Genomic DNA, 72,089 nt, shown 5'->3' with positions numbered 1-72,089 from the left:
ACAACCTCACCTTGGCAGGAAGGCTGCTGGAGTTAGGGAGGCAGCATCCCTTCAGCTAAAGAGGTGAGGACTTCTTAAGTGAGATCCACTGGAGTTTGTCTCTTCTCGCCAGCTTGCCCCAGAACTCTTCTCCCTGTATATTCTCAATGAGCCGCCAGGTAGAGGGAAAGCCAGAGGTAACAGAGGTGCCGTAAGCAAGAGCCAGGGTGGTGCAGTGGTTAAGAGTGGTGGTCTCTAATATGGAGAATCAGGCTGGCTTCCCCACTCCTACACGTGAGGCCAGCTGGGTGACCTTGGGCCAATCACAGTTGTCTCTGAACTCTCTCAGCCCCACCTACCTCACAAGGTGTCTCTTGTCGGGAGCATAGGGGAAGGCAATTGTAAGCCGCTTTGAGACTCCTTAAAGGTAGAGAAAATTGGGGTATAAAAACCATATCTTCTTCTTCAAGTGGCATGGATGGGCCATGCCTCTAAAGGAGCAGTTAAAAACCCAGTGGGAGTTGGGTGAGAGGTGGTGAGAAGTCGTTGCTGGCAGGGAGAAGAGCAGAATGAGATGGGCTTTCCTTCTCCCTTCTCCAATACTTGCTTCTTGGAAAGCCCCAAGCAATCTTAGGTCTTTTATGCATGCGTGGGCACTTTGACTTACTTTCTCCACCGGTCCGACTCGGTTTTTCCTTGGGGTTATGCATGACTTTTCTGTCCCTTAGAGATGACCTTGCGCCCAGCCTGTGCTATGTCTGGGTCTTCCCGATCCTGTTTCAAAGCGACTCTTCAATCTCCCCTGAAATCATCCCCATTTCCATGCATAAGCCAAAACATGTGAGTGAGAGGGGAGCTGTGGGGGGGAGGTGATGTTTTTCTCACAGTAAGCACTACAGCCAATTACAAAGCAGTGTTTTCAAGGGGCAGGAACTCAGACATTTCTGGATATCTGCTGGTGATTCTGCAGTACTCCAGAAACCCAAGGACTTTCTCCAGGGCAAACAACAACATGCATAGCATTTTTTTGGATGTGGAACAGAAAAGTGTGGGTCAAAGAGAGCCTTGAACCTCAGATAAAACTCTCAGGCATAAAAGACAGAAGAAGAAGAAGAAGAAGAAGAAGAAGAAGAAGAAGAAGAAGACATGGCTGTGGGCAATGAAGAAACTTTCCGAGCAAGGTAGTTAACTAGACAAGAGCAAAACGTCTGGATCTGTGGACCCTTGTGCTTTAACATGCCACCTGGAGGCTGGCAACCCTAGGTACAACTTACCTCATATCCTGCCATCATACAACTGAGCATTTCCCCACCCTCATGTTAGCAGCAGCTTCCTGTTTTTAATAACATTTAGTCCCGCCTTTAGTTATAATCCTACAGGGTTTCCAAACTGGATGCCAACAACAGAAAGCAGAGTTTGAAGCATTTCCTTCACCTTTATTCTTTCTTATTTTGTGGCAAATGGTAGATTAAAGTGTGTGAAAGGAGATCAATGAAGCAAGATAACTGATTGCAGCCATTGAGAGTGTCCACCATCTTTAGGCTTGCCAACTCTAGGCTGGGAAATACCTGGAGATTTTTGGGGCGGAGCCTTAGGAGGGGTGGGGTTTGGGGAAGGGAGGGACTTCAATACCATAGAGTCCAACTGCAAAAGCAGCCATTTTCTCCAGGTGAACTGATCTCTATTGGCTGGAGGTCAGTTGTAATAGCGGGAGATCTCCAGCTAGTACCTGGAGGCTGGCAACCCTAGTATAGAGGGAGGCAGCAACTGTGTCTCAGCTGGATTTCCCTGGGCTTCTGCTCAATTGGATTTCCCTGGGCTTACCTCTAGCTACTTCAGCCAGTTCTCTGTTTGTTTATTTATTTAGAGCATTTCCAACAAGCTTTTCAGCCATTGATACTTTCCAAGTGAAGTACATAAAACAAACGAAATACAATAAAACAATACAATCAGCTTACGTGAAGAGTTGAACTATGAGCCCAGACAGCAAATTGCCAGGTACCTGGTCACCCAAGGCCTGGATGAATCACTTTTTTGCCGTCGAGTCTAGGGTTGCCAACCTCCAGGAATTAGCTGGAGATCTCCAGCTAGTACAACTGATCTCCAGCCGTTGGAGATCAGTTCATTTGGAGGAAATGGCTGCTTTGGCAATTGGCTCAGTGGCACTGAAGTCCCTCCCCCTCCCCAAACCACACCCTATTCAGACTCCATCCTAAAAACCTCCCGCTGATGGTAAAGAGGGACCTGGCAACCATAGTCAAGTCACAGCTGGCTTATGGAGACCCTGTAGGGCAGGGGTGTCAAACATATGGCCCGGGGTCCAGATCCGGCCCCTTGAGAGCTCTTATCTGGCCCAAGAGCTAGCCACCCCCCACCTCCAGTCCCAATCTGGGCTGGCGAGCCATGGCCCAGCCCGGCCAAATTTCATTTATGTCATATCCGGAGATCGTAACAAATGAGTTTGACACCTCTGTTAGACTGTGTAGCTGAACTATCATCTCAAATCCCAACTGCTATTAGTAGTAGGGTTGCCAGGTCCCTCCTCGCCACGTGGGAGGTTTTCAGGGTGGAGCTTGAGGAGGGCAGGGTTTGGGGAGCGGGGGACTTCAATGCCATAGAGTCCAATTGCCGAAGTGGCCATTTTCTCCAGGTGAACTGATCTCTATCGACTGGAGATCAGTTATAATAGCGGGAGATCTCCAGCTAGTTCCTGGAGGTTGGCAAACCTATTTAGTAGCCTTACGAGACGGAAGTGCACAAATCTGGGTAACATTTCCATTTTCTTCTTGAAGGAATGCTTCTCATACTTCTGCATAGTAGGAAATCATCTAACCAACCTCGGTTAAGTATTTATAAGGCATCTATCACATGGGCTGTTTAGACATTTGAAGTCAGCCTTATTTACAGACATTGCATCTGCAGTTTTGCTGAATGCAACTATTCCGGCACGACGCCTCACAGATATTCTGCATCTGGGAGAATTTTCATGACCTTGCAGGAATGCTTACCGGAAATAAAGGCACATTTATATCCCACTGCACACATTATTATTTTTTTAATTCCTCCCAAGAAAGGGAGGTTGAAGGAAGTGACTTGAAATGAAACAACTGTTACATAAACAACCCCTATTTAAAGAATGTTAAAGGGTTATCACCACATAATAAATAGAGTTGCCAACCTCCAGGTGGTGGCTGGACTGATCTCCCACTATGACTACTGATCTCCAGGCGACAAGAGATCAGTTCCCTTAAGAAAATGGCCGCTTTGACAATTGGACTCTATGGCATTGAAGTCCCTCCCATCTTTAAACCCCACCCTCCTCAGTCTCCGCCCCCAAATCTCCAGGTAGTTTCCAACCCGGAGCTGACAATCCTAATAATAAAAGACAGAAACTGTTTTACTGGGTGTGTCAAATCCTTATGACTTAAAAACAAGGTATACCCAAACTGCCCGTTTACATTGGTTCTTCCCTTCCTGAAAAGAATCCTCGTAGATTAAACAACAGTTGCCAGGATTCTTTGTAGGTAGTGTTGGTAATCTCCAGGTGGGGCCTGGAGATCTTCAGCAATTAGAACTCACCTCCAGGCAACAGAGATCAGTTCTCCTGAAGAAAATTACTGGAGGGTGGACTCTGTGGAATTTTAGCCCTCTGAGGTCCCACCCCTCCCTAAACCCCATCCTCCCCAGGCTCCACCCCAAAAATATCCAGGTATTTCCCAACTCAGAGTTGGGAACCCTATTTGTAGAAAGGAAAATGCTGAGAATACTCACACGCTTTTGTTCCCAGAGTTCCATTGACTATAAAAGACTGTCTTTGAAACCTGTGTTACCCCTTGTCCCAATGGCTGGGTTCGGTAATCTCAGGTAAGTAGGGTTGCCAGCTCCACGTTGGGAAATACCTGGAGATTCTGGGGTGGAGCCTGAGGAAGATGGGGTTTTGGGAGGGGAGGGACTTCAATGAGGTACAATGCCATAGAATCCACCTTCCTAAGTGGCCATTTTCTCCTGGTCAACTGATCTCTGTCACCTGGAGATAGATCAATTGTAACGGTGGAAGATCTCCAGCCACCACCTGGAGGTTAGCAATCCTAACTCTATGGCATTATTTCCCATAGAAGTCCTGCTTCTCCCCAAACCACACCTTTCCCAGGTCTTTTTCAACGTGATGGGACCATTGCTTAGTGGTAGAGCCTCTGCTTGGCATGCAGAAGGTCCCAGGTTCAATCCCTGGCATCTCCAGTTAAAGGGACCAGGCAAGTAGGTGATGTGAAAGACCTCTGCCTGAGATCCTGGAGAGCCACTGCCGGTCTGAGTAGACAATACTGACTTTGATGGACCAAGGGTCTGATTCACTATAAGGTAGCTTCAATGTGTTCATGTGTTCAAACGCTGAACCTGAAGAAGGGCACATTTTCCAATCTTGAAGCCAAAGGCTTGTTTGGATGTTATGTCCTTTGTTCTCCCACTTGGGCTTAGAAGATGGGGCTTCTTTTAACAGCGGGTGATTTTTGTACCATATGCTCCACAATGACTAGGTAAAGCAGAGGACAGCGTCAGACCCCTCCCCCAATCACAGAAATAAATTAAATTGACAGTACCATCTGGAAATGCCTCGACAAGAACCACTGTCTTCTGGTTACATTACTCTTTTTGCTGACAGGATTATTCACCTTGCTCAGATGCCTAGTTCAGAATGTATTGGATGGGACAAGAAAGTTCTTAGAACATGGAATAGTATACAGTTGGGTGAAGATCAGAAGAAGAAGAGTTGTTTTTTATATGCTGATTTTCTCGACCTTTTAAGGAGAGCCAAACCACCTTACAATCTCCTTCCCTTCCTCTCCCCCCAACAGACACCTTGTGAGGTAGGTGGAGCTGAAAGAGTTCGGAGAGAACTGTGACTGGCCCAAGGTCTTCCAGCTGGCTTCATGTGTAGGAGTGGGGAAACCAACCTGGTTCTCCAGATTAGAGTCCGTCCCTCGTGTGGAAGAGTGGGCAATCAAACCTGGTTCTCCAGATTGAAGTCCACCGCTCTTAACCACTACACCAAGCTGACTCTCTAAAGAGCCTCATGCATGCCTCCAAGTGCTATATTGCTATGGTTGCCAACCTCCAGGTGGCACCTGGAGAATTCCTGCTATTATAATTTATCTCCAGAAGACCACGATCAGTTCCCTTGGAGAAAATGGCTGCTTTGGAGGGTGGACGCTATGGCATTATACCCTGCTGAGGTGCCACCCCTCCTCAAGTCTTACCCTCCCCAGGCTCCATCCCCAAAATCTCCAGGTATTTCCTAACCTGGAGCTGGCAACCCTACTGGCAACCCTACCTGGAGAAAATGGCTGCTTTGGAGGGTAGACGCTATGGCATTATATCCCACCAAGATCCTTCCCCTCCCCCAAACCCCACCCTCCCCAAGCTCCATCCCCCAAACTCCAGGAATTTCCTGACCCAGAGCTCACAACCCTAGGGCCTGCCCTTGTCGGGAATAACCTGACAGAAGCATAGGGTTGGCAGCTCTGGATTAGGAAATAACTGGAGATTTGGGAGGTGAAGCCTGGAGAGGACAGGATTTGTGGTGGGGTGGGACCTCTTCGGGATATAATGCCATAGAATCTATCCTCCAAAGAAGCCCTCTGAGGCATTGAAGTCCCTCCCCTCCCCAAACCCTGCTCTCCTCAGGCTCCGTCTCCAAAACCTCCCACTGGTGGTGAAGAGGGACCTGGCAATCCTAAGGGGAACTGATCATTGTAGTCTGGAGACCAGTTATAATATCAGGAGATCTCCAGGCCCCATCTGGAGGTTGGAAACGCTACAGCGGAAATAATCCTAAACAGGTCTAATCAGAGGAAAGCCCCGCTGTATTCAGAGGGGCTTGCTCACAAGAAAGTGCTCTTAGGTTGGCCACCAGAGAGTCGAGAAACTTGTGGGGGTTTCTGTTTTGTCTTGGGCATGGCTTAGCGTTCAAATAGAGGCATCTCCTGTCTGTGAATGCTCACGGCTGCCCTGAGCAATAAATACAGCTGCCTCCAGAGAAGGCCTTGATGTTCACACTGCAGAACAGGCCCCTCTTTGGATAAAGCTTCTGCCAACTTCCAATGGCGCCAGCACTCAGCAAATTGATATGCCACCTGAAATGCACCGGCATTGATTGAGTACTTGTCCCTTCGTATTTTTGCTCCCGCTTTCTCCCCGGAGACCGCTGCTCCTGGCCTGACCCCTTTCACTTCGCACATCAAGCGAAGGAAAATCACCTCTCGCTACCCTTCTGGGGACAGACATCGATCGGAGGCCTACCGATACAATTCCACTGAAGTTGGCAGAATTACTCAAGGTCCGCGGTGCCTTCGGGGAGTGAGAACAGAAGCTGCCCCTTGATTGCCTGAACCAAATGCCAGAAAAGAGAGTGCTTGATGCATTAGCCACCCAGCGTGAGCAGGACCAGACACAAGAGGAATTTATGAGTATTTACTATTGACACTCCTATCAAGCGAACATTGATGGATTTCACCCTCTCTATACGTTCTCTTAATGGGCACATCTATGTCAAACACCCTGACGATTCTTCAACGTATTACGGACATAAATATCAACATTTAATTTTCATAAAAGCTTTTTTAAGGCATCCTATAGTGACTTCTCATAACTCAGCGACCGCCCTCTCCCTGGAGCAAAATGTTTTATTGCCACTCATATTTAAAACTGGCTTCTAAATTTCACACGCTGAACTGTTTGAAATGGGTTTATGTGGGAGAGACGGCATGCTCTGCAACATTTGTGTGGAAGTGTCCCATTGATTTCTGCGCAATTTACTTCCAAATCAGTTTGATTACTGCTCCTCTGTGGGCATATCTATATCACAGACTTAAATTGATTTAATAGTCATTCCCGCTCCTCGGGGAACTCTAGGAATGGCAGTTTGATGAGCAGAGCTAAAGATCTCTAACTCAGTGTGCCCTATGCCACCATCTGTGAAGGAATTCTATTGAAAAATCAGTGTGTTTGGGGAGATACAGAAGTTCTGTCCGTGGCATTTTGTCTTCAGCCCTATTCGCACAAGCAAATCTTTCCTCCATGTTGTAGCTATCGGGTGGCATCTCTGCACGAGGCCCATTGGAAGTAGGGCTGCCAGGCTGAGGCTGACAACTGGTGAGAGGGCTGAGGGCGGGAACACGGGGGTGGGCACAAGTTGCTGGTGTTGCTAGGTCACTTCCAGGTACAACCTAGAAGTGACAAAGGGTAGCTCTAGGAATTGCCAGAAAATCTACCGTGAAGCCATAAAGTTCCCAGCAATTCCTAGAGCTACCCTTGGTAACTTTCAGGATGTACCCAGAAATGATGTAGCAATATTGGTGACATCACGTTTTTATCAGAGTTTGCCAGCAGGAGGCAAGCATAACTAGAAGGGAGAGCAGTCTCCTTTCCATTACCCAGGAAATCAGTACATTTGAAGGAGGAGGAGGAGAAAGGGAAGGGCCAAACTAAGAAACAAACAAACAAACAAACAAACTACCAGCAATGTACAGGATGCATTTCCGTTAAACTGAATTTCAACAGGCAACTTTAGCCCCTAATGGCTTAAATACTGAATTCGATCTTTCCTGTTTCGTTTAAGTCTTGTCATCTATCTATTTAGATTATTATTACTACTTGAGGTCCCTTTAAAAATCCTTAGGCTCACTTCAGTTCCCCATACAGCGGTTAACATTTAAATCTTTTCATGGGGACAACTCCCCACTGCACTGGGAGAATTGCCTGTTGAAATTCAGGTTAACGGACAGTAAAACGGGGTAAGCTACTGTATGTTTCCTTTGTGTCTGCTTGCATGTTATACTGTTTTAATTGAATTATAAATTGTGTTAAATCCATTTAATAGACTAGAATTATAATATTTTTTGTACATTGTAACAGAGTGCCTAAATAGTAGCAAGATTACACGCCAGTTTCGATACGGCTGCAAGTTGCCATTTACAAGTCGGCCAGTTGATGTGGCAAGCTGATGAAGGACGATCCGAAACGCGTGTCCTTGCCGCTTTGTTGCTGCTGCACCTACCTTTTGGCATTCGTGATATTCCCATCCTCGGACTTCCTTAATGCTCCATGTGGAGTTTGTTTATTTCATACCGGAGTGTGGTTCGTCTCCAGTGTTATTGAGTCCGCTTCCTTTTAGCGGATCGTTGTAGCCTTTATAGGCTGTTTGCTGTTTCACAGTTGCATTGTTTGAATTTTGGGGTTTTCTCTGCTTCAGACCTTGCTGGCTTTTACCTGAAAGGAGGGGGTGATTTGATTGTTTGCGGGGGGGGGGCACCACTTTGTGTTGTCATCATCGTTCTCACTGTTGAATTTAGAGAGAGGTTTTTTGGCAGTTTGGTGTCTTCTTGTGTGACCTTTGCAATGTTTTCCTATGGGGAATGGAGGCAGCTCATTTGGGACTTCATAAAATTGGGCCCCCTGACCCAATCTTCACCAAACTTTGGGGTTCTTGCAAAGAGAGTTCCTTCAAGCTACCCTAAAAATTTGGGAACTCTACCTCAAAAAATGCCACCACAGGAGCTTCGAATTTTTTCCCCATAGGCTATAATGTACCCTTTTTTCCCCGGTAAACCCCAAAATAAGCTGAATACCAATATTTACTGGTATTGGTATTCAGCTTATTTTGGGTTTACTGGAAAAAAATTGGGCCCAATATACCTAAAATGTAACAACTTTTTTTAATTTATTTTTTTGTACAACCCTACACTAAACATTCTGAAAACCAAGGAACTGCCCACAAAAGTAATTTTGAGGATGGCTTTCGGTTTGGGGATTTCCAGATATACACCCCTAAATGCTGAATAGGCTCGGGGGCTGGGGCCCACAAAAGTCCAATGGCCTCAAATAGAACTTCTTAACAAGACTATGGTGTGTTTGATCTGCAGCTGCTCCGTAGTAAGTTCACCAGATCCATCACATCCAGTTCTACCAAGCAGTCCTTGGAAACAAGAAGAGTTGGTTTTTATACCCCAGTTTTCTCTACCGTTTAAGGAGTCTCAATCCGGCCTACAATCGCCTTCCCCTCCCCACAACAGACACCTTGTGAGGTAGGTGGAGCTGAGAGAGTTCAGAGAGGACTGTGACTGGCCCAAGGTCACCCAGCAGGCTTCTTGTGAAGGAGTGGGGAAACCAACCCAGTTCTCCAGACTAGAGTCCGCCACTCATGTAGAGGAGTGGGGAATTAAACCCAGCTCTCCAGATTAGAGTCTGCTGCTCATGTGGAGAGCAGGGAATCAAACCTGGTTTTCCGGATTAGTTTCCACAACTCTTAATCACTACACCACGCTGGCTCTCTCTGGTGTGGACAGCTTTCCTAATACACCTGCTTGAAAAGCTCAGGCTGCTGTAGGAAAAAATTAATACAGTGTACAAATGTAAGAGAAGAATTTTTCGGGAGGTGTAGTCCGGGGGAAGAGGAGAAATTTGGGCAACGATCCTTGGCGTGAGAATGCTATAAGCACACTAAAGAGACCATTTTCCAAACAGCTGGAGAATACGGCATGTTCTGAAATGATTTTTTTCGTCACAGGAGTGTTGTAACCCAGCCATAAACAATTATTGGCCCATTGCTTTTCTTTTCTGACGTGGGAGGCTACAAAAAACATACACGAGGATGCATGCATAACATCCTCCTCAGCGCCTACTTTGAGCCAGGGTTTAGAAGTATTCAGTACCGTGCCCCAGTGGGATACCAGTTTTCTTCTTTTTTGAGCTCTGCTTCAGTGTTTTTAACAGCAAAAGATGAACACATGAACACATGAAGCTGCCTTATACTGAATCAGACCCTTGGTCCATCAAAGTCAGTATTGTCTACTCAGACTGGCAGTGGCTCTCCAGGGTCTCAGGCAGGGGTCTTTCACATAACCTACTTGACTGGTCCCTTTAACTGGAGATGCCGGGGATTTAACTTGGGACCTTCTGCATGCCAAGCAGATGCTGTACCACTGAACCCAGCCCCTCCCCGGAAATTAAGGCACCAGTGCTTTTCCTGGCTTAGACAATAAAACGGTTGGAAAACTGGCCTGCCTCATTGTTGTATCTTAAATTGGTTTCAAGGGGGGGAGTAGGGTCAGTTTAAAAATTGGCGACCCTACATATCGGGTTGCCAGGTCCCCCTTGCTACCGGCGGGAACTTGGGTGGGCATTCACGCACGTCCCCTTTGCTTCCGGGTTTATCCCCGGACAGGTATGCTCTAGCACATTCCTCCAAAACCTCTGTAGTTTCCACAGAGTTTTTTAGGGATGTGTTAGGGCATCCCAGTCACTTCTGGGATAAACCTGGAAGGGACATTATTTCGCCACAAGTGAGCAGATCACCCCCCTTCAGCTGGCTGGCTTCCGCCCACCAGCAAGCTGAGGAGCAGCAGGCATGCCTGTTAATTGGTGAGCAATTGCCCACTATTAACAGTCACCTGGCAACCTTACCTATGTAGGATTGCCAGCTTGCAATCTGGAGATTCAGTCTATACCTGCTAAATCAGAATTTGAAACACTGATGAAGTCTCCCACCTATTCTCTGATAGCTTTATCTAACCAGCCTGCAATGGTGATCAGGATTCCACCAATTGTATGTAACTGGCATGACTGGAGAGAACAGATAAAAGAATTCAGTTTGGGGCACCACAATTTAAGAAGGATGTACACAAGATGGAACGTAACCAGAGGAGGGCAACAAAGATGGTGAGGGGTCTGGAGACCAAACCCTATGAAGAAAGGTTGAAGGAGCTGGGTATGTTTAGCCTGAAGAGGAGAAGACTGAAAGGATATGTGATAACCATCTGCAAGTACCTGAAGGGCTGTCATATAGAGGATGGTGATTAGTTGTTTTCTGTTGCCCAAGAAGGTTGGACCCGAACCAGCTGGTTGAAATTAAATCCAAGGGGTTTCTGAATTTTCTAACAGTTAGAGCGGCTCCTCAGTGGAACAGGCTTCCTTGGGAGGTGGTGAGCTCTCCTTCCCTGGAGATTTTTAAGCAGAGGTTAGACGGCCATCTGTCAGCAATGCTCATTCTATGACCTTAAGCAGATGATGAGAGGGAGGGCATCTTGGCCATCTTCTGGGCATGGAGTAGGGGTCACTGGGGGTGTGGGGGGAGGTAGTTGTGAATTTCCTGCCTTGTGCAGGGGGTTGGAGTAGATGACCCTAGTGGTACCTTCCAACTCTATGATTCAATGAACTCAAGATGGTCATGGGTGGTCTTATCTCCCAATTCAGGGGCTATTTTAAACATACAGGAAAAATCTGCCAGTTATTACTTGGCCCGAGGGCTTAAACTGGCATACGAAGAATGAGTAGAAATGTAGCAGGTGAAACATCTTCTGGCACAGAGATAGATGAGATTCTTATTATCAGTGTGCAGTTAAGAAAAAATATTCAAATGCAGTTTGAGAAAAAAATATTCAAATGCAGCTTGAGAAGGGTACATGGGGAGAGGAGAGCAGAAGAGAGGAGAGGAGAAGAGAAAGATTTAGATGCAGTTAGATTTTCATTTCAGTTGAGAATGCACCATCGTCAGAGCCTACTTTGATCCAAGAAGAAGAAGAGCTTATGCCGACTTCCTCTATCACTTAAGGAAGAATCAAACCGGCTTACAATCACCTTCCCTTCCCCTCCCCACAACAGACACCCTGTGAGGTAGGTGGGGCTGAGAGTGTGTGACTAGCCCAAGGTCACCCAGATGGCTTCATGTGTAGGAGTGTGTGTGTGTGGAGGGGGAGGGAATCCAGTTCACCAGATTAGCATCCTCTGCTCATGTAAAGCTGTGGGGAATCAAACCCGGTTCTCCACATCAGAATCTGCCACTCCAAACCACCGCTCTTAACCACTACACCACACTGGCTCTCAGTGACTTGGTGGAGACGGTGGGATGTGGAATAAAAATGTCCAGCTGCTTTTTAGGCCAGTCAGTTGGCATTCCTCACTGAAGATGCCACTTTTTGCAGCCGTATTTAAAAAGGAGACATTTAAGGGCCAAAACAGCTATGATGCAGAAGAGTTGTGGTTAACAGTGCAATCCTACACAGAGTTACACCCATCTCAATCAACAGGTCATTAGGATTCCCATCAGGCCTGGAGGAAAAGGTCCTATCCTTTTAACAAAGGCTTTTACAGTATGGCAGTAAATGACATCATATAGTAAATAACTCCGGTAAGCCTCTATTAAAGGGACAGGACTTTTTTTCTCCAGGCAGTTGGCAACCCTAGTTGTAGCCACTGGATTTAGAAATGTAGAATTCTTCACCTAATTGGTGGAATATAACATGACTAAGAGCCGTTTGGGAGGACAATGTGCCAAACGGCCTCTTCCATGGTCAAATAAGGATTCCCACACAGCTGCTTTGAACAACAACAACAAAAATGCCCATATCTGGCGCTCTCGTCATAGACCTACTATGGTGCTTTCACCTTAAATATGAGTGGAAGGAAGTTAATATCCACACAGGGGATGCCAACGTCCAGGGAGTGTCTGGAGATCTGTTATCACAATTGACCGCCAGATGACAGCGATCAGTTCCCCTAGAGAAAATGGCTGTTTCGGAGGGTGAACTTTATGGCATTATACCATGCTGAGGTCCTTCTCCTCTCCAATCCCTGCCCTCCCTATGGTCCATCCCCAAATCTTCAGGAATTTCCTAAGCCAGAGCTGGAAACGCTTGGTAGCTAAAAAGCAGTGGATGAGTATCTGAGTTTTGTCCCACTCGGGTTCATCTCAACTTAGGGTTGCCAGCTCTGGGTTGGGAAATACCTGGAAATTTTGGGGGTGGAGCCTAAAGAGGGAGGGGTTTAGGAGGGGAGGGACTTCAATGCAATAGAGTCCACCTTCCAAAGGGGCCACTGGGGTTGTGCATATTGATATATTCGATCTGAAAATATACCCAAAATTAGCTGTTTCAGCAATATTCAGCTTTCGGTTTTTCTGAATGCCAAAACCTGGGAATCTTCCCGAAGCTGAATAGGCGATTCCCCCAAAAAATCCGGTCCAATAAACCTGAACCTGAAATTTACCTTTTTTTTTTTTTTTTTGCACAACCCTAGGGGCCATTTTTTTTTTTAAGTGAACTGATCTCTGTCACCTGGAGATCAGTTGCAATAGCGGGAGATCAGCCACCACCTGGAGGTTGGCAACTCTATCTCAACCCCAAATAAACTAACTGGCTACAGCTGGCTGAGGTAATTCCTAGGAAAAAAGAAGTGGTTAAAAGCTACAAAAGACAGTTTGCTGGGAACATAGATGGTTTGAGCAGGTGGGCTTTCTTTGTGCTTGTTTGTGAGGGTCCAAGCATCAAGGAGGAAACCCTCAGTTTATATTCATTTTTCAGGCAGCATTTACCAAGGGTGATTATCTAGAGAATCCTTCAGAGCTTCGCTATAAAGACTGACCTACAAGGTTCATCCTGAAGATTAAAGGATGCTGCCTGCTTTTATGTCTAGGAAAGGCATCTGGAAAGAGCCGTTCCTTGAGCTAAGGAGTATCTCACCCCACTAAAAGAAAACACAGTTGAATTTCATAGGGCTTAGATAGTGACCAGTTTATTTTCCGGAGAGTTTTGTATTCTACACTAGAGTTGTATCCTCTCAACACTTGGCACCTGGTTGGCTACTGTGTGAACAGACTGCTGGACTTGGTGGACTTTGATCTGATCCGGCCGGGCCTTTCTTATGTTCTTAACAATGCTGTGTGGTAATAGAGGCTGGTAAAAAGTAAACTGTGTAAGGATTTAAACTCATCTTTTTCCTTTCTAGGTCCAGTACTCTACCAGTGCTGTTTATTATTTCATTGAGATTTTGGTACAAACTCTGTTAAAGGAACAGGAGAGTTTTATCCGGGCCTGTTGGACACTCTAGTGTAGGGTTGTGCAAAAAAAATAAAATAAAAAAATCATTAAATTTCAGGTTTGGGTTTATTGGGACCAATGGGGGGGGGGCAAACCCAAAATAAGCTGAATATCCATACCAGTATATTTCAGTATTCGGCTTATTTTTGGGCTTTCTGAAAAAAAATTGGGTCCATTATAGTTGATGGGGTTTGTTTTTTTTTGAAGCTCCTGGGCAAGCATTTTTGGAGGTAGAGTCACCAAATTTGCAACAAGGCTGCAAGGGATTCCTTAGACAATCACAGAACTTTGGTGAACTTTGGGACAGGGGTTCCAATTTTATGGGCCCACAAAGGGGTCGCCCCCATCCTCCAGGCATTTGCAAGCCGAGCTGTCCCATCAGCTTTCAGGTTCAAAAGGTCAGCATTGCCAAGGATTGACAGAAAGAGCTGATTGCCTGGCTGGGACCTCAAAGTCTGGGGGCTGCCTTCATTTCTGGGTCGCTTTGCATAATATCCATGCAAATTAGCTTCCAAACAGAAGAAAAAGGCTTAAATGCAAGAGAAATAAAGCACAGAAAACATTCCTTTTGGGGGCAAATGACATTCTGTGAGCAGTCCTTTATTGTGGTCATGAAAAATCTGATTCCAAGAGATGGTCACGGTGCAGGGAAACAAAACCTCTACTCAGGGCAACCTTCTTTTGGAAAGCAGGTTTTCATGGGCGGGGGGTGATATCGGAGCCAGCTGAAGTCATGACTATGGGGGCTGTCTGAAGGAGATCGCTCATCCATATGGTGGGTGGCTGTTGAAGCTGGCTATTTTAGTTGGAGGGTATATCTCCAACTGGGATTGGGTGAGCCCCATCTTTTAAATAACCCTATCTTAAAAGGGCCCCAACTATGGGGCCTGTGAGAGATCCCCCTCTCTGAGTTTGCTTCTCCAAATCAGTTGCTCAGACGTTGATACAGAAACAATCGATTTATTGAAGCCTTCAGGAGATGAGACAGGCACAGGTAGAAAGTTGCAAGTGAGGGGCTATACGGGTTTACAGAATATATTGACTCCAGGGCACTGGGGCACTGGTGTTCACACTTATTGTTATGGGAAGTTACAAGCTTGGCATAATACAAAACATCAGACAGATCCCAGGAAGTCTGGGCGGCTATCACACTTCCAAGGCCGCATCGGCCTGAGGGAGTACTGGCAGGAAGAACAGCGGGGGGGGGAAGATACATGGGCCATCAGGCCTGGCGCCTGAGACCAGAAGGTGTGAACTGCTTTTACGAGTTCACTGATAACACAGCAGGTGATGGAAAGCAGAGACACAAAGACAGAGACCCTCACATTCTGCCCCCCTTAAGGCCCCCCCCCCGGGGTCCCCGAGAGGACGAGGCTTATCGGGATAAGCAAGGTGGAATTCCCGGACTAAGCGAGGAGCCGCCATGTGGGGTGCGGCCACCCATTCGTCATGAGCGGAGCCAAGGTTTTTCCAGCGAACAAAGTAAAACAGTTTCCCTTTCTTCCATTTGGAGTCTAAAACCTTGGATATTTCCAAATGGGTGTCCCCTCCTACTACGGTAGGAATCTCGTGTGCGGGAGGGGGGTGGAACTGGGGGGCTGCCACATAGGGTTTGAGGAGGCTTATATGAAAGACTGGATGGACTCCTTTCAGAGTTTTTGGGAGGTCCAGTTCCACAGTAACCTCGTTGATTACTCTGGTAATGGGGAAAGGTCCCACATAACGGTCGCTCAGTTTTTTGCAGGGGCGAAGAGAGCGGAGGTTTTTGGTGGACAGATAAACTTGCTCCCCCACCTTGAGTTCCCATCCCGGAGACCGGTGTTTGTCTGCTTGTTCCTTGTACTTGCTTTTTGCCCTTTCCAGATTTTTGAGCAACCATGGCCAGGTGGATTTAACCACCTGAATCCACTCCTGAAGGTCAGGGGTAGACTGGAGCTCTGGCGAGACGGGGGCAGAACCGAAAGGGCCGAAATCCGTCCCGTATATAACTTGGAAGGGACTAAAGCCGGTAGAGGAATGAGGCGCATTGTTATACGCATATTCGGCAAATGGCAGCAGGTCGACCCAGTCGTCCTGGTGGAAATTTACATAGCAACGCAAATAACATTCTACCACCGCATTTACTCGTTCTGTTTGACCATCCGTTTGGGGGTGATAGGCGGAAGAAAGGCCCTGCTCTTCCACTCCCATTAACTTTAGGAAGGCCCGCCAGAATTTGGCAACAAACTGGACCCCCCGGTCGGAGAGGACCTTCCTCGGGATCGAGTGTAGCCTGAGGACGTGTGTGATGAACAGTTTAGCTAAGCCCTGGGCTGAAGGAAGGCCTGCACATGGAACGAAGTGAACCTGTTTGGAAAAGAGGTCTGTGATAACCCAAAGAACCGTTTTTCCCCGACTCGGAGGTAGGTCGGTGATAAAATCCATGGCGATGACTTCCCAGGGACGGGAGGGGCTCTCAAGCGGTTTGAGAAGCCCTGGGGGTTTTCCCATCCGTTTCTTGGCTGTGGCGCAGGTGGGGCAGCTGCGCACATACAACTCTACATCAGATCTCATACCGGGCCACCAGAATTGTCTTCGAACCAGGTGAAGCGTTTTTATGAAACCAAAATGACCCGCTAGCCTGGCACCATGTACAAGTCCCAATACTTCCTTGCGAAGAGAGGAGGGGACGTACAGTTTCCCCCCTTGCACCCACCAAGTGTTGGTACGTTCCAGACCAGTGGGGAGGAGATGATGCTCCTCCTCCTGCAAGGAGGCGTCCCGGAGTCGCTGTTGGAAGGCTTCCGGGATGCCTTTGAGTGTAGGGGGGGTCTCCGGTGGTCGGGCTTGGGACCGGGTGGTGACGGCTAAGCTAGGAACTTCCCCTCGCTGCTCGGGAGTGAACAGGGAGTCGACTGGGCGATCGAAATCGTTGCGATACTGGGGAAGTCGTGACAAAGCGTCGGCTAGGGCATTTTCTTTGCCAGGGACATGTCTGAGAGTGAACCGGAACTTAGCGAAAAATTGGGCCCACCGAACCTGTTTGGCATTGAGTTTTCTAGCCCCCTTGAGGGCCTCAAGATTCTTGTGATCGGTACACACTTCGAATGGCAGTTCGGCCCCTTCCAAGAAGTGTCGCCATATGGTAAGGGCATGTTTGACCGCTGCTGCCTCCTTCTCCCAAATGGCCCAGTTGATTTCAGACTGGGAAAACTTCTTGGAGAAGTAGGCGCATGGTCTCAACCGTCCCCCCTCATCCCTCTGCAATAGGGCCCCGCCCATGGCTACATCCGAGGCATCCACTTGCACCACAAAAGGCTTGGTGCAATCTGGGTGAGCCAAAACGGGTTCGGATGAAAAAAGTAGCTTCAAACGTTCAAAAGCTAGCTGGCACTGGGGGGACCATTGCAAACGGGCTGAGGGAAGCGCGGCGCTGGCCCCCTTGTCCTTGGTACGCAACAGGGCAGTGAGGGGAAGCGCAACTTGGGCAAAGTTAGGAATGAAGTTCCGGTAAAAATTGGCAAACCCCAAAAACTGCTGAAGTTGGCGGCGGGTAGTGGGGGGTTCCCAGTCCCGCACTGCCTGGACCTTGGCGGGGTCCATTTCCAACCCTTGGTGGGAGATCACATACCCCAGAAATGTAATGGAGGGTTGGTGGAATTCACATTTGGACACCTTAGCATACAGTTTGTGCTCCCGCAGCCGCTGGAGCACCTCTCGCACTAGGCGCACATGGTCTTCCATGGTTTCAGAGTAAATAAGGATGTCATCGAGAAATACCACCACCCCCCGAAACAGCAAATCATGCAAAACCTCATTAATTAATTGCATAAAGACACTCGGAGCCCCCGAAAGTCCGAACGGCATGACTAGGTACTCAAACATCCCAAAACAACTGGAAAAGGCCGTTTTGGGTTCGTCTCCTTCTTTGATGCGAATGCGGTGGTAGGCTTCTACCAAGTCCAGTTTGGTGAAGATTCGGCCCTCCTTTAATTGTGCTAGAAGGTCAGGAATAAGAGGGAGGGGGTAAGCATTAGACTGGGTGACTGCGTTCAGTCTGCGAAAGTCAATACACAGTCTTAAATCTCCCGTCTTTTTCTTTACAAAGAAAGCTGGGGCTGAATAAGGAGCCTTGGAGGGGCGTATGAAACCCCTCGCCAGATTGACATCCAGATAGTCTCGCAACACTGTCTTTTCACTAGGGCTCATGGGGTAAACCTTTCCCTTAGACAGTTTGCCTTCCCCTACAATCTCGATGGCACAGTCCGTTTCTCTGTGGGGAGGCAGTTCGTCGCACTCTCTAACATCAAAAACATCAGTAAATTGCGAGTACTCAGAGGGTAATTGAGGAGAGACTGGGGCGGGGGACCCTACCAGTGCGGCGGCTGGAGTCCTGAGTACCCGTTCCTTGTCATGCAACCCACAGGGGTTTTCGGGGAAGGAAAGCACCCGTTTAACCCAATCAATGGAGGGATTGTGCCCCCTTAACCAGTTCATCCCTAACACCACAGGGGTTACAATAGGGGCGATAGTGAAATACAACCGTTCCCAATGTTCCCCCACGGACATAATCACGGCTGCAGTTCTGTGGGTCACCGGGCCCCGTTTAAAGTCACTCCCGTCCATTTGGGAAAAACGGAGGGGTCCCGGAAGCCGCTTGCGCCGGACACCCAACTTCTTGGCAGTTTCCTCATTTATCATGGTGCGGGCACACCCCGAGTCGACCAACGCGGGGACCTCTAACGGGGGACCCCCTTTGGGTAGGGACAGATGGACACGCACAAATACATTGTCCTCTTGGGCGCTTACCATCGGTGGAGCTCCTTGCACAACGATAGGGACGGTCTGCTGCGGAGCCCCCTCTACAGCAGACCGACGGCGTTTTTTGCCGGCTGTTCCCACTCTTCCTCCTCGCTGGAAGAGGGGGACGGGGTAGTGGCCTCCGGGGAGCCGTCCGAATCAAAGACGGTATTTGTAATCCGGGACCCCGATGGGACCGTAGAGTCGGATGCCCCATCCTGGGGACGTGCGTGGAGAGCGGAGGGTGCGCCGGAGCGCCGGCTCAGTGGTCCACTTCTGCGGCGAGGCTGGCTGTCGGCGGCCGGTTTCGTCGGCTCGGCCTGGGTTTGGCGGGGAGGGGTCGGACGGCCTGAGCGAGAGGGGCATTGCGATGCAAAGTGACCCTTTCCCCCGCAGATCAGGCAGACGCCGGCCTCGAACCGCTTGCGGCGTTCCGCGGCCGAGAGGACCCCGCCACCCCCTTGCCGGAGTTCCCGGCCACGGTCACCCCGGGGCCTGGGGTCTCGCCCAATCCGTTGCTTGGACAAGTTCAGGAGTTGTTTGCGATTCTCGATGTCAGCAGCATGGCGAACCCAACCTTCCACATCCGGGGGGTTCCCTTGCATGAAGGCCCAATGTTGGAGGTCTGGGTTGAGACCCTCCCTGAAACATTGTACCAAGGTAGCCTCACTCCAGTCCAGAATTCGGCTAGCCAGTGACTGGAACTCACTTGCATACTGCGCCACCGACTTAGTCCCTTGGCGCAGTTGCATCAGGGAGGCTTTAGCCCGCTCACCTAGAGTCGGGTCCTCAAAACGGTTTCGGAGTGCTACCATGAACTCGTCCAGGGTTCGCAGCACCGGCGAGCGGAGTTCATACTGCAACACCATCCAGGCAGCCGCCTCCCCTTGCAGTAAGGAAGCCACGTACTGCACCCGGGACTCCTCAGAAACGAAGGTTCGGCCTTGTTCCCGCATAAAAATGTCTACTTGGACCATAAAAAAGGTCAACTGGTCTCCCGACCCGTCATACGTGACTTTCAGGTCCCGACGGGCCGGGGGGGCAGGGGTTGCGGGCGGAACTACTGGCGCCCCGTCTGGGGGAGCACCGGCTGGAGGTTGCAATTTCAGCGCATCTAGGGTCGTGGCCATCTCACCCATTACGCGTTGCATGATCTCCATCTGTTCCTGCATAGCCCGGCGGTCTTCCTGCCACTGCTTTCGTTCTTCCTCCATGAGGGCCTCTTTGCGGGCCGGGTCCCCTTCGAGTCCCGTGCTGGGGAAGGCCAACCGGCGATCCTTCGCCGCAGTCCGCGAGAGCGACCAGCCCTTGGGAGAGTCCAGCCAATAAGTGAGCCCCCGGGGACGTCCGTCCCGATCTTGGTCGGGGGCGCGACCCTTCGGTTTCTTTGGCTTGGCTCCCTCCTCTTTAGGGTCCGGCTTCTCCGGCTCGTCCGGTTCCTTGGGGGCATCGGGGTTAGGGGTGGTGTCCTCGTCGGCTGACATTCTGTCCAAAGCGGTACAGCTGCAGTCCGAGAGGCAAGGACTTGCAACTTAATGTGAGAGATCCCCCTCTCTGAGTTTGCTTCTCCAAATCAGTTGCTCAGACGTTGATACAGAAACAATCGATTTATTGAAGCCTTCAGGAGATGAGACAGGCACAGGTAGAAAGTTGCAAGTGAGGGGCTATACGGGTTTACAGAATATATTGACTCCAGGGCACTGGGGCACTGGTGTTCACACTTATTGTTATGGGAAGTTACAAGCTTGGCATAATACAAAACATCAGACAGATCCCAGGAAGTCTGGGCGGCTATCACACTTCCAAGGCCGCATCGGCCTGAGGGAGTACTGGCAGGAAGAACAGCGGGGGGGGGAAGATACATGGGCCATCAGGCCTGGCGCCTGAGACCAGAAGGTGTGAACTGCTTTTACGAGTTCACTGATAACACAGCAGGTGATGGAAAGCAGAGACACAAAGACAGAGACCCTCACAGGGCCTTAACAAAACCAGTAAAGAAAAAGGGGGGAAGCACAGAGCCATGCCTCTGAGCAAAGGCGAATACCTGAACCCGAAAAGCTGAATATGTATTTGGCTTTTTCAGGAATCGCCTATTCGGCTTCTGTTGTATCCCCAGGTTTTGATATCCAATAAACCTGAATCCAGAAATTTACCAAAATAGCTAATTTCGGGTTTATTTTTGGTTCGGGTTTATCGATATGCAAACCCTACACTGGTGCTAGTACAAATGCTGACCCACATCAGGGATGTTTCCAGGGCTAAACTTGTAAAGAGCAATGTATGCAACTTGGACATTGTTTAAGAAAGGGCAGCTTAAGCTATTGTGCAATTTCTTGTACAAGCACATCTTTGGATTTAGGTTGACTTTCCTTGTGCTGCTTTCCAGTCCAACACGGAAAACACTCCTTCCATGAATGGGAAGCGCTTTCCAAATGCGTGAAATCCAGCCCATAATCTTTATTAACCTCTGGATTATAAATCTCCAAACATCAATCACCTGACATCTGTTTAATGACATGTTTAGACGTCCTGTCAATGTGGAAGTTTTATCACTCCATTAAAATTCTCTCCTCAAAGTACCTCCACTTCTGGAATATGTTCTAATGTGTGGTTTGTTTGTTTTTTGATCTGCTTTCAAGAACAAAGATACTAACAATTGTGAGTTCATGGTAAAAGAAAAAGAAAGGGTTCTGTTGAAGAAAACATATCACTCAACATCTTTAGAGAAAGATCACAAAAGGGGGAATGTTCTTAGACAATACCATACTCCCTTTTTCAGCTCAAGATGGATAATCTTTCCCTAATTTAAGACTTCCAAACAGCTTCTCTCATCTTAGAATGCATCTCCTGTAATAAAATTTTATCTCTTTTACCGCATCAAAAAAAATTTGGTTTCTTCCATCTACTGCCAAAGTGCATTTCTTTAATATTTACTGAGAATATTTTCTTTCCTGCATTCAGTACACATGGAAGAATAGGAAACAATCGAAGGAAAAAATTAAGTTGAAGAGAACAAAAAGAGAAATCGAACAAGAGGGTTTTTAAACATTTGCTTGAGATGAACGTTAAGAATGGTTCTCCTAACAAAACCAACATTTGCCCAGCTTTCTCTACAGTATATTCTAACAGCCTCTCTTCTTTCAGAAACATTATTTAAATGGTACTGCTCATGTATTTCTGCCAGCGTGGTGTAGTGGTTAGGAGTGGTGGGCTCTAATCTGGAGAACCGGGTTTGATTCCTCACTCCTCCACATGAGTGGCAGACTCTAATCTGGAGAATCTGTGCCCCACTGAGGTCCCTGTCCTACCCAGGTTCCATCCCCAAATCTCCAGGAGTTTACCAACCTGGATCAGGCAACCCTACCCCCCATCCCCCACCAGCAGCCCGGGGAGACCTGGAAATCCTAGTGGGAAAGCCATGGGGTACGCCAAGGCGATGCTGCTCATGGCTGTCACAGCCGTATTCCCAGATGCATGCACCAGCCAGTAGAGTTGGAGAAAGAGGGTGCAGGGAGAAAGTAAGGGGCACAGAGATGGGGGTGGAAAGATATGGGAAGGTTAGGGCTGCCAGCTCCAGGTTGGAAAATTCCTGGAGATTGTGGGGGTGAACCCTGAGGAGGGTGGAGTTTGGGGAGGGGAGGGACCTCAGTGGGGTATAATGCCATAGAGTTCACTTTCCAAAGCAGACATTTTCTCCAGGAGAACTAGGGTTGCCAACCTCCAGGTACTAGCTGGAAATATACTGCTATTACAACTGATTTCCAGCTGATAGAGATCAGTTTACCTGGAGAAAATGGCTGCTTTGGCAATTGGACTCTATGGCACTGGAGTCGCTCCCCTCCCCAAACCCCTCAATTCTCAGACTCCGACCAAAAACCTTCCTCTGGTGGTGAAGAGGGACTTGGCAACCCTAAGGTGAACTGATCTCTGTGGCCTGGAGATCAGTTGTAATAGCGGGAGATTTTCAGCCGCCACGTGAAGGTTGTTAAACCTATCTTATGAGTAGGAGAAAGTGGGGCACACAGATAGGGTGGAAAGATAGGAGGGGGGGTAGGGTTGCCAGGTCCTGGTTGGGAAATACCTGGGTTTTTTGGAGGTCAAACCTGAGGAGGGCAGGGTTTGTGGAGGGGAGGGACTTCAATGGGGTATAATGTCATAGGGTCCACCTTCCAAAGCGGCCGTTTTCTCCAGGTGAACGGATCTCTGTCGTCTGGAGATCAGTTGTAATAGTGGGAGATCTACAGTGACCGCCTGGCAGTTGGCAGCCCTAGAGGGGGGCCTGGTGATAGGCAAATTTTGGGTCCCTCAAAATCTGGAACCAGCCCTCCCTCCTGTTCAAATCATGTCCTCCTCCTCCGGGTAAATATTCCCCCAGCTTTTTGCAAGGCAACCAGTTTGTGAAGCTGGTCTGTGAAGTTGCAAAGATGTTTTTCATTTGTGGCATTAAATGGCATTTGCAATCTGGAAAGCTCTCTCTCCTAAAATGCTGAACCCTTTTGGCCTTCACGCGGCGTATACAGTAAGCATCTTGAATGGAGAGATCTTCATCAACTTAATGCCTGTGTCTTATGTTTAATCCCCTTGACTAAATCACCCAGACGTTGTTAAGAGAGGGGGTCTTAGGTTGGCCACCTTGTGTTATAGACTTTTAAATCTTTTCTCTCAGTAGAAAAGCTACGGCTAGCAGTCATCCTGGAGCGATTTTCTCTCAAACCAGCTGTCTTTATCCCCAATTTAAAAACCCTGTGTTTTAGCCAATAGTCACCTCTAGTGCACGGGGTGTCGAACTCATTTGTTATGAGGGAAGAATATGACATAAATTTCACTCGGTCAGCCAGGGCCATGCCTCGCCAGCCCATATTGGGTCTGGGGGGTGGCTGCCTCGGCTGCCTCACATGTCTGATAAGACCTCTCAAGGGGTCAGATTAGGGTTCCCGGGTCCCTCTTCACCACTGGCAGGAGGTTTTTGGGGCGGAGCCTGAGGAGGGTAGAGTTTGAGGAGGGGAGGGACTTCAATGCCATAGAGTCCAATTGTCAAAGCGGCTATTTTCTCCAGGTGAACTGATCACTATTGGCTGGAGATCAGTTGTAATGGCAGGAGATCTCCAGCTAGTACCTGGAGGTTGGTACAGGCAAACTTCAACCACCAGACTACTATGTAGCATTAAGAAAACAACACGGCTGAAGAAGCCATCATTGGTGAAAGCGTCTATTACCTGGAAGATGTTTCCATAAGTGCCAGCTTGGTCTCCTTTTGAAACACCTGCAGCACATAGCCAGAGGATATAAAAGTCTGATTTCCCACTTGGACTCTTGGAAAATCTGTAGGATTTTTTTCTCCTTTTGGGACCAGCTCTTACAAAGACTGAAATTATACTGGAAAGTCTTTAAGATTCAAAGAGAAACATTAGACATTGATTTGTTGTATATATTGTTCTTTGACTTGTCTTTTGATATTTTTGTATAATGTTCTCTTGTTTGACTGTCGCTCACCTATAGATATTGCTTGCACCACGTTTTGTATTGACTATCTCCTTTTGAATATATGTATAGAACTGAGCCTTGTGTGGATTGTTTCTGCATAGCCTATTAGCATCGCACTGTGAATTGTTTTCAAGTACCTGGAGGTTGGCAACCCTAGGTCAGATCCGTCCCGCAAGTCATACGTTTGACACCCCTGCTCTAGTACTTCAGTTTAATACACAGATACACACACACACACACAAAATCTGGTCAGCTCTTGCCCTGGTCAGTACTGGGATGGGAGAGCCCCAAGGAAGTCCAGGGTTGCAACAAAGAGACATGCCCTGAAAACCCTACGGGGTTGCCATTAGTCAGCTGCTGCTTGACAGAACTTTTCAGCATCACCACATATGTATAAAATTTGAAGTACTAAAATGTATACCTTTCCATGGTAGGCATGGTAGTAATTAGGGTTACCAACCTCCAGGTACTAGCTGGAGATCTCCTGCTATTACAACTGATCTTCAGTCGACAGAGATCAGTTCACCTGGAGAAAATGGCCGCTTGGGCAATTGGACTCTATGGCATTGAAATCCATCCCCTCCCCAAACCCTGCCCTCCTCAGGCTTTGCCCAAAAAATCTCCAGGTACTTCCCAACCCGGAGCTGGCAGCCCTAGTAGCAATGGAAAGAAATATTTTGATAACGTTTGTTTACGATGGATCCCTCTAATGATGAAAGGACAAACTCTGAAGCTGGAGAGGAGATGATTCAGAAATTGGACTTTTGGGTTTTCCCATGGTTCCTGATGTCCCCACCCATTGTTCCGGTTTACCTGGAAGTGATGCTGATCCTCTAGCACACTCCCCCCAAAACTCAATGGAAACCATAGAGTTTTAAGAGGAGATTTTGAAAACCTCCATGTCACTTCTTGGCCGCAACACCCCAACTCCAGAAAGCTCCCGCCGGTTGCCAGGGGGGACCTGGCAACCCTAATTATTGGCTTGAGGCCTGTTGACCTTTATTAATTGCCACCCCCAGCAGCCATTTTGAGACTGATCCTGCCTCCCATGACAGCCATTTTGTGTTGGCACCCACTGCCCTTTTTCAAACTATTCAAATGTACGCACTGGCTGAACAAAGCAGAGGGCCTTGGTGTAAAGCAGAGGTTCCCAAATTTTTTGGGCCACCGCCCCCTTGGTTCCACAAACTCAACCCCAGCCTCCCCTACCCTATCCAACAACACAGTTGAAGGGGGCCATCTCTAGCACCCCTCTGCTGCCCCCTTGCCTCTTAGTGCTCCCCTTGGTAATCCCACTGCCCCCCAGGGAGTGGTACTGCCCACTTTGGGAACCACTGGCATAAAGAGACTTCCTTGGCTGACCCTCCTGCTGCCCAGAGCTGGATAACACACATGACACTGAATCTTGAGGTGGCTTCCCTGAGAACACCACTTCACAGGGTTGCCAGCTCCAGCTTGGGAAATACCTGGAGATTTTGGAGGTGGAGTCTGAGGAGGGCGAGGTTTGGAGAGCCAGCATGGTGTAGTGGTGGACTCTAATCTGGAGAACATGATTTGATTCCCCACTCCTCCATATGAGCAGCGGATGCTAATCTGGTGAACCGGGTTGGTTTTCTCACTCCTGTACATGAAGCCAGCTGGGTGACCTTGGGCTACTCACAGCTCTCTTAGAGGACCACTTACCTCACAGTGTGTCTGTTGTGGGGAGGTGGGGCTTCTTCTTCTTTTTCAGTTCCATAGAGTCCAATTGCCAGGGGAACTGATTTCTATTGCCTGGAGATCAGTTGTAATAGTGGGAGATCTCCAACCAGCACCTGGAGGTTGGCAACCCTACCAGTTCATGGTCTACTGCAGGCTTGCATCCTGACATATGTCTCCCTTCATATATTGTGAGTCTAACTATTGCTGGGCCTGGTTATGAAAACTGACCTTTCACACAGCTGAAATCTGAGTTTCTTGTATATCATAAATGCTTCAAGCCAGGCAAGGTTCCAACGTTTTATTTTATTTTATTTTGCTACTTCATTCCAGAGATTTTGGGGGTCTGTACCTTTTTTAAATCAAGCAAGCTCTAGGAATTTAGAAAATGGCAAAACCACAATGCCCGCTACTTAACAGCTATCATAACTACTTAACACACCTAGCAAGTACTGTACATTCATCATTTGCAAGTGGCAAATGAATACTCTGACAGATGGGAATGTATATGGTTTCCATGGTTGCAGCGATAAATACAATGCTTTTCCACCCAGAGTAGCACACTTTTACATATATGGCAATGACTTTAATAAATGGATGCTTTGTGTGTACCTGCCTAATGAAATCTGTGTAGTTCTGTTCTCCTTTTAAAATCATAACACTAAGGAGATGAAAATAATTTTAAGATTCTGCCGTTGTTTCAGTTTTCAAAATTTTAGTACGGTGAATAAGGTTGTGCATATTGATTTACCCAAATGGAAAATAAACCCGAAAATTAGCCATTTTGGAAATATTTGCGTTTTGGTTTTACTGAATGCCAAAACCTGGGGATCTCCCCGAAGCCGAACAGGTGGTTCCCAAAAAACCCAAATAAATATTTGCCTTTTCAAGTTCGGCTATTCGTCTTTGCTCAGATCCATAGCTCTGTGATTTCTCCCATTTTTTCACTTTTTTTTTTTTACTGGTTTTGTTAGGGCCCCATAGTTGTGCCCTTTTGAGGTAGGGATCATGTAATCAGAGACAACTTGGTCTGACCAACTGAAGGTGACCTGACCTAAACTTCGGAGCCGGCTCCAATGTTTTCTAATGGGGGGATGGGGGTGACCCATTCCAGACCCCATAACTTCGGACCCCCTGACCCAATCTTCACCAAACTTGGGGGTTCTTGCAAGGAGAGTCCCTTCAAGCTACCCTGAAAATTTGGGACCTCTATCTGCAAAAATGCCCCCCCCAGAGCTGCGGAAAGCCACGAATGTGTTTAAATGGCTTTAAATGGCCGAATTATTTGGGAATCCCGAATTTAAACCCAAATTCCTACCTATACCGGTATAGGGAGATTCGGGATTTCTGGGGGTGGGGGAGGAGGGAAGGCCATTTAAACCCAAACCTGAATTATACCAAACAAAAATTTCAACAGCCCTAATCAGCATTGCTGACAGGTGGCCATCTAGCCTCTGCTTAAAAACCTCCAGGGAAGGAGAGCTTACCACCTCCAGAGGAAGCCTGTTCCACTGAGGAACCGCTCTGTTAGAAAATTCTTCCTAATATCTAGAGGGAAACTCTTTTGATTTAATTTCAACCCGTTGGTTCTGGTCCGACCCTCTGGGGCAACAGAAAACAACTCGGCACCATCTGTTCCCCTGGAGAAAATGGCTACTTTGGCCACTATGACATTGAAGTCCCTGCCCTCCCCAAACCCCTCAGGCTCCACCCCCAAAATCTCCAGGTATTTCCCATCCCGGAGCTGGCAACCCTTAGTAGTTCTGCAAGCATGTGGGTCCAAGACCGTTAAGAGCTTTGCAGGTAACAACCAGTATTTTGAACTGAAGCTGGTAACTGATGGGTAATCAATGGAGTGACTGCAGAGTGGCATTACAGTAGTCTAGCCTTGTGGTGATTGTGGCATGCATCCATGTGGCCAGATCAGCCAGTCAAGGTAGGGAGCCATCTTCCTTTTTTTTTCTTTTTTTTTGCAGCTGCAACCACTTGAGAGCCAGCGTGGTGTAGTGGTTAAGAGCGGGGGACTCTAATCTGGTGAACCAGGTTGGTTTCCTCGCTCCTACACATGAAGCCTGTGGGTGACCTTGGACTAGTCACGGTTCGCTCAGAACTCTCTCAGCCCCACCTACCTCACAAGGTGTCTGTTGTGGGGAGAGGAAGGGAAGGTTTGTAAGCCAGTCTGATTCTCCTTAAAGCTAGAGAAAATAGGAGTATAAAAACTAACTCCTACTCCTCCTCCTATTCCTCTTCTCCTCCTCTTCTTCCTCCTCCTTCTTGTTCCTCTTGTTTTTCTTCCCCTCCTCCTCCTTCTCCTCCTCCTCTTCCTTCTTTTTCTTCTTCATCTTCATCTTCTGGCTTCTCCAACAATAGTGCTGGATCCAGTATAACCCCAAGGCTCTTAACAGAGTCAGCGAGTTTCAGCTGGATTCCCATCAAAAGTGGGAACGTACAAAGACGCTCAAGACCTCCGCCTTCCCAACTAGTATTACCTCCGTCTTGTCAAGATTCAATTTCAACTTGTTCACCCTGAGCCATTTGATCACAACAGCCAGGCAGTGACACAGGGCCATTGGGGGTGGGGGGTTGAAGAGATATAGGGCTAGGTGTTGTCAATATATTGACAAGAACCTCCTCCAAAACTACAAATGATGCTCTTAAAAGGTGTTCCTAGTGGTCAAATAGCATGGGAGAAATAAGACTGATACTGAATAAAGTGATATTGTTACACTACCACAATCATTCTGACTCAATTTTTGAATGTGGTCAAGACAGTCCAATTATGAATTATTCCTATAATGCGTGACAGCAAGATATCCAGTGATGTGTGGGAAACACTTGGAACAAGCATCTGTTTAGTACTACTTATTTAATATAACTAGGCTTGCCAGCTCCAGGTTGGGAAATACCTGGAGATTTCTGGGGCAGAGCCTGAGGGCGGGGTTTGGGGAAGGGAGGGACTTCAATGCCAAAGAGTCCAATTTCCAAAGCGGCCATTTTCTCCAGGTGAATTGATATCTATCGGCTGGAGATCAGTTGTAATAGTGGGAGATCGCCAGCTAGTACCTGGAGGTTGGCAACCTTAAATATAACCAAATGGCATAATGTAAGGGTGTGCAGGGGTGTCAGGAGCAGGCCATGAAGACAGTTCATGGTTGTGCTCCCAGGTGCTGTTTTGCAGTTCTCTCCAAGGCCAGTCTGTGCCACGTGTTTAGACTTCATCGAGTCCTTCATAGATTCCTTTAGTATGGGAATTGCCAAGTACTCCTTCCTGCCTCGGGGAGGGGGGTTGCCTGGGTTACTGCTTATCTCCTTTTGCTTTTCCATATATGCCATGTGCCTTGCCCTAGCCCCTTACTAGTGTCATTCTGAATATGGCTTCTGTAACCTGTTGATTCTAACCAATAAAACTGCTTTCGTGGACTTGCCGTCTGCTGGAATCTGATTATGGGTTTGCCGCAGGGCTAGAGCTCACAAGGGGGGGGGGAAATTGACAGAGATATGGGATAAGCAGACACATCAGGAATGTTTTGGATATCATGTGCCTTCATAGCCTAGGTCACCAGCTCCAAGTTGGGAAATTCTTGGACACTTTGGGGGTGGAGCATGGGGAAGGTGGGATTTGGGGAGGGGAGGGACTTCAGGAAGGTATGGTGCCATACAGTCCACCCTCCAAAGGTAGGGTTGCCAAACTCCGGTTCTTAGCTGGAGATCTTGTGGGATTACAGCTGATCTCCAGATGAAAAAGGTAAGTTCTCCCTGGAGAAAATGGCCGCTTTGGCGAGTGGACTCTATGGCATTGTACCCTGCTGAGGTCCCTCCCCTCTCTAAACCCCACCCTCCTCAGACTCCACCCACCCAAATCCCCAGGTATTTCCCAACCCGAAGCTGGCAACCCCATCCAAAGCAGCCATTTTATCTGTAACAGATCTCTATAATCTGGAGATCAGTAGTAATTCTGGGAGATCTCCAGGTCCCACTCCATCATAGGCTATATTGGCTTGTTGGAGGTGAATCAGTGTTACCATAGAATTATAAACCCACAAATGAGAGTTTTCTCCATTTGCCTCATTTGTACACTTCCTTCCTGTAATTCTTGAAATAAAAAGGTCCTTTTGAGCTTTCACACTTTCTCTGATTCCCCCCCCCCCCCAACTTCCTTTTCTTTACACAAAATTCCCGGCTGAGGGTGACCTGCTTGTTCTTTCCTGAGAGATTAATTTCCTCAGGGAGATATGTTTAGAAGAAAAGAAAAATGGGCTCAAAAGAGTGGGACTTGGGAACTCTGCTAAATCAGATTTTTATGTAGCTCGAGAAAAACAATTTTTCAGTAGGGGCTCAAGAAGTGTCGTTGAATCTGAGCCGAGCTGTCACCAGGGCTTGACAATCGATATTTTGCTCTGCTAGTCTATTTAGAAGCTTCTAAGAGCAGAAATCAAATCTGGGGGGGGGGGAGGTCTAATCACCAGATGGTGTTTGAGTAGAAGGCAACCCCACCAGGGAGTCCACAAACATTGCTCATTCCACTGTGGGATGGGCTGTTTTCCCCTATCATAAACAAGGAGAGGCAGGAGTTGCGACTCAACGTCTCACTCAACTGATCTTTAAGGTCACGTAGTCTATCCAAAACTCTTTTTCAAAGTAGAAATAAGAAGCCAGTTCCTGGCCTGGAATGCCGTTTCATCTTCACACTCTAGTGCAAGGACCCACAACTCATGGCTCCAAAGCCAAATGTGGGTCAAATGTGGCATGGAATCAGATATGTTCATCGGTGCTAGGGTTCCCAACCTCCAGAAATCGGTTCACCTGGAGAAAATGGTCGCTTTGGCAATTGGACCCTATGGCATTGAAGTCCCTCCCCTCCCCAAACCCTCCCCTCCTCAGGCTCCACCCCAGAACCTCCCGCCAGAGGCGAAGAGGGACCTGGCAACCCTAATGCTGGATCAGACCCAGGCCCATCAAGTCCAGCAGTCTGTTCACACAGTGGCCAACCAGGTGCCTCTAGGAAGCCCACAAGGAAGACAACGGCAGCAGCATTATCCTGCCTGTGTTCCACAACACCTAATAGGCCTGCACCTCTGATCCTGGAGAGAATAGGTATGCATCATGACTAGTATCCATTTTGACTAGTAGCCATGGATAGCCCTCTCCTCCATGAACATGTCCATTCCCCTCTTCAAGCCTTCCAAATCTGCAGCCATCATCACATCCTGGGGCGGAGAGTTCCACAATATAACTATAAGAACATAAGAAAAGCCCTGCTGGATCAGACCCAGGCCCGTCAAGTGCAGCAGTCTGTTCACACAGTGGCCAACCAGGTGCCTCTAGGAAGCCACAAACAAGACGAGTGCAGCAGCATTATTGCTGTCCAAGGGCTATTGGGCTGAGAACTGACTATATAACATACTACTACTCATCTTTAATAAACATATAACAATTTTATTAACAAAGAACAGTATTTTTTATTGGAAACATTTTAATATTGGAAAAATTATGGCCACAACTAAAATTAATGGCAACAGTGTTATTGACGCATTGGCGAAGCATGGGAAGGCAGGTATTCATCAAGACTGGTATTCATTTTGACTAGTAGCCAAGGATAGCCCTATCCTCCATGAACATGTCCAATCCCCTCTTAAAGCTTTCCAAGTAGGCAGCCATCACCACATCCTGGGGCAGGGAGTTCCATGATTTAACTGTGTGTTGTGTGAAGAAATAATTCCTTTTATCTATTTTGAATCTCTCACCCTCCAGCATCAGCAGATGACCCCACATTCTGGTATTATGAGAGAGGGAGAAAAGCTTCTCCCTGTCCGCTCTCTCCAAATCATGCATGATTTTATAGACCTCTTATCATATCTCCCCTTAACCGCCTTCTTTCTAAACTAAACAGCCCTAACTGATATGAACCAGTGCTAAAACCTGACGGCGCCATTCCAATTACGCACTGGTTAGCATCCAGCCTAGAGGGAAAGTGGTCAGGGATCCCCTACGAGGATGAGAAATGGAAATGAGATAGGTAAGGGGAAAGGGAGGCCAGCTACGATGGAAACCGTTGCTGCCCTCAAGACTGGGCGGAATACATCAGTCTTACAGGCCCTGGGGAATTGCTCCAGATCCCGCAGGGCCCCGGTCTCGCTAGATAGGGAGTTCCACCAGGCCCGGGCCAAAGCTGAGAAAGCCCTGGCCCTGGTTTGGAAGAGTGCCCCATCAAATTCTGACTAAGTGTTATGGGAGCAAGAGAAGCTTTCAGGCTAGTGTTGCCAACCTCCAGGTACTACCAGGATCTGTTACAACTGATCTCCAGCCAATAGAGATCAGTTCATAGGGTTGCCAGGTCTCTCTTTGCCACTGGTGGGAGGTTTGTGGGGGTGGAGCCTGAGGAGGGTGGGGTTTGGGGAGGGGAGGGACTTCAATGCCATAGAGTCCAAAGCGGCCATTTTCTCCAGGTGAACTGTTCTCTATCGGCTGGAGATCAGTTGTAATAGCAGGCGATCTCCAGCTACTACCTGGAGGTTGGCAACCCTACTCCGGGAGTTCAGCCAGACTTGCTTCCGAGTCAAAACATGCCTAGAATTAGCCTGAGAGTTTTGGTTGCCAGCGGCACAGCAAGTAGGCCCCTTGACTAAATTAATCAAAGCAGCAAATTGCACGAACGATTATTCTTCTCGCAAAAAAAGCAACGTGTCCAAAAAAAAAAGGGTTTTAAAAGAAAACTTTTTTTGAGGGAGAGAAATTACTCTCTAATTTTTGATCACTGTTTTGACAGAACCCATAGGTAGCTTTCATTCAGCCGTGATTTTTTTTTTTCAAGTGAGCAAACTGAGATCTGAAGTGGGAAGTGCATCTTTTATTCAAGCCAACGTTGTTTAGCATTCCACCTGTCAGCTTCCCTTTGCGGTGTACCGATTGTGTCGATTCCCCCCCCCCTCGCAACCCCAAAAGTAGGCGGCTGTGACTCCCTCGGCGTTCCAATTAGAACTATGAACAGTCATATCACCATTAAGTAATGACACCCTCCAGCTGACAGACTTCCAACTCTCCCCCCCCCCCTCTCTTTTTTCCCTTTTTTTTTGTCTCACAACTGGTGCAAATCCTCGTAATTGATTTGGATTATGGGGCTGGTAATATCGCACTGACTAGCAATTAATGCTAACATTTGAGTCCCGTTTCGTGCTGTCAAATACTTTTGACACTTGTTTTATGCGCCGGATTGTCAGGTACGGAGCGGCTTGTCTCATTATATGCGGGGTTTGCCGCCTCCCTTTCCGAGCGCTGCTGCAAATGACAAGCACTCCCAAGTTTCCGTTTCTTTTATTGGGGACCTGCGCACGAGCAAAGGAGAGCCCAAAAGGGACCTCGTAAGTCGTGTGTTCCCATTGCGATAGCAAGTTCCTTAGGAAATACCTCATGGATAGGGTTGCCAACCTCCAGGGACTAGCTGGAGATCTCCCGCTAGCACGACAGATCTCCAGCCGATAGAGATCAGTTCCCCCGGAGAAGATGGCCACCTTGGCCATTGAACTCTATGGCATTGAAGTCCCTCCCCTCCCCAAACCCCGCCCTCCTCTGGTTTATTTTATTTATATATTTCATACTTCTAGCCCGCCCTCCCCCAGCCAAGGCCGGGCTCAGGGCGGGCTACAACATTAAAATCTTACAATATAACTATAAAACATATAAAACCATTAAAACCATTCTATTAATTCTAAAACGATGGCCACCATATATATAAAGTGCCCACTGTCACAGATGATGCCAACCATAAATTAATAATTAAAACCAGGTTGGGTGCCCCCCCCCCCCCCGAATAAATTGGTTGTAGATTGGGGGGGAAGGGGAGTAGGGAGGCCAGCACTGATCTCACCTGATCTCACCTGCGGCTGTCCTTAACCATAGGCCTGGTGGAATAGCTCTGTCTTAGGTTCTGCCCCCAAAACCTCCCGCCGGTGGCAAAGAGGGACCGTGGAAAGGAGCGTAGCTCCGTGCTAGAGCATCAGCTTGGTGTGAAGAGGGTCTCAGGTTCAATCCCCAACATCTCTAGTTTTAAAATATCTGATTGTAGGTGAGGCAAAAGGCTTCTGTCTGAGACCCTGGAGAGCCACTGCCTGTCAGAGTGGACAATGCGGACCTTAATAAGCCAGCCGTCTGACTAGAGTTTCCAACCCTGGATTGGAAAATTCCTGGAGATTTGGAGGTGAAGCCTGGGGAGGGTGGAGTCTCAGATGGGATGGGATGCCATAGCAGGAGATCACCAGCTATTACTTGAAGGTACTATCCAATGGAAGAACATATGGAGAAAACCCCTAAGTTTATTAGTGGCTTAGTAGTATGGTTATGAGAGCCAGCATGGTGTAGTGGTTAAGGTGTCACACTGGGACCTGGGAAACTCAGGTTCGAATCCCCAGTCATGCCATGGAAGCTTACTGAGTGACCTTGGGCGAGTCACACACTCTCAGTGGCAAAATAAAAGGCTAATGCAATCTTGGGGTGTATCAACAGAGGCATAACATCCAAATCGCAAGGTGTCATAGTCCCTCTGTACTTTGCATTGATCAGGCCGCACCTGGAGTATTGTGTGCAGTTTTGGAGGCCTCACTTCAAAAAGGATGGGGACAGAATTGAGCGGGTGCAGAGGAGAGCGACAAGGATGATCGGGGGCCTGGAGACCAACCCCTAGGAGAAAAGACTGAGGGAGCTGGGAACGTTTAGTCTGGAGAAGATGGTGAGGGGAGATATGATTGCTCTCTTTATGTATTTGAAGGGCTGTCACTTAGAGTCTGCCACTCATGATGAATTCTGCCAATCATTTGCTTTGTGCAAGGGGAGGACAGTTATTGCAGATTCTCCCCCACCCCCGGAGCAGACCTCCATACCCCCAGGGCTGGTTTTGGGTGTTCCCCAGGAGTACCATTTCAGGGGGGATTGGGGGCTCCCACAAGAGGGGGTGGCAGAGAAGTTGCACTCTGCCGATAGAATATCCTTCCAGCATGGTGTAGTGGTTAGGAGAGGTGGACTCTAATCTGGAGAACCGGGTCTGATTCCCCACTCCTCCACATGAGCGGTGGACTCTAATCTGGAGAGCCGGGTCAGATTTCCCATTCTTCCACATGAGCGGTGGACTCTGATCTGGTGGACCAGGTTCAATTCCCCACTCCTCCTCATGAAGCCCACTGGGTGTCCTTGGACTAGTCACAGTTCTCTCCGAACTCTCTCAGCCCCACCTACCTCACAAGGCGTCTTTTGTGGGGAGAGGAAGGGAAGGCAATTGTAAGCCGATTTGAGTCTCCTTAGAGAAAAAGCAGGGTATAAAAACCAACTCTTCTTCTCTGAGCACAGATTTTTGGTGACCTCCAAGCCTGTTTGAAACAGTGACCCACATTCAAAACTGTCGAATTTGTTTTCACATCAGCTGACTTAAAACCAGAGCAATTTTTTTATGACATTTTCGTTCAATGATTCAACAAGGCCACCCCCCTCACTAAGATCTCCCTGCATCCTTGAATGCACCAGTATTTAGTTTCCTTTGGTAATTCATGCAAAGACGTCCACACCCGAAATAAATCAGTGTACAGCTTTGGGGAGAACAGAAACTCAACTGCGCACTCATTCTTTAATGTACAGAACGTTTAATGGATTTAGCATCCTCTTTAAAACATTTCTTGCTGTCGTGTTCCTCAGTAGTGTGGCTTTTTGAAGGCCTTGTCATTGTTGCTATTGAAGAATTTCTTTCACGTTCAGCATGTCAACATCAACCAGCATGTGTCAGTTGTCGAGAGCACTTGAAGGAATTTAAACCACTGACATGTAAAGGAAATGAAGGCTTCCTGATGTAAACACTTTCTCAGGGAGCTTTGAATGCGTAGAGGAATCCCTGCCACAGAGATTTTCAAAAGGAATATTATTGCATGTTTAATTTTTTTGTCCTGGTTCTGTTACTCTCGTTAAGCATTCTATACTATTAGGTGTGTAAACATACGTCAGTCCCTTGCTAGAAAATCTAAAGAAGCAGGAAATACAACTTGATCACCTTATGGTGGGAATAAGGTGGAGAGCCAGCGTGGTGTAGTGGTTAAGAGCAGTGGTTTGGACTTCTGGGTCGGAGGGGCAGCTCCGCGGATCACGCTGCGAGTCATGCGCCGGCTTGAAGCGGCAGGGGGCTGGGAAAATGGCCCCCTCCATCATCTGGCAAGCGGCACCCCTCGGTGTAAGAGGGGATGCTGGATCGGGCGCCGGTGGGCTGCCTGTCATTGTAGCGATCGCCGCCAAGAAATCAGCGGTGGTCGCTCTGACGGGTGCAGCCTGAGAAGCGGGCGCCATCTTCTACAGCAGCCGGGAAATCGCGGAGGGGATTCTCCGATATGAACAGCAAGTTCTTTTCATTCTAATTTCTAATTTGTCTTATTAAAGTCACAACTGAGGTGTTTGACAGTTTTGCTCTGGGACATAAAGCACTGATTCTACTGACTATAACTCTTCTAACTGCATCCAAAGTGAAACTGGGCTTTTTGCCAGCTGTGGCGCAGCAAAAAATTTACTTTGCCAGACACTGCCAAACTTGGATACGTATATAAAAGTTAAGGTGATAAGAACTGGCATGAAATAATTAAGTAAAGAAGATAATGTGCTAGATTCTCTCTGAGGTTTGAACTACAAATTGTGTGACTTTCATCAAAAATAAAGATCCCAAATTGATGCTTTAAATAACAAACGCCATCTCCCCCCCCCTCTGTGGATTACAAATATCAACCAAGCTTGTTTTTCAAGTTCAATGGGAGACAAAGAAAAAAGAGAGAAACACTCCAAAGGTTTTTTTAAAGACGCTAAACAATTGCAAGTGCAGCAAGCTCTTAAACAACGTAGAGGTTCAGCTTCCAGTATAACTCCAGCTGTGTCACCTTCTCTAACAAGTACCTCTATTACTGTGAAGATGGCTGCCAAACCAAAACCTGAGGTGACTCTGAACTCTTTACATGAATTGCTGACTAAAACTTTTCAGGAGGTCACAAAAATGAAACAAGAGCTGATTCAAAATACTGTAGCCATCTCTCAAAATACAAATGCTATTGCTGCCTTGCAAGACTCCATTTCAGCTATCACTCTGTGTCAGGATAAGATGGAGACCAAACTTCAAAAGTGTGCACAGGACAATAAAGACACCAAGAAGAGGATTGACAATTTGGAAATGTCGACAGAAGCTGTTCAGGAGAGAGAAGAGAAAAGGGAAGACCATATAGCAATGCTTGAACTTAAAATAAAAGAAAATTCTATTCGCATACGTGGTCTGAAAGAAAAATCTGAAGGAACAGACTTAAGAAATTTTTTAAAGGAACTCCTGGCAGAATTTCTACAAGAAGAAGATGTTGTGGAAGGAATGATTATAACAGCCTACAGGATTAACTCTGCTTTTGCAGCTAAAAACAACGTGCCAAGAGACTGTTTGGTTCAATTGTTTTCCAGAAGCCACCAGGATCTCATCTTAAACAAACACTACAAAACCCCTCTCACAATAGAGGGCACTCCAATGAGAATGATGAAAGAGATTCCTAGAAGACTACTTAGAAAGGGGAAAAAATTTTCTGAGATTGTAGAAAGATTGAAGTTTAACGGGATTAAATTCAGATGGGAATATCCACAAGGTATCTCCTTCCTGTTCAAAGCCAAAAGATTCAAGATCGTAAACATGGCCAAAGCTGAACAATTCTTGAGAAGATATGAGAAGGACCTTTCCAAACCACCAAAGCATCCGTCTCCAAAAGATCTTACTGAAGAAGAAAAGAAGTCAGAAGCAAGTGGAGGTGTCAACCCAATAGCAGTAACAGAGGAGGACTCCCTGTCAGAAGAGAACGCTGGCAGAATGGATTTGGAACTTGATGGGAAGGGGGGAGGGAGGGGGGATATGGGGGAAAGTAGAAAAATAACTTTGGGAATAAATAAAAATTTAGAAATGGGATTAACTGAATCTTAATATGTTACAGGTACTGTCTTGGAATATTAATGGTTTGAATTCTCCCAACAAAAGGAGGAAGGTATTTTTTTCATCTACAAAAAGCTAAAGCTAACATTATTTGTTTACAGGAAACTCACATGTTACCAAAAGATATATTCAGGCTGGAACAACCAAAACTAGGCAAACTTTTCACATCATGTAATGAAACAAAAAAAATTAATGGAATAGCAATGTATGTCCCTTTGGTACTGGAACCTAAGATTATATTTAATGATAAAGAAGGAAGGATTTTGTTGATAGAAGTTACCTGTAGTTTTCAAAAGGTATTGTTGGTAGCAATTTATGCTCCCAATACAAACCAAAAAACATTTTATAACAACTTGATAACAATTTTAGCTGAATATGCTACAGAAAAAAATGATTTGGATGGGAGACTTCAATGGAGTAATAGAACCTAGGATAGATAGATCTGCACACAAAAAAGGGAAACTGTGACGGTAAATTACCTCACAGTGGGTAGCCGTGTTAGTCTGTTTGCAATAGTCAAAAAGGGCAAGAGTCCAGTAGCACCTTAAAGACTAACAAAAATATTTTCTGGTAGGGTATGAGCTTTCGTGAGCCACAGCTCACTTCTTCAGATACCAGGTAAATTACCTGGTATTTTTAATAATCTTATAGATCAATGGGAAATGTTTGATGTATGGACTGTTACATGGGAGGAAAAAGGGATATATTTTTTTTCATCTAGACATTTTACTTATTCAAGAATAGATATGATTTGGCTTTCTAAAGGTTTGATAAACATCTCAGAGGATGCGGAGATTTTACCTAGGGTGTTATCAGACCATAATGCAGTTTCAGTAAAGGTTAAGATAGGTGATAGAAGGAACAAGCCGTGGGTAATAAATGATCTTTTATTAAAAAATAAAAACATAGTAGACAAACTAAAGATAGATATAAAAAACTATTTTTCTGATATTGTAGATAAGGGTATAAAGGAAGAGGTAATATGGGATGCTGGTAAAGCAGTAATTAGAGGTCTTTTAATACAACAAAATACAAGATGGTTTAAAGAGAAGGAGGCACAAAAGAAAAATATATTAGAAAACATTAGACAAGGAGAAAGACAGCTTAGAAACTTACATGACAAATAAGTAAAACAGGAACAGTTAAATAATTTGAAAAAATTACAATATTAATATGAATTTCTATTAACCACTGAAATTGAAAGGAAAGTAATGTATAATAGACAAAGATTTTTTGAACATGTGAATAAACCAGGTAAATTGTTAGCATGGCAGCTCAAACACAAAGGGAAAAAATACCAATTTTGAAAATTAAGAAAGATGGTAAAGTATTAACAGACAAACAAAAAATTATGGAAACATTTGTAGAATATTATACAAATTTGTATAGCAAAAATTTAGCATCAGAAAAAGAAATGGATGTTTATTTTAACCAATTTGACTGGGGAAAAATATCACAAGAAAATAGGGAACTATTAGAATCCAAAATAACTATGAGATGTAAAAAAAGTATAGACCTATTTTATTATTGAATAATGATTACAAATTGTTTGCTGAGATTTTAGCATCCAGATTAAAAATTGTTTTAAACAAGACAATACATGAAGATCAAGCGGGGTTTTTACCAGGTAGATTAATTAGTCAAAATGTTAGAGTGGTAATAGACCTTTTAGAATATGCAGAACATGTTCCAACTCCGGTAGCTATGATATTTTTGGATGCAGAAAAAGCATTTGATAATGTGAATTGGAATTTTATGAAGAAAATACTAGACTTTATAGATGTGGGAACAAATTTTAAAACAGCTATTGAAAATATATATAGTTATCAGACAGCTAAGCTGTTGATAAATGGTATATTATCATCACAATTTGAAATACAAAAAGGTACTAGATAAGGTTGTCCTCTTTCTCCTTTATTGTTTATATTAGTATTGGAAGTCTTATTGAAAAAGATTAGACAAACGGGAGATTTAAAAGGATTTCAAATTGGGAGAAATCATTTTAAGATTAAAGCATATGCAGATGACCTCGTATGTTTTTTGACAAATCCTATTGATCAAGTCGAAAATTGGAATAAAACAGTGGAGGTTTATGGGAAACTTGCAGGTTTTAAAATAAATAAGAATAAACCCAAAATATTGATTAAAAATATGACTCTCTCACAACAACAAGATTTAATAAAAAAAATTGGGTTTTACTATTGAACATAAAATAAAATATTTGGGTATATGGATATCTCAAAATAATCTTAATTTATTTCAAAATAATTATTTTAAACAATGGCAACAGATTGTAACAGATCTTAAAAATTGGGAAAAAATACCATTATCACTATGGGGAAGAATTGCTGTGATTAAAATGATGGTATTACCCAAGATGCTTTTTGTGTTTCAAAATTTACAAATCTTAAAAGGAGTACATATATTTAAAAGTTGGAAGAAAGATATTTTAAACTTTCTATGGGGAAAAGAAAGACATAGAATAGCGTATAATAATTTAATTCAACTAAAGGAAACAGGAGGTTTGGGGTTACCCGATTTAAGAATGTATTATGAAGCAGCTTGCTTTAATTGGTTAAAAAATTGGATACTATTAGATAATATAAAACTTTTAGAATTGGAAGGATTCAATTTACGTTTTGGATGGCATGCATATTTGTGGTATGAAAAAGAGAAAGTAAATAAAGAATTTAATTCTCATATTATTAGATATGGTTTACTTCAAATTTGGAGAAAATATAAAGGATTTTTTGAAAATAAAACTCCGGGCTGGATTAATCCAGTAGAAGCTTTTATGAAGAGGGGTGTGCACTTAAATTTAGACATGGATATTTATAGAGAGATTATAGAGTGTAAGGAAGGGATATGGCTGTTAAAGAGCAAAGAAGAGCTTAAAATAAAAGACTGGTTTATGTATTATAAATTAAAAGATATATTTAATAAGGATAAATTGAAGGGATTTAATGAAAATAAATCCAGATTTGAAATTATATTAAACAAGGGAAATAAAGGATTGATAGGAGAATTTATAAATTATTAATTGAAATGAATTTAGAACACGAAAGAATTAAACCAGTGATGGTGAAATGGATGAAGGAGTTAGGATATAATATTGACCTGGAAATATGGGGAAATTTGTGGTGGGGGGGAATATAAATTCACAATTTCCAATGAAATAAGAGAAAACTTATACAAAATGTTTTACAGATGGTATATTACCCCTGTTATGATAAGTAAAATGAAAAAAGGTGATTCGGATTTATGTTGGAAATGTGAAAAAGACAAAGGAACATTTATGCATGCATAGTGGTTTTGTAAAAAAAATAAAAAAAATTGAGAAAATAATTAAATGAAACCAATTATTTGATTAACTCCAAATGGATCCTTCCTTTTGTTTATTGGGTATACCTAAAGATAAATTAGACAGATGTGATGGAGTCATATGTCAATATAGTTTTGCAGCGGCAAGAATCACGATAGCTAAAACCTGGAAGCAAGTAAATAAACCTTCAATTAATGCTTGGAGAGAGAAATTATGGATGTATATGCGAATGGCCAAATTAACAGAGTCCTTAAATGGGAAGGATATGGAAGATTTTAAAAAAACATGGTCAAAGGCCGTTGCATACTGGGACAAACTGGCGAAAATGAATTTTACTAATTTAGTTAATGAGTTGTAGATAATTGATTAATGTTTTTTATAATGATTGTATTATACTTATTCTTTAAAACTGTCATAACACTTCTCCGGAAGTCCAATGTGGTGATGGGACACTATCTTAGGGTGGGTGGTGGTTTTTCAGGGCACTATAAATTTTATAATTTTATACTATAATAAGTAGCATTAATTATTATGTAAGTGCTCTTTTGTATTTTCTTTTTCTTTTTATTTGTATGTTTTGTTTTATGTTATTAAAAAAACAATAAAATTTTATTTTTAAAAAAAGAGCGGTGGTTTGGAGGAATGGATTCTGATCTGGAGAACCAGGTTGGATTCCCCTCCTCCACATGAGCTGCGGACTCTAATCTGGAGAACTGCATTTGATTCCTTACTCCTCCACATGAGGGGCGGATGCTAATCTGGTGAACCGGGTTGGTTTCCCCATTCCTTCACATTAAGCCAGCTTGGTGACTTTGGGCTAGTCACAGCTCTTACAGCTCTCTCAGCCTCACCTACCTCACAAGGTGTCTGTTGTGGGGAAAGGAAGGGGATTGTAAACCGGTTTGAGACTCCTTAAAAAAGTAGAAAAAGTCGGCATATAAAAACCAACTCTTCTTCTTCTGAAGGTGCAGAGTAATGCCTCCTCTTTATTTTGGAGGTGGAAAATATGGGTGCGTCTCCTATACCGCTCCTGCATTCTTCTCTGTTCCTGCAGCACCGTCCAACATCAGAAAGATCATACTACATGTTGGCATAAAGCCCCACGAGCCCCCGTGCAAAGATTCCCTCTAGGTCACTGGTTCCCAACCAGGGGTCCATGGACCCTCAGGGGTCCACGAGAACTAAATTAAGGTCAGCAAAACAAAGTTATAAACCCATAATAAATTAATATTTTCAATTAAAAGTTCTCTATTTTCAATTAAAAGTTCTCTATTATAAAAATATATATTCAAATATTATTCTAAGTTTAATGTTTAACTAACAGTTATGATTAAAGTTTATTTTCAAATTCTCTGAATTTTTATTTTGAACCTTGGGGTCCCTGCACCGAACAAAAAAGCCCTAGTGGTCCCTGGTCAAAAAAAGGTTGGGAACCACTGCTCTAGGTCATCCCCCTTGTGTGTGTGTGCTTGCCATCAAGTCACAGCTGACTTATGGCGATCCCATAGGGTTCTCAAGGCAAGAGTCATTCGGAGGTAGTTTGCCATTGCCTGCCTCCGCATGGGCTGAGAGAATTCTGAGAGAACTGTGACTAGCCCAAGGTCACCCAGCAGGCTTCATGTGGAGGAGTTAGGAATTGAACCCTGTTCTCCCAATCAGAGTCAGCTGCTCATGTCAAAGAGTGGGGAATCAAACCTGGTTCTCCAGATTAGAGTCTGCTGCTCTTAACCACTACACCATGCTGGCTCTCCATCCCACCTGACCCAGCCTAAATAACAATTGCAAAACAAATAACATGACTTGTCCCATTGCAAGGGTCCTCAGAATTATGTTCCCCTCTCCTGACAGCCCCATTCCTGGTTTGAGCCCCAAGTACAATCATCAAGGTATCTAATTCTCAACTGCGGCCACTTCTATGGATACTTAAATCCAAAGATTGGGGCCATATTGACAGAAAGGATTTTTTTTCTCCAACTGTGGGAGACCCTCCAGGTTTGCACAAAAATCCCCCCAAAATGGGAGTTTACAAATCCCAGAACAGAAAGCAGTTGTTTTCTGTTGCCCCAGAAGGTCAGACCAGAACCAAAGGGTTGAAATTAAATCCAAGGGGTTTGCAACTAAACATTAGGATGAATTTTCTGTCAGAGCGGTTTATCAGAGGAACAGGCTTCCTTGGGAGGTTGTGGGCTCTCCTTCTTTGGAGGTTTTTAAGAAGAGGCTAGATGGCCATCTGTCAGCAATGATGATTCTGTGAACTTAGGGCGATCATGAGAGGGAGGGCAGGAAGGGTTGTGTCAGTGTTTGGCTCTTGTGGCCCTTTCTTCCATGCCCAGGGTAATGTCGATCGCCACTTTGGGGCAGAAAGGAATTTTCCTCCAGACCAGATTGGCCAGGAATCCTGGAGGGGTTTTTTTGCCACCTTCTTGGCATGGAGTGGGGGTCACTGAGGGTGTGTGTGGGGGGGAGGTAGTTGTGAATTTCCTGCATTGTGAAGGAGGCTGGACTAGATGACCCTGGTGATCCCTTACATCTCTATGATTCTATGAAAATTAAGTCTCTACCTCCTTCTGTTGAGGAGTTATGCCTTTTTCCTTATTTTTCTGCAAGTGAGGGGGATAGAGATTAGTGGGGGTTTTTTAACGAAAGCTGGGAAATCAGAGAACCTGCTATACCTATTGTTACAGTGGTGTATCAATATCAGGACACAGTGGCAGGGGGAGGAAATGCCTGCCAAGGGGACAGGGTCAGGGAAAATGGATCTCATGTGGGTTGGAAAATTTCCCACCCCCAGAACAACCATCTAGGATTTGTTGACATCTTTCCCAAAACTCTAGAGTAGGTTTGAGAAAGATTGAAGAAAAGCCAGGGATACCCCCTGAGGTACACAAATGCACCACATTTCTTTAAGGAAGCAGTGGGGGGATCAGCTTTGGAAAAGCATTGAACTCAGGGCAGAGAGCTTACCTGAATGGGTAGGGTTACCAGCTACAGGTTGGGAAATACCTGGAGACTTTGTGGGTGGAGCCTGAGGAGGGTGGGGTTTGGAGAGGGGAGGGACTTCAGTGGGGTATAATGCCATAGAGTCAAATTGCCAAAGGGGCCATTTTCTCTAGGTGAACTGATCTCTGTCGCCTGGAGATGAGTTGTAATCCCAGGAGATCGCCAGATACCACCTGGAGGTTGGCAGCCCTATGAATGGGGCGAGAAGGAGAAGAAGACTTGTTTTTATATGCCGATTTTCTCTACCTTTTAAGAAGAATCACCCTGGCTTACCGTCTCCTTCCTTTCCTCTCCCCACAACAGACACCTTGTGAGGTAGGTGGGGCTGAGAGAGTTCAGAGAATTGTGACTAGCCCAAGGTCACCCAGCTGATTTCATGTGGATGGAGTTGGGAAACCAACTCAGTTCTCCAGATTAGAGTCCACCACTCATAACCACTACACCACGCTGGCTCTCTTGAGGTTGCTAGCCTTCTTGAGGTTGCTTCCATTGGACCCAATCTGCTTTTTTACCCCTGACATAGTGAAGTCAGCTTGGAAGCCGCTGTGATTTAAACCAATTATTTATTTTGGCCTCCCATAATTTGCTGGATTTTAGTGGTGGATAGAAGAGACACCTTCACAGAAAGGGGGGCACCATTGGTCATTTATGCATGGGTGCTTTCACTCACGTTCTCCCCAGTCTGTCTCTGTTGTTCCTTGGAGTTATGCATGGGTTTTCCCTCAATTAGAGATGACCTCACTGCCAGCCCTCATAAATCCTGGGACTTACCATTCCTCTGTTAACCCGATTCTTCCCTCTATCCTGAGCACAGCCCAGGTGAAATCCCCGTGCATGAGGCAAAGTGCGGGACACGCAAACTTGGTTTCTCTCACAGCCAGTTACCAAGAAGCATGTAAAGAGGTGGGGATTCAAATGCTTCCTGCTTCCTTGGAGCTCTTTCTGAGCAGAAGGAAGGCTTTTTAAAACCGAGGCTTGGATTTCTCCCCCCCACACCCTTTCAGATTGCTCCGTTTTTTCCTTTTTTTGTTCTTAAAATGCTTTTTTATGCAACAATTGGGTTTGGGGGGGGGGAGATTTTCTCTCACAGTAAGCTCTACAAAGTAAGCCAATTACAAAGCAGCATTTAGAGGGGTGGGGACTTGATTTGAGCTTGGAGGCTGCTGGTGCAGAGATTCCCAACAGGAAAGTGTGGGACCATAGAGCAATGAACCTCAGGTAAAACTCCCATGCACAAACGACCATTGTGCACCTCTTCTGTTTTGTTCATTCTCCAAAGGTGCCTGTGTGTTGTTCTTGACAAGATAACCGGTATCACAGCTTCATCAATGTCCAATTTCAACAGAAGGGGCAACATGAATGAGCCTGTTCTAATACGTGCAGGCTATTGTAAAGAGGCGGGAGAATTAATGTGTTATGTAATTGTGAAGACTCTTGGATCTGCTGGTGGCGTTAAATTGTGTTAGAGGAATGCAATAAAAGCTTTATTTCTGGCTATTAAATCACATATTATTATTTTTAAAAAGCAAACCCACCACAAAACATCACTAAATTGGCACGCGAGGAGAATGCTTTGCATTTTCACAGCTTCCCTTTTCGATGGGTGTCAAATGCAGATTGGGCCTTTTCTCAAGCCGGCTGCTGTGTGTAGTAAGGATGTATCGCAGCGTATTACAATCACACAGTATCTTCCTGAAATGTGAGGCTCTTCCCTAAGACAACGTCAAGGCGGCATTTATTCGTTTTCTATTCCGTTAATGGTTCCAGCTTCCCTCCTCCCCAATCCGCCTTATTTAGTACATGGCTTTTTTTATGAATTTAACCATTTTTATTAATTTAAGAGGCTTCCATTAAGCAATAAACTGGCACAGCACAGCTACGTGAGTGTCATGATTGAATTGATTTCTCACCTATCGGGGGGAGATTTCATTATTGCGGCTCTTTCCTTTCAATTATCCGCAGATGGAAAGATGCCAGAACAACAGCCCCCCGATATCAGCTGAAAGGGACAGGAAAATGTGAAGTTTTCGCACGCATACACATTCCCCCCCCCTTCTGATTCTTGATGCCTTCCATTAATTTCTATTCCTAGAGGCAGAATCTTTCCCAGAGATAAACAAGATATTTTATTCAAATGGGTTTGCACGAGAGCTGGTCTCCGAGGAAAAAAAGGGAGATAAGCAGCAGAATATTTCCAGCGCAGCCGTCACAGCCACATAATAATGTCGCTCAGGATTTGTTGCCGTTGCAACGGGAAGATGTTTCGCCTCTCCAAATAGGTCAGTAGGTGCCACAAAGGCGCCATGCTGGCCACAAGAAAAGTTTGGTGGCATTTGTCAGTATTATGAAGCAATCCGGTGTATGGATGATCTCAATGGGGGGTGGGGGTCACACCAACTGCTGCAAAACCAGGTTTGTTTCTGAATTTATTAATTCCCCCAAAGTTGGGGGGGGCGTGTACTGTTTGCTTCAACATGGGCACATGTGTTTTCAGCCAACAAAGGTCCCTTTAATATTTATGTATTTATTGATGTACTTTCTTTGTTTATACTAGGGTTGCCAACCTCCAGGTACTAGCTGGTGATCTCCCGCTATTACAACTGATCTCCAGCCAATAGAGATCAGTTCACCTGGAGAAAATGGCCACTTTGGCAATTAGACTCTATGGCATTGAAGTCCCTCCCCTCCCCAAACCCCACCCTCCTCAAGCTCCACCCCGAAAACCTCCCGTCGATGGCTAAGAGGGACCTGGTAACTCTAGTTTATACCCTGTCATTCTCCCCAGTGGAGCCCAAAGCGGCTAACATCACTCTCCTTTCCTCCATTTTATCCTCACGACAACCCTGTGAGGTAGGTTAGGTTGACAGTGTGACTGGTCCAAGAGGAGAGATTTGAATCTGGATCTCCCAGATCCTAGTCCATCACTTTAACCACGACTACACCATACTTGCTGTCATTATATTTCATTTAATATGTATTTAATATAGTTAATATATATAAATATATATAATATATGTATGTACTTGCAGTTCATAGGGGTGTGTGCTTGCACGTAGAAGTTAAAGGGTCACACCATAACAGCAGGACAACACCAAGTACAATACATCAAGGCCCCGAGTATAACACTGGAGGAGAACTGATAGCAACGTTGACCTAATATTGCCTCATCAGCAAGATAGGTAAGAAAAAGAGTTGATTTTTATTTGCCAGCTTTCTCTACCACTAAAGGAAGAATCAAACCAGCTTACAATCACCTTCCCTTCCCCTCCCCACAACAGACACCCTGTGAGGTAGGTGGGGCTGAGAGAGCTCTAAGAGAGCTGTGACTAGCCCAAGGTCACCCAGCTGGCTTCATGTGGAGGAGTGGGGGATCAAACCCACTTCACCAGATTAGACTCTGCCACTCATGTGGAGAATTGGGGGATCAAACCCAGTTCTCCATATTAGAGTCCACCGCTCTTAACCACCGCTCTTAACCACTACACCACACTGGTTCCTGACACTACGCATTGACCTAATCTTGCCTCATCAGCAGGATAGTTAAAAATTAGATATGGCCAGGAGCACTTTCCGCAGGAGAAGTTGAGGGAAGATGTCTGCCAGGTTGAAAATCTAGGCTGAGTGTTTTTCTCTTTCTCCCACTGCAGATCTGTGAAGCCTGGGCAAGGGCAGGGCCTCATGCTCTTGACTCATGCCTAGGTTTACCATATGCCCACTTCTGGTGGGGGATCTCCCACTGCCCAGCACCATTGTCTGCCACTGCTCAGCTGGGTGGTGGGTGGAAGATGGCCAAAGAAACAGGGTTGCACAATTGTCATTCCCCATGTGATGCACCAACCTGGAAATAATGTCACAAACCAGGATATAGTATTTGCTCAAAAAAAGTTTTCCAGAGAGTTTTAGGCAAGTGCATAATGATGTCACTTCCGGGTTGTTCTGGAAGTTGCATCATTGCATGGGGACAATGCTTGTCCTTCCAGTAACTTCCCACCTTTTATTTCACTTTATATTAATAAAATATTGATGAAATAAAGGACCTTTTTCCTGCTCGTTAATACCTAAATATATTCCCCCAGTAGGTACTTATAGGTAGAAGATGTTTCTTTGATATGTACTGATGCTTGATGGCTACTAACATTGCTCCATGCCCTCACCCTGTACATTGGGCCACCACTAACCTACTTAATATGGTTGCTATGGTGATATATATTTTTTAATTAAAAGCAGTATATTGTTTCAGCCATATACTTGAAAGACTACCTGTGTGGGTTAAGTGTGTGTGTTATCCTTAACACTCTCCTCCAACACCACATCTCAAAGGAATCTCCTTCCTGTCAGCTGTCTTCATTGTCCAGCTTTCACGTCCATACACAGTAGTAGGGAATACGATGGCATGAATTAACTTGATCTCAGTGGCCAGTGTCACATCCTTACACTTCAGAATCTTTTCTAGCTCCTTTATGACTGCCCTTCCCAGTTTCCATCTCTTTCTGATTTCTCGGCTGCAGTTTCCCTTTTGTTGATGGAGCCAAGGTATAGAAAGGCCTGAACAATTTCAGTTTCCTCATTGTCAACCTTAAAGTTGAGTAGTTGTCCCTTACGTTGAAAACCCTATGATGAAAGACTGCCTGTGGCTCCGTAGTAGAGCATCTGCTTGGCATGCAGAGGCTCCCAGGTTCAACCCCCGGCATCTCCAGTTAAAGGAACCAGGCAAGTAGGTGATGGGAAGGACCCCAGCCTGAGACCCTGGAGAGCCACTGCCAGTCTGAGTAGACAATACTGACTGATGGACCAAGGGTCTGATTCAGTAAAAGGCAGCTTCATGCGTTCCCTTATAAACCTACCTGACTATTGCAGTCATGTCCCAAGATTCTGCTTTGAGCGCCCTGCCTTCTGAGATTATACAGATAGCGACCTTGGGCAGGACCTTCTCCGTCGCTGCACCAAGGCTTTGGAACTCTCTCCCCAAGGAGATTTGTTTTTTTCCCCTTCTGTTGCCATCTTCCACCAGTGGGTGAACACTTTTCTCCCATTTGGCATTCCCTCCTTCTTATCCAATGTTTTAATTGTTTTTATGTTGTTGTATTTTTACTCCAGTTTAAATTGTTTTTAATGATGTTGGCTTTAACGTTGTTGTTTTTTTAGAGATGTGATTTTATTACGTGTGTTTTTAATTTGGTAGCCGCCTTGGTGGTCCTTACCAGGGCAGAAAGGTGGGGGGCTAAATTTCATAAATAAATAAAATAAAAGGTCTGCTACACTGAGCTCTTTTTGAAGAAGAATAAGATACAAATGTAGTAAGTAAATAATCTCTAAACTCATAAACTAGAACGATCGATTGCCATTATGGATATGCCGTATTCTGACCTTTCAGTGGCAGGACAGAAGGCCAAAAAGAAACCTGAAGCCTGGAAGACATTCACAAAGCTGGCACCAACTCAAGGTGAATGGCAATTTCACTTGCTTCCTCGGACATTTCATTACCTCGTTGACCTCTAATTGCTAATAAAGGTTTATTATACATCTAGCATTAAAATAGCCTGTCTGGAGTATATGGAAAGAATCTTCTCTGATATTAATTCTCTGTTAAGTTGTGAATGTCTCCATTAGGCAGTGTCTCACTGGAGGAATTTTTCTTTCTCTCATTCTCACTCTTTCCCCCATCTTTCTCTCACTTGCACACTCCATTATTATACTGAGCTGGAAGACACTAATGACTGCCCTCTTCTGTTGCCACCTTCCCTCAGTGGTAGGGTTGCCAGCTCCGGGTTGGGAAATACCTGGAGATTTTTGTGGCAGAGCCTAAAGAAGGCAGGGTTTGGACTTCAATGCCGTAGAGTCCAATGGCCAAAGTGGCCATTTTCTCCAGGCAAACTGATTTCTATCGGCTGGAGATCAGCTGTGATAGCAGGAGATTTTCAGCTACTACCTGGAGATTGGCAACCTTATGGGAAATACCTGGAGATTTGGGGGTGGAGCATGAGGAGGGTGAGGTTTGACAAGGGGAGGGGCTTCAATGGGGATATAATGCCATAGAGTCCAATTGCCAAAGCAGCCATTTTCTCCAGGTGAACTGATTTATATTGCCTGGAGATCAGTTGTAATAGCAGGAGATCTCCAGCCAGCACCTGGGGGTTGGCAACCTTAACCAGTGGGTATAGGGTGTGGGTTGTTTTTTGTTGTTGTTTCATTTGGCATTACCTCAATGATCCCTCATTCCTTCCCGCTTATTGTTTTTTAATTGTTGTTTTTGTTCTCTACCCATTTTTCCTCTGGTTTTAATTGTTTTATTGTGTGTGTGTGTTTTGTGTAGGGTTAATGGTTTTAAAATGCGATTTTACTGTGGATGTTTTAATTCATTAGCTGCCTTGGTGGCCCTCGTGAGGGCAGAAAGTCGAGATACAAATGTTGTGAATATAAAATAAAATGAAAAACAATTGCTCAGAAAACTATGTTTCTCTGAATATTGAAATAAAGAATTTCCAGCAGTATCCTGGGTTTGAGGAAGCCACAAATGGCAACTGGTCCAATTCCTTTCTCCAAGCCTGCTCCCATCAGCAATGTTCACAGATCAGCCCACTCAATCCTGACCACAGTGAGCTACAATCAGAGAGTATGTAAACTGTGGGACAGTTGATACCTTTGAATGGCTCCAGTAAGTAAGCCTAGGTGCATTCTATGGGCAGGGGAAAACGTGGTATCTTTTATAATATTCATCTTGAAATCTAATGCTGAAAGATTGGGGTTGGGGGAATCCCTCAAAATAGCTGGAACCCTTTTTATGACATCGGTGGCCTTCAACACATAGATTAAGACCCTTCAAATAGCCCTATTTTGTGGGTTGCAAAACCCTCTAGATCTGCAATTTTTGTTTCTGCCTTTTGGAAGGACATGTCACTAGTGCGCCTGTGTAAACGGCAAGAGCGCCATGGGTCTCCCTTCTCTTTCACAGAGAAGCAGCAAGATTGTGGCATGAGGTCACTCAGCAGTGAGGAGAGTACCTCCATGCAGTCACAGACCTGGGGGAAGGAGCAGGGGGTAGGGAGGAAATCTACCACTCGTGCAGATAACGCAAACTGGAGCCAGGCGCTGGGGCAGAGACAAATGCACTGGGGGGGTGCAAGGTGGCCGCCCCCACAGAAAGAGAGGGAGAACAGCAGGCGGGCAGATGGTGCATGCACAAGGCAGGCCACGGGCGGGCAGCTGCACCCGTGCCATGATGCGGCAGCTCTCCTTCTGCCCATGTTCCCCAAGCCCACGCTGGCACCTTCTCTCCTTGCACCAGGGGCAAATGCCCCCACCTGACCCCCTCAATATATAGCCCTGCCTCCATGGCTCTGTTCCTTGACGTGTTGCTCCCCATGCTTGCTCTGGCGCCCCCTCCTTGTGCCGGGGGCAAGTGCCCCCGTCAGACCACCGCAAGATCCTTGAAGTGTTGCTCACTATGGTATGCCTCCTGGTGCTTGTTGGTTTGTGTTTCCCATTACATCTTTCTTAGCTTGCTGCCCACAATCTTGTCTTTGACGCTGAAGTTGGACCATCACTACAGATAATATGTAACTTTTGATTATTGGATGGAAAAGAAACGCTCAGGGAAGAACGCTCAGGGAAGAACCAAGCAGCCCTTTGGTATGAGCTGGAAATATCAAGAGAGCAGTGCGCTTGTAAAAAATGTCATGCCTTATTATGACAACCTCAAATTTTAAAGAAAGCTGAGTTTAAATAATAGGAAATGTCCAAAATAAATGGCTGGCGGTCTCGAAAGAAATATGGATAGCTAAAGGGCAGGCATTCGTCCCTATCAATAGTTTCATTGTGCACTCGGTTTCGAGTTTAATGGCCTGCTTTTATATTGTTTATGTTGTTTTAATTGTACGCTGCCTGGAGGAGGACGCATAGAAATATCCTAAATAAATAATACATGTGGGGGGATGGGTTTGCACATTTAAAGAGTTAGCAATATCAGTGCATTGCACATTAAGGTTGCCAACCTCCAGGTGGTGGCTGGAGATCTCCTGCTATTACAACTGATCTCCCGTCGACAGAGATCAGTTGCCCTGGAGAAAAGGGCCACTTTGGCAATTGGACTCTATTACATTGAAGTTCCTCCCCTTCCCAAACCCTGCCCTCCTCAGGCTTCGCACCCAAAATCTCCAAGTATTTCCCAACCTGGAGCAAGCAAACCTATTGCACATGGGTGAAACAGTCCACCACTGGGAAACTTTCCTCAACATAACTGTCTAAGCTGGAAGTAAACAAGATTTCCCAAGTTTTCAGGGTAGCTTCAAGGGACTCTTTTTGCATAAACCCTGGATTTTGGTGAAGATTGGGTCAGGGGATCCGATTTTATGGGGACCGAAGGGGTCATCTCTCCTCCTCCATAGAGAAGCATTGCAATCTTTACCATACTTCTCTATGGAGGAGGGGGGCGACCCATTCCAGACCCCATAAAATCGGTCCCCCTGTCCCAAACTTTACCAAACTTTGGGGTTCATGCAAGGAGAGTCCCTTGAAGCTACGCTGTGAATTTGGTGACTCTACCACAAGAAATGCTTCCCCTGGGAGAATTTTTAAAAGACTTACTTTTCACAGTCTGTAATGGCCGCTTCCTCTCCAAAGAGTCGTGGGAAAACTTGTAATGGATGCTTTAAATGGGCTAATTTCGGGTTTATTTTCAGTTCGGGCTTATTGATATGCATAACCCTAATGAGGATTTGTGAAACTCACATTCAACTCCCCCCACCTCTACAATTTATACCTCACTTGGTGATCCCGATCCAGGCTCTCTCTCCCTCTCCCTCGCTCATTTGGGCAATTTTGGAGGCAGAGCCTGGGGAAGGTATGGTTTGAAAAAACTGATTTTAAAACAAGAAGGTGTTCTTTGTAGGCAGATCAGATAGTATTAAACCACCTCTGCCATTTCTAAAATGTTATCCCTGTCGTCATGCTCTGCGTGATGCCAAGGCAGCGGTTAATCATGGAGGGTTTCCTGAGGTCACCTACAATCAATATTCACTGTTTGATACATATAGGTCTTTTATGCATGGCTGTTTCACTAGCCGTCACCCCCTCCGATGACTTCGGGTCTTTGTTAGGATTATGCCTGCCTTTCTGACCGTCGGAGGTCGCCTCGCCCTCCCTCTGCGTTTCTCCGTGTTTTGCACGCGTTTTCAAATTCGAGGGAAAACAGGTTCCTCAAAACATGGGCAAAATGTGGGTAAACGCAGGGGGAGAGCGAGGCGACCTTTGACGGTTGGAAACACAAAGACCCAAAGTCATTGGAGGGGTGACGGCGAGGGAAACAGCCGTGCATAAAAGACCATACTGTGGCACGCTTGATCTCTGATCACATTGGATCAGTCTGTGGCAAAAGGAATATTAACGTATCTTAAGGATTGTAGGTATATCCTTAATGGGTAGGGATGCCTGCTCTGGGTTGGGAAATACCTGGAGATTTTGGGGGGTGGATCCTTAGAAGGGCGGGGTTTGGAGAGGGGAGGGGCTTAAATACTATAATGCCTTCCAAGGTGGCCATTTTCTCGGGTGAACTGACCTCTGTCACCTGGAGATCAGTTATAATAGCTGGAAATCTCCAGCTACCACCTGGAGGTTGGCAACACTATTAATAGGCCTTCAGTGTCAGGAAATGGCTCTTCTCAAACACCCATAGCATCCACCTGTGAGGGATTGCTCTGTTCCGTGTCTGGACTGTCCGTACAAGCGACAGCCCAGGTCTCTGTCAGGTCTTTGTCAGTAGAAGGGTTCAGGCCTTGGCTGGACTGTTTCCCATTTAGGCCCCCGCTGGAATGTCCCGCTCGCTTTCCTTTCCTCATTGCCTACCCCCTCCCTCTCATTCCAGACCTGCTTGCACAATTGAAGGAGGGCCGGATTTTCACTAAACTGGACTTAGTGGAAGCCTACCATCGCATCCGAATAAGAGAAGGGGATGAACCAAAAACCGCTTTTTCTTGTTGTTTTGGAATGTTTGAGTATTTAGTGATGCCTTTCGGACTTACAGGGGCTCCGAGTGTGTTCATGCAACTAATCAATGAAGTGTTACATGATTTGTTATTCCGCGGAGTTGTGGTTTACTTAGATGATATTCTCATTTATACAAAAACTATGGAAGAACACGTACAGCTGGTGCGAGAAGTACTGCAGCGATTGCGCACCCACAAGCTGTTTGCCAAGGTTTCAAAATGTGACTTTCACCGACCCTCCATTACCTTTCTAGGGTATGTCATTTCACATCAAGGGTTAGAGATGGATCCCGACAAGATTCGGGCAGTGGTCGAGTGGGACCCCCCCACCACCACCACGTGCAGGCAATTACAACAATTTCTGGGTTTTGCAAACTTTTATCGGAACTTTATTTCGAACTTTGCTCAAGTGGCGCTCCCTCTAACCTCGCTGTTGTGCACAAAAGGAAAGGGAGCGGCAGCCACATTGCCGTCTGCAAAACTGCAATGGACTTCTGCCTGTCAACAGGCGTTTGAGACGCTCAAGCGATTATTTACTTCTGAACCTGTGCTCTCCCACCCCGACTGTGAGAAACCTTTCATAGTCCAAGTGGATGCTTCTGAGGTTGCCATGGGGGGGGGGGCTACTTCAACGGGATGAAAGCAGCCACTTAAAACCGTGTGCTTATTTCTCAAAAAAGTTCTCCCAATCAGAAATCAACTGGGCGATATGGGAGAAGGAAGCAGCGGCGGTGAAACACACTCTCACTATTTGGAGACATTTCCTGGAAGGGGCAGAGGACCCCTTTGAGGTCTGGAGCGATCACAAAAATTTAGAGGCTTTAAAAGGGACTAGAAAGTTGACGGCAAAACAGGTTCGCTGGGCACAGTTTTTTGCCAAGTTCCAGTTTGTCCTAAAACATGTGCCTGGCAAGGACAATGCCTTGGCAGATGCCTTGTCCCGACTCCCCCAATACCGGAATGACTTTGACCGACCTGTTGAATCCCTATTCACTCCGGAACAGAGGGGGGAAGTGCCAGGACTGTCAGTAACCACCCGATCCCAAACTCGTGCCACTGACGTTGCTCCTCTTCGGGGAATACCAGAGACTTTTCAGATGAAGCTTAAAGAAGCCACACAGTTGGGGGAAGAGAAGCAAAGTCTTCCTCCAAACCTTACTCAAAAGGGGACTTTTTGGTTCCAGGGAAATAGGCTATATGTACCTGAGACTCTTAGAAAGGAGGTTTTGGGAATGGTACATGGGGCCAAACTAGCAGGACATTTTGGGTTTGTTAAATCCTTGCATTTGCTACGACGACAATTTTGGTGGCCAGGTATGAGAGCTGATGTTGAATTATTTGTGCGCAGCTGTCCCACCTGCGCTACTGCAAAGAAACGCATGGGAAAGCCACCAGGTCTTTTAAAACCACTGGAAGTCCCAACCATGCCTTGGGAAGTTATAGCCATGGACGTTATTACTGATTTGCCCCCTAGCCGGGGTAAAACCGTTTTGTGGGTAATTACTGACTTATTTTCGAAACAGGTTCATTTTGTTCCTTGTGCCGGATTGCCTTCGGCACAAAAACTGGCACGGTTGTTTGTTAATCACGTGGTAAAGCATCATTCGGTTCCACGGAAGGTCCTCTCCGACATGGAGGCTCAATTCGTGGCCAAGTTTTGGAGGGCCTTTCTGAAAATAATGGGGGTGAAAGAGCAGGGCCTGTCTTCTGCTTACCATCCTCAAACCGATGGCCAGACTGAACGTGTGAAAGCTGTAGTGGAATGTTATTTAAGGTGTTATGTGAACTACCACCAGGACAACTGCGTGGATTTGCTGCCATTTGCTGAATATGCCTACAATAACGCCCCTCATTCCTCCACAGGTTTCAGTCCTTTCCAAGTGGTGTATGGGAAGGAGTTTGGGCCTTTCGGGTCTACTACCGTTACCCCAGAAATGGAGGGTGTGCAGGGGGCCCAAGAATGGGTGCAGGTGGTACAAATAACTTGGCCCTGGCTTCAAAAGAATTTGGAGCGGGCAAAACGCAAATACAAGGACCAAGCAGATAAACATCGTTCTCCTGGGTGGGAACTTAAAGTAGGCGATCAGGTTTATCTCTCCACCAAGAATCTACGATCGCTGCGTCCCTGTAAAAAACTCAGTGACAAGTATGTGGGCCCTTACCCTATCACTCGGGTCATTAATGACGTCACAGTTGAGTTGGCTCTCCCTAAATCACTTAAAGGGGTACATCCGGTGTTTCATATTAGCCTGCTCAAACCCTACACTGCAGACCCCCAATTCCATCCTCAACCTAAGCCAGAGGTTCCTACGGTTGTGGGGGGGGGAGATGCATCTTGAGGTCTCTAAAGTGTTGGATTCGAAACTGAAAAAAGGGAAGTTATTTTACTTGGTTCGCTGGAAACATCTGGGCCCTGCCCAGGACGAATGGGTGGCGGCCCCTCATGTAGCGGCACCCCGGTTGGTACACGAGTTCCATACCGCTTACCCCCACAAGCCACGTCCTGATGAGACGGGGGGAGGGGGGCCTTAAGGGGGGCAGAATGTGAGGGATTGCTCTGTTCCATGTCTGGACTGTCCGTACAAGCGACAGCCCAGGTCTCTGTCAGGTCTCTGTCAGTAGAAGGGTTCAGGCCTTGGCTGGACTGCTTCCCAGTTAGGCCCCCGCTGGAATGTCCCGGACATTTTCCTTTCCTCCTTCCCACCTCCCTCCTCCGACTTTGGCTTTCTCAGGCCTGAGTTAACGAGCTCCTCTGATGTCTTTGATGTGTATTCAGTAGCTTAGCCCTGCGCTGTTATCTCTTGGTTCTCAAAACATGTAACCGACGTCTGCATTATAGAACAGTTTATATTCTAGCCCTTTTGACTATGTGAGCACTTGTAGCTTTGGACCATGTAGGCCCTGACCTTACCTGAAGCCTTCCAATAAACTTACCTGCTTCTGAACGGTCGTCTGAGCGAGTGATTTTATGGAAATAGCCCAGGGAGGTTGGAGAACCTCACACCACCCTCCAAAGCTGCTATTTTATCCAGGGTAACTGATCTTTGTTGTCTGGAGATCAGTTGCAATCCCAGGAGATCTCCATGCCCCATCTAGAGGTTGGCAACTCTTGAACCAACCCAGAGAAGTGAAGCACATGTAACATTACTGTAAGGTCACCACTGCTGGTTCATGAATTTTGTATGGTGACTTCTATTAGCATGTGAGCCCTGACCAGGATAGGCCAGGCTAGCCCATTCTCATCAGAACTTTTATGGGAGACCAACAAATGAGCCCAGGGTCACCACACAGAGGCAGCCAATGGCAAACTACCTCTGTTTGTCTGTTGCCCTGACCTGGATCTCTTGAGATCTCAGAAGCTAAGCAGGGTTGGCCCTGGTTGATAGTTGGATGGGAGACCACCAAGGAAGCGCAGGGTTGCTATGCAGGGGCAGGCAATGGCAGACCACCTCTAGTGTTCATCTCTTGCCTTGACCTGGAGGGCCCAGGCTAGCCCCATATGCTCAGATCTCAGAAGCTAAAAAGGGTCAGTCCTGGTTAGTACTTGGATGGGAGACCACCAAGGAAGCCCAGGGTTGCTATGCAGAGGGAGCCGATGCCAAACCACCTTTGTTCACTTCTTGCTGTGATACCCTATGGGGTCACTGTAAGTCGGCTGCAACTTGACAGCACTTTTCACCACCACTAGCATGTGAATGACCGGGGACTACAGAACACTTCATTGTCCAGGCAAAGGAGAGAATCTCTGTTATGAACTGAGCATATTTATGTAGCAACGGGACACTCTCTTCCTGTGAAAAGTTTCTGTTACATGGCTATTAAACCCTTCAGAGCAGGGATACTCCTCTGATCCCAAGACAGACACACGCAACACCAGGAAGCCATAAAGCTGTCGCGGAAATTATTGCAGCAATAGCTTTTTGTTTTTTAAAAAATTATGCATATTCACAGGTATTTAACTTTTATGGGCATGCTGTACGCTCTCAAAAGTTTGAAAATGAGCACTGAGTTTCAATTTTTGCCCCAGTTTCTTTTCAGCAAACATTAGCACTTTTCCTTGTTGTTACTAGCTGTGTTCGCCGGTGCTGCATGATCCATTTTCTCTCTTTGCTTCTTATTTATTTCATCTGCCTCCCTCTATTGTTGTTTTCTGCCAGCAGGTGACGTAGGGTTGCCAACCTCCAGGTACTAGCTGGAGATCTCCCACTATTACAACTTATCTCCAGCCAATAGAGATCAATTCCCCTGGCGAAAATGGCTGCTTTGTCAATTGGACTCTATGGCATTGAAGTCCCGCCCCTCCCCAAACCCTGCCCTCCACAGGCTCTGCCCCCAAAACCTCCCACTGGTGGCAAAGAGAGACTTCTTTTATTTTGTTTGGCATCCCCCTATTAACTGTTATTGGCCCTCCTCCTTGGCTCCACGCTCATGGTGTTCTCGACTTCAGGCCCAGTTCCAAAGTCAGGACAATACTACTAACCTATAGGGTTGATATCCTCCAGGTAGTGGCTGGAGATCTCCCTCTATTACAGCTGATCTCCAGGTGACAGAGATCTAGGGTTGCCAACTGCACGGTTGTGGCGGGCAATTGCCCGCCAATCAACTGGGCTGCCCGCTGGCCAGCTGTTGACCGGCGGGAGGAGCAGAAAGGGGGGAATGATCCCCTGTGCACTCCCGAGAAGGCTCCAGCCTCCTGTTCCACGCTGCGAGCCGAATCGGGCTTGTAACGTGGCTGGAGCCTTCCTCCCTATCCCAGCCCCACTGTGCGTGCGCTTGGAGCACGCTCACAATGGGGCTTGGAAGGCTCCAACCTCCCCCCCCGACCCTGCCCTCCTCAGGCCCCGCCCCCAAAACCTCCCACCGGTGGTGAACATGGACCTGGCAACCCTACAGAGATCTGTTCCCCTGGAGAAAATGGCTGCTTTGGCAATTGGACTCTATGGCACTTTACCCAATTAAAGTCCCTCCCCTCCCTAAACCCTGCCCTCCTCAGGCTCCACCCCCAAAATCTCCAGGTATTCCCCAACCCTGAGCTGGCAACCCTACTAACCTACCTTCCAGGCCCTGACCTCTACATCCACTACAGTTGCCAGCTCTTGTTTGGGAAATACCTGGAGATTTTGGGGGTGGAGCCTGAGAAGGGTGGGGTTTGGAGAAGGGAGGGACTTCAATGCCATAGAGTCCAATTGCCAAAGCAGCCATTTTCTCTAAAGGAACTGACCTCTGTTGCCTGGAGATCAGTTGTAATAGCAGGAGATCTCCAGCCACCAGCTGGAGGATGTCAACCCTAACATCTACTAGCGTGTGAGACCTGGCATGGAATGCCCCAGACTAGCTCAATCGCATCAGATCTTGGAAGCTAAGCAGGGCTGGCCATGGTTAGTACTTGAATGGGAGACCACCAAGGACGTCCGGGGTCACTACACAGAAGCAGGCAATGGCAAACCACCTCTGAACATCTTTTGCCTTGAAAACCCCATGATAGGGTCGCCGTAAGTTGGCTGAGACTTGACATCACTTTCCACCACCAGTTCCTCAGAAAAGGTGGAGGTGCAGTAGCCAATTGTAGTACAATTGCCATCTACTGAGCCAGTCACTGTCATTCAACCTTATCTACATCACAGGGTTCTTGGGAGGATAAAAGGGAGAGGCAGTGCCATGTACGCCCCCGCCCCCAGCTCCCTGGAAAAAAGGAAAGAGAGAATATAGTTAAATTGTATAGTTAAATTGTGGAACACTCTGCCCCAGGATGTGGTGATGGCTGCCAACTTGGAAGGCTTAAAGAGGGGAGTGGACATGTTCATGGAGGAAAGGGGTATCCATGGCTACTAGTCAAAATGAATGCTACTCATAATGCATCCCTGTTCTCTCCAGGATCAGAGGAGCGGGCCTATTCTATGAGGTGCTTTGGCACACAGGTAGGATAATGCTGCTGCAGTCGTCTTGCTTGTGGGCTATCCATGGCTACTAGTCAAAACAGATACTAGTCATGATGCATACCTATTATCTCCAGGATCAGATGAACATGCCTATTATATGAGGTGCTGTGGAACACAGGCAGGATAATGCTGCTGCCATCGTCTTGTTTGTGGGCTTCCTGGAGGCACCTGGTTGGCCACTGTGTGAACAGACTGCTGGACTTGATGGACCTTGGTCTGATCCAGCAGAGCTTCTCTTATGTTCTTAATATACAGATCGATGGTCGGTAAACTAAGCATTTTTAAGCAGTCGAAACTTCAAATAAGCCTATCTTATTCTTCTTTTTAGGCACATCATTTGTGGACAGCAGTAGTTGATTACCTTCTCAAGGAGTTAACTCGGAGCCTCCAATAAAAGCAAGAGAGGGTCTTAAGGGGAAAGGTTGCCTCTGTGGAGTCAGGAATTCTTCAGATTCCAGCGGAAGCAAACAAAAAACGAAAGGGAGGGAGAGATTTAAATTGCCTGAAATTCGGCGTCAGCTTCAGTGTTTGCTGTAGTGGAGAGAAAGAGGAGGAATTTTATACTCCTTGTGCATGTGTGATGAGTGTGTCTTTCCAACTATCCTTTTTACAGCTGTAAATCTTCCAGCGAGTGGTTTGAAATTCTTTTTGAATGTAAAGGTTGGGTGGTCAGGGTCAGGGAAGTATCTTCCCTCCTCCTTTCCCCCAGACAATTGAATACTTTTAAGGGGCCCTGCCCTCCTAGTTCCATTTTACGATCTGCCCTTTTAACATCCCTCTCGAGCCAGGAAAAAGAATCTTCTTCTTTTTTCCCGAAATGGACAAAAGCTTTAGTTAAAGAACTCTACGACTCCATAACGGTAAAGCGATAATGAAAAATTTCTTATATTTCCCCAGAATATGATTGTAAGGAAGACATTCCACTCTCTCTTTGAAGTAGTGCTTGTGGCATGGATATCTATGTCACTGTTGAGGATGAGCTGGTGTGACTCTATGGAATGTCCATCTGCTTGGGGAGCAAAGCTGAGAGGGACAAAACGTTGCCCACCTCTCCTCTCTCATAATACCAGAACGTGGGGTCATCTGCTGAAGCTGGAGGGTGAGAGATTCAAAACAGATAAAGGGAAGTATTTCTTCACACAATGCAGAGTTAAATTATGGAACTCCCTGCCCCAGGATGTGGTGATGGCTGCCAACGTGGAAGGCTTTAGAGGGGACTGGACATGTTCATGGAAGATAAGGCTATCCGTGGCTACTAGTCAAAATGAATGCTAGTCATGATGCGTACCTATTCTCTCCAGGATCAGAGGAGCATACCTATTATATTAGGTGCTGCTGCTGCAGTCGTCTTGTTTGTGGGCTTCCTAGAGGCACCTGGTTGGCCCCTGTGTGAACAGACTGCTGGACTTGATGGGCCTGGGTCTGATCCAGCATGGCCTTTCTTATGTTCTGATGTTCTTTGAAGGGAATGTTGGCCATTTTGCTAGAAACTGGATAGAGGATGTTTATAGAGCAGGCAGAAGACTGGAAGGGTGGGGAAAATACCAAAAAGTTAGGGTGTCTCAGAGAGTCCAGAGGCTGGGAGGTTGAAGGAAACGGCCCAAGTATGCAACAGTGATATACATGAACTTGAGAGAAAGTAGGTGAAAGCGACGAAGCCTGAAGAAAAGGCTTTTGAGAGGGCAGGAAGGGTTGTGTCAGTGTTTGGCTCTCGCAGCACTTTATTACATGCCCATGATAATGCTGATTGCCACTTTGGGGTCAGGAAGCAATTTTCCTCCAGACCAGATTGGCCAGGGATCCTGAAGGATTTTTATTTATTTATTTATTTTGCCATCTTCTGGGCATGGAGTAGGGGGAGAGAGTTTATAATTCCCTGCATTGTGCACAGGGTTGGACTAGATGACCCTGGTGGTCCTTCCAACTCCATGATTCTATGACTGTAAACTAAGAAGCCAAAGGGAACATCAGTGGCAGCACCTAGACTAAGGCCTGTGCCTTTTAAGAGTTGAATAGGAGGGAGAATTCTACTGGCTGTTGCAGTGTGACCTAAGGAAACACTGAGGATCCACCAATTTTTCGGCTGATGTCTTATGTTGTATTGCGATATGAAGGGTAGATACATACATAGCCAGCCTGTCTAAAACTAGAAAACAATCGCTGCAAGGGGCTGGGTTTTTTTTTGTTTTGTTTTGTTTTGTTTTGTTTGCACAAAACAACATATTGAAGAACAGTTTTCTTTTGGAAGTAAAAAATCTATCTCTTGTGGATGCAGGGAAAGTATATAATAACATACGTGCACACACATACACTATATATACACACACACACACATTATATATACACCACTTACCACTACGCCATGGTAGCAGATTTCTCAAGGTACAAAGGCTCTGTTTCCTCCACAGGATGGCAACAATTAATGTCACAGGTTTCCTACTTGTAGAAAAGAGTAGGAGTCCAGTAGCTCCTTAAAGACTAACAAAATTTCTGGCAGGATGTGAGCTTTTGTGAGCCACAGCTCACTTCTTCAGAAAGCTCACACCCTGCCAGAAATTTTGTTAGTCTTTAAGGAGCTACTGGACTCCTACTCTTTGCTACTGCTAGTGACAGACTAACACAGCTACCCACCATGAGGTTTCTTATTTGTTCTGCTCACCGTGTCCTAAAGAAAGGGACAGCCACAGCTACAGTTAAGTTACCGTAGGTTGGAAGAGTTGTAGGAGAAGACTACAACCAGAGATTTCCTTCCCTGCTTGCCACTAGAGAACATGGCTGTTTCACTCACGGTCACCCCTCCAATGGCTTCAGGTCTTTGTTTTGATTATGTGTGCTGTTTCCGACAGTCAGAGGTCACCTCGCTTTCCCTCTGCCTTTCCCCGCGTTTTGCCCGTGTTTTCAGAGACCTGTTTTATCTCAAATTTGAAAATGCGGGCAAAATGCAAGGAAAGGCAGAGGGAGAGCAAGGCGACCTCTGACAGTTGGAAACTGCCTGCATATTCAACGCAAAGACCCAAAATCGCCGGAGGTCTGAGGGCGAGAGATGCCTAAAAGACCACTGACTCACAGGAAAATGTCCAAATCCACCTTACAGGATCTTGGAGCCACTAATCTTACTTATTTGTTTGTTTGTTTTTTGAATTTGTATCCCGCTCTCCCTAGCAAGCTGGCTCAGGGTGGTAACATCATTAAAACATTAATCCAACAAAACAATAAAAGCAGCAATATCCTCAAGAGCCATAACAGACGCCATAGCAAAGATGGCGTGCAAATTACTAAACCATGGGCACCCTACAGGATGGCACCCCTTCCACTCATGTTGGCGGTAGGGGGGAGGCCAGTAATGATGGTATCTGTGGCTGGCCTCAGTTGTAGGCCTGGCGGGAAAGCTCTGTCTTACAGGCCCTGCAGAAATCTTTAAGGTCCTGCAGGGCCCTGGTGTTACTTGGCAGAGCATCCCACCAGGCCAGAGCCAGGGCTGAGAAAGCTCTGGCTCTAGTCGAGGACAGCCGCATGTTCTTAGGGCCAGGGACCACCAGCAGATTCTCGTCGGACGATCTTAGTATCCTTCGGGGAGCATACCAGGAGATGCACGGGGAGACTGGGGCAAGAGGGGGAGGAGTGGGGGGAGAAGTGGGATGTGGGGAAACATTTGGCAAAGTCCAAGAAGGAAAAACAGCAGTCTCTTAGGCTGGCAAGAAGAACCCTGTTTTCATGAAAGGCAAATCTGAGTGCCGGTCTGGTTGGGGCAGTTCTGTTGAACGTTTCAAATGACTTGAGGTGGTTTTCATAAGAGGCGCTTATTTCCTTTTGAGAACGTCACAAACAGGGAAGACAAACCAAACAGGAGTTTCCCGTCATGTACAAAAGGAGCAGTGGGAACTGCAGCAGCTTCAGGTGGAAAGCTATTAAATGAACGCATGACCCCAGTCCAGTTGCTTTTCCATCCTTAGCACATCCCTGCCTGACGGGGTGGTCTGGGTTTTTTTTTTTTTATGTCTTTCCTTCCACTAGTGTTACACATGAGTCACCGAGCTAATATTCCAGTCCATTCATGAAGAACAAACACTCACGTGGCATGCAAGCTGCCATCTAGGCGGGGCATCGGCAAGAGCCGGTTCCGCTGGCAGGAACAAAGGGAGGGTGGGGGAACACCGAAGGCATGCAAGAAACTTGCCCTGTCAAGTTGCCTCTTTGTAACAGATTATGAACTCGGCATGTCGTGAATCCAATATTCACCTGTGTGGTCCGGTCACTAACAATACCCAGAGTGGCATGTGAGGAGAAACATGGGACTGCCTCAAAAAATGGCAGCCGCGTGTCAAGACATCCCCCCTTCTCATAGATAATATTTTAGTTTATTCATTTACGTTATTGATAGACAGTATTTCTCACTGAGACTCAAGGCAGATTACAAGTCGTTCTTCTTACATGTTAGTCATGAAGATGTGCATTTCCCCATACATAGAATCATAGAGTTGGAAGGGACCACCAGGGTCAACTAGTCCAACCCCCTGCACAATGCAGGAAATTCACAACTACCTCCCCCCCACACTCCCAGTGACCCCTACTCCCTGCCCAGAAGATGGCCAAGGTGCCCTCCCTCTCATGAACTAAGGTCATAGAATCAGCATTGCAGACAGATGGCCATCTAGCCTCTGCTTAAAAACCTCCAGGGAGCCCTACTCCACGCCCATGTAAAAAACTCAGTGAAAAATATGTGGGGCCCTTTCCGGTCTCACGGCTCATTAATGAAGTCACTGTGGAACTCAGCCTCCCGAAATCCCTGCGTGGCATCCACCCAGTGTTTCATGTCAGTCTGTTAAAGAGACATGTGTCTGCACCAGAAATTTGAGGCTTCCGGAAAGCCTCAAATGGGGGTTTGAGTGGTCAGTCAACCCGTTGTGCTGCGGTGTGATGGGATTGCGTTGCTTGTGGCCATGAGCGTGCTATCCCCGCCCCAAAAATCCCCCACCGGAGGAGAGGGGGGACCTGGAAACCTTACAGAGGAGGTATTTCTGTCACCTTTGAGTTTATGGAATGTACTTAACAGATTGATTTAGCAGAATGCATGTTATTGGAAGGTTGTGGGAGAATCAGGCCAGGATGCTCTAGGTAGCATATAAAGAGCCTTAGAGTTAGAAGGGGCTATAAATCACGGCTAATATAAGAATGAATTTTCTCATGCCATTTGCTAGAGGCTTCTCTTCCTCAGTTCATAATCTTACAGCCACTCTGTGTGTGTGTGTGTGTGTGTGTGTGTGTGTGTGTGTGTAAAGTGCTGTCAAGTCACAGCTGACTTTTGGAGATCCCATAGGGTTTACAAGACACAAGACGTCGGAGGTGGTTTGCCATTGCCTGCCTCCGCATGGGCTGAGAGAGTTCAGAGAAAAAACTTAACATGGCCTGTTATAGTCTGATCACATCTGTTGCTTGCTTAATTAATCATTTCCTTTATTTTTTTTAACTTGGCAGTAGTTAGTAGCTAAACAACTGTAAAAAAAATTCTGCACAGGCAATTACCGCGTTATCTTCACACCCTTTTATGAAGTTTTCAAGTAGCACCTTTTTCCAGGCTAATTCTTTAATACAGTGTAATAAGCTTCCTAGGTTAAAGTTTATTCAGATGTAAAAAGAAAAAAGCAGCAAGCAGTCCAAGGCATTTGAGAGAATGGTTAAAGGGACAGTAGGCCTGTATTGCAGATACCATGAGAAAGCACAGATAATTGGTTTGATTATTTAAAAACAAACACGGGTGAACTCACAGTCTGTTGTAAATAGGGTTGTACATGTTGGTATACCTGAACCAAAAATAAACCAAAAATTAGCCATTTCAGCAATATTTGGATTTTGGTTTTACCAAATACCAAAACCTGGGAATCTAACCCTAAGCCAAACAGGCGATTCCCAAAAAAGGCGAATAATTATTTGGCTTTTCAGGTTCAGCTATTTGCCTTTGCTTAGATGCATGGCTCTGTGCTTTCTCCCATTTGTCTATCTTTTTTTGGACTTGCATTGTTAGGGCCCCATAGTTGGGGCCCTTCTGAGGTGGGGGTCGTGTAATCAGAGCCAACTTGGTCTGACCAACCATTCAGTGGGTTGATCTGGATCAAGCATCAGAGTTGTTTAAAAGATGGGGCTCACTCAGTCCCGTCCGGAGGGATCTACCCTCCAACTAAAAAGAACCGGCTTCGACAGCTGCTCACACCACCAGGCTTCTGAAGGAGACTCCCTCACCAGTTCGGATGAGCAATCTCCTTCAGAACAGCCCCTGTGGTCGAGGCTTCGGCTGGCTCTGATATCACAACCCCCCCTCCCCCAATGAAATCCTGCTCTCAAACTGAAGGTCACCCCGAGTAGAGGCTTCGTTTCCCCGCACTGTGACCATCTCTTGAAATCAGATTTTTGATGACTATAATAAAGGACTGTTCACAGGATGTCATTTAGCACCAAAAGAAATGTTTCCTGTGCCTTATTTATCTTGCATTTAAGTCTTTTCCCTCATTTTGGAAGCTAATTTACATGAACATGCTCCCCAGATATGAAGGGGGGCCCTAGACTTTGAGGCAGCAGCCTGCCAATCGGCCCTTTCCACCAGTCCTTGGCAAAGCTGAACTTCTGAACCTGAAACCCGATGGACAGCTCAGTTTGCAAATGCCTGGAGCATGGGGGTGACCCCTTTGCTGGTTCATAAAATTGGACCCCCTGTCCAAAAGTTCACCAAACCTTGGTGACCATGTAAGGAGAGTCCTTTGCAGCCACACTGCAAATTTGGTGACTCTACCTCCAAACATGCCCCCACAGGAGCTTCAAAAAAATCCCCATAGACTATAATGGACCTGATTTTTTTCAGTAAACCTGGAAATAAGCCGAATATATTTACCGGTATGGGTATTCGGCTTATTCTGGGTTTACTGAAAAAAATCAGGCCCAATAAACTCCAACCTGGGATCTTCTGCATGCAAAGCAGAGGCTCTTCCACTGAGGCTTAGATGGGGGCCCAAAGCAGCCTGTCATATGAACAATTGTTCTTCCTCCTTTACTCAATCCTCACAACAGGTAGGTGTGGCTGAGTAAGAATGATCAGCCCTACGTCAGAGGTGGGATTTGGATTTAGTTCTCCCTGCTCCTAGTCCAATATTCCAACCATTGTGCAACACCCATTCTCTCTTTTCTATGATACTTATGTCAATTTATATATGTTCATAGAATAGAATCATAGAGTTGGAAGGGACCACCAGGGTCATTGTGAGCTCCAGGCTTGGGAGGGCAGCTGGCCTCCAAGGTTGTGTTGCTCAGAAGGTTGTTATGACTGCTTGCTCTCCGTTGGTGTGATAACTGTAATCTACCATGGGAACCAGGCTTGGCCTGGTATCCAACTGTGACTTTGGTTTTCTGTATATGTTCCAACCTGCTCGTTTCCCCCCCCCCATTAGAGTCCTCGTACCTTTCCCTGTAAGTTTCTGCTACTCACCTCCTGCTTCCTAAATAAACCAGCTTCTTAGAATACTCTGTCTGGACGTTTGGTGATTGGGATTTAACAGGTGAACCCAGACCTTACAGTCATCTAGTCCAACCCCCTGTACAATGCAAGAAATTCACAACTACCTCTCCCCCACACCCCCAGTGACCCCTACTCCATGCCCAGAAGATGCCCAAGATGCCCTCCCTCTCATGAACTGCCTAAGGTCATAGAATCAGCATTGCAGACAGATGGCCATCTAGCCTCTGCTTAAAAACCTCCAGGGAAGGAGCACTTACCACTTCTCAAGGAAGTCTGTTCCACTGAGGAACCTCTCTGTTAGAAATTTCTTCCTAATGTCTAGACGGAAACTCTTTTGATTTAATTTCAACCCATTGGTTCTGATCTGACCATCTGGGGCAACAGAGAACAACTCAGCACCATTCTCCATATGACAGCCCTTCAAGTACTTGAAGATGGTTATCATATCCCCTCTCAGTTTTCTCCTCTTCAGGGTAAACATACCCAGCTCCTTCAACCTTTCCTCATAGGCCTTGGTCTCCAGACCCCTCACTATCTTTGTTGCCCTTTTCGGGACACATTCCAGCTTGTCTACATCCTTCTTAAATTGTGGTGCCCAAAACTGAACACAATACTCTAGCTGAGGTCTAACCAGAGCAGAGTAAAGAGATACCATCACTTCACATGATCTGGACACTATGTTCTTAAGGGTAGTCCTGTTTCACTGAAGTAGCCATACACAATTGTATGTAACAGCCCCAGATGTAATAAATAGTAGATATGATACTGGCATAGATAGAAGCAACCACTGTGCAACACCTATTCCCTCTTTTCCATGATATGGAAAATTATGTCAATTTATATATGTTCTTAAGGGAAGTCCTGCTTAACCAAAGTAGCCACTGTTCATATGTAAGAGCCCCAGATGTTGTAGACAGTAGATATGCTACTGACATAGATACAAGCAATCATTGTGCAACACCCATTCTCTCTTTTCTATGGTACGTATTTCAATTTATATATGTTCCTAAGGGTAGTCCTGCTTCACCGAAGTAGTCATTCACAATTGTTCATATGTAAGAGCCCCAGATGTTGTAGATAGTAGATATGCTACTGGCATAGATACAAGCTGTTTCTCTGGGCTGCATCCACACATTGTTGCCTATTTCACAATCTTTATGCTTGTGCAATAATTCACAACTGGATTTCCCTGAGCGGACAAGACATTCCTGTTGTGTAGTGATAGTGCAGTATCCAGTGATGTGTGGATACAGCCAAGGAGGTGAATTATTGCCATTATGCAATAACCGTGCAAGATCTAAAGAAGTGTGGCTGGAGCCCAGAACACTCCAGGAAGTGAATGCTATAGTGCCATAACTATGCAATATAGTGCAATAGCCAACAAAGTAAGGGCATAACCCAAGACAATCTGGGAGATGAATGGTTTCCAACTCAGCAATAACAGTGCAATATCTAAATAAGTGTGGATGGAGTCCAAAACAATCCAGGAAGTGAATGGTTGCTATAGTGCCATAACCAACAAAGTGCAATATAGTGCAATATCCATCAAAGTAAAGACAGAACCCATGGCAATCTGGGATGTGAACAGTTTCCAATTGAGCAGTAACGGTGCAATATCCAAGAGAGTATGGATGCAGCCCTAGTTCTGTTGGAGACTCACTACAGCAATGTCTGGATGTGCTTACTGGATATTGGCTGCCATTTTTTTTTCCATTTCCCCAAGCATTCTTTGAAATGTATGCATGTGTTTTGCACAGGAAGCAGCAGCGCTAAGTCCTGTCCATTAGCAGAAAGGATTTATTTGGTTGGTTGTGGAAATCCCATCTGTACAGACGTGTGATGGGTAAATAGTATGAAAACACTGGCCAGGATCCGAAAGCTACTCGAGCACCCAGGACCTCACGACGCTGTCAGCCTTCTCCGCACTTTCAGCAAAATGCTTCCTCTCTCTCAGCTGCTTTCACGACAAAGCATTACTTATGCTAAAATCTTTAATGCCGGATGCCCTTTAAAGAGGTTGTTTCATTTAATAACGCTCATTGTGTTAGCTCCCCCTAAAGTAATCACTGACTTTGATGAGAACATGCTCCGTGTTCCTTTATTTGATCTGGGAATAGAATTAGCACGTCTTTGCTTTGGTATCTGCTCCTTTTGCTGGAATAAATAAACATGAAGCTGTCACTGTCGGGGTGGGGAATCCTCTGCGTTTTCTCCCCCCCCCCTCTGCTATTACACACCTTTGATTTTATGTTAAGAGGATTCTCCTACAACACAACACTCCCTTTAAACTACACTCAGCCTGCTGTGTTTCCTTTTTTTCTCCAGCTTGTTTCCCTGTGTAAGGGGAAGACAAGGGACAGACACAAACTTTGTGTCTCAGCAGAAGACTTATCTGCTGGACACTTTCCTTTCTGGACAATTGCCTATACTGTTGGCTGTGGTTAATTATCAGGGGTATCAATAGCCAAGACACATCCAAAGTGAAATGTGCAAGGGCATTCCTTGTGCTTAACTGTATGTATTGTTCTGAAGATGATCTTAAGAACATCAGAAAAACCCAGCTGGATCAGACCCAGGCCCATCAAGTCCAGCAGTCTGTTTACACAGGGGCCAACCAGGTGCCTCTAGGAAGCCCACAAACAAGACAACTGCAGCAGCATTATCCTGCCTGTGTTCCACAGCACCTAATATCATAGGCATGCTCCTCTGATCCTGGAGAGAGTAGGTATGCATTGTAACTAGTATCCATTTTGACTAGTAGCCATGGATAGCCCTCTCCTCCATGAACATGTTCACTTCCCTCTTAAAGCCTTCCAAGCTGGCAGCCATCACCACATCCTGGGGCAGGGAGTCCCACCATTTAGCTATGCATTGTGTGAAGAAATACTTCCTTTTATCTGTTTTGAATCTCTCACCCTTCAGCTTCAGCAGATGACCCTTTATTCTAGTATTATGAGAGAGGGGAAAAAGCTTCTCCCTATCCACTCTCTCCATACCATAATTGTATAGACCTCTATCATGTCTCCCCTTAACTGCCTTCTTTCCAAGCTAAACAGCCCTAAGTGTTTTAAACATTCCTCATAGGGCATTTCCTCTAGTACCCTGATCATTTTGGTTGCTCTTTTCTGCACCCATTGCTGCTTCCCTGTTGGAGTCCATATCCATATCCAAGGTTTGTGGGGAGGCAAGTCAGCCCCTGTGCTGACCACTGAAACAAATAAACACGTTATCATCCACTCTGGAGTCGGCTGTTCTTTTCAGGTAAAATAAAAGAGCCCTACGGACATCCAGGGAGAGCAAGGCTCTGTCAGCGTCCAATTTAGGGTCTGGAAAAAACACAGGGAGGACAATGTCCTGGGATAAGTGAAAAGATGATACAACCTTTGGTAAGAAAGTGAGTCTGGGTTTGAGGGCCACACGATCCGAGTGGAACTTCGTGTACGGAGGGGAATACGGAGGGGCTGAGGTAATGGCTACCAGGAAAGCTGCTTTATAGGACAAAAGGGAGAGTTCACAAGTAGTCATAGGTTCAAAGGGGCGTTTCATCAACCGAGACAACACCAAGGATAAACTCCATTGGGGAGCAGGTGGGGAAACAGGAGGGTAGACATTAGTGAGGCCCTTCAAAAATTTATTCGTGTGCGGGTGAGAAAACACAGTACTCAAGTCCAGATGAACATGAAAAGCTGAGATAGCTGACAAATGAACTTTAAAAGAGGATTCTTGTAGGTTATCCGGGCTGTGTAACCGTGGTCTTGGAATTTTCTTTCCTGACGTTTCGCCAGCAACTGTGGCAGGCATCTTCAGAGTAGTAACACTGAAGGACAGTGTCTCTCAGTGTCAAGGGTGTAGGAAGAGTAATATATAGTCAGAAAGGGGTTGGGTTTGAGCTGAGTATTGTCCTGCAAAAGTATTGTCCTGTAAGTATCAAGATAATGTGCTAATGAGGGTATGGTATGTTAATATGGAACCATTGTATCCTGAAGTGATCTGTTAATGTGTGTAATCCAAAGCTAATCTGTATGGCTATTGTTGAATGTTGTCTTTGTCAGTCTGGAGGTTTTTCAGGGCAGGAAGCCAAGCCTTATTCATTCTTAAACTCTCTTCTTTTCTGTTAAAGTTGTGCTGATGTTTATGAATTTCAATGGCTTCTCTGTGCAATCTGACAAAATAGTTGGTAGAATTGTCCAGTCTTTCAGTGTCTTGGAATAAGACCCTGTGTCCTGTTTGTGTCAGTCCATGTTCAGCCACTGCTGATTTCTCAGGTTGGCCAAGTCTGCAGTATCTTTCATGTTCTTTTATGAACATGAAAGATACTGCAGACTTGGCCAACCTGAGAAATCAGCAGTGGCTGAACATGGACTGACACAAACAGGACACAGGGTCTTATTCCAAGACACTGAAAGACTGGACAATTCTACCAACTATTTTGTCAGATTGCACAGAGAAGCCATTGAAATTCATAAACATCAGCACAACTTTAACAGAAAAGAAGAAAGTTTAAGAATGAATAAGGCTTGGCTTCCTGCCCTGAAAAACCTCCAGACTGACAAAGACAACAT

The sequence above is a fragment of the Euleptes europaea genome, chromosome 5, assembly GCF_029931775.1.
Source record: "Euleptes europaea isolate rEulEur1 chromosome 5, rEulEur1.hap1, whole genome shotgun sequence".
In the NCBI taxonomy this organism is placed as follows: domain Eukaryota; kingdom Metazoa; phylum Chordata; class Lepidosauria; order Squamata; family Sphaerodactylidae; genus Euleptes; species Euleptes europaea.
This window is presented reverse-complemented; position numbering follows the sequence as displayed.